General features: G+C 40.4%; 5 protein-coding genes across 7 annotated transcripts in view; 2 read left to right on the top strand and 3 right to left on the bottom strand.

Annotated features, from left to right (window-relative positions):
* Positions 1–3175: 3175 nt before the first annotated feature.
* On the top strand, positions 3176–15077 carry vash1 (vasohibin 1). Its single transcript, XM_080850553.1, has 7 exons — positions 3176–4395; positions 5027–5115; positions 5676–5732; positions 8323–8397; positions 8921–9302; positions 12426–12535; positions 12907–15077. The coding sequence occupies exons 1-7, from the start codon at positions 4168–4170 to the stop codon at positions 12977–12979; spliced, it is 1014 nt and encodes a 337-aa protein (XP_080706679.1). The 5' UTR covers positions 3176–4167; the 3' UTR covers positions 12980–15077.
* A 421-nt stretch (positions 15078–15498) lies between these two features.
* Positions 15499–20077, bottom strand: LOC308374158 (protein angel homolog 1-like). Its single transcript, XM_080849868.1, has 8 exons — positions 19537–20077; positions 19193–19262; positions 18557–18993; positions 18284–18416; positions 16903–17013; positions 16639–16669; positions 16390–16553; positions 15499–16163 (listed from the first exon to the last, which is right to left on the bottom strand). The coding sequence occupies exons 1-8, from the start codon at positions 19768–19770 to the stop codon at positions 16009–16011; spliced, it is 1335 nt and encodes a 444-aa protein (XP_080705994.1). The 5' UTR covers positions 19771–20077; the 3' UTR covers positions 15499–16008.
* A 68-nt stretch (positions 20078–20145) lies between these two features.
* Positions 20146–21017, bottom strand: LOC308374375 (uncharacterized protein; the record flags this gene model as incomplete). The annotated part of the gene is given in 3 exon segments (XM_080850152.1): positions 20146–20970; positions 20973–20981; positions 20985–21017. Coding segments are annotated over 3 exon segments (867 nt in total).
* Positions 21018–23787: 2770 nt separating this feature from the next.
* filip1a (filamin A interacting protein 1a) lies at positions 23788–46191 on the bottom strand. Of its 3 annotated transcripts, none has more exons than XM_080849990.1 (6): positions 45678–46191; positions 37498–37786; positions 34114–34320; positions 33734–33912; positions 25338–28128; positions 23788–24563 (listed from the first exon to the last, which is right to left on the bottom strand). In XM_080849990.1, the coding sequence occupies exons 2-6, from the start codon at positions 37777–37779 to the stop codon at positions 24354–24356; spliced, it is 3669 nt and encodes a 1222-aa protein (XP_080706116.1). In that variant the 5' UTR covers positions 37780–37786; positions 45678–46191; the 3' UTR covers positions 23788–24353. The 3 variants fall into 3 exon arrangements, with proteins under 3 accessions (XP_080706116.1, XP_080706117.1, XP_080706118.1); XM_080849991.1 differs by lacking the exon at positions 45678–46191 and adding an exon at positions 45380–45482; XM_080849992.1 differs by lacking the exons at positions 37498–37786; positions 45678–46191 and adding an exon at positions 35293–35348.
* A 10082-nt stretch (positions 46192–56273) lies between these two features.
* The window catches only part of adi1 (acireductone dioxygenase 1), a 4966-nt gene continuing 291 nt past the window's right edge, over positions 56274–60948 (top strand). Inside the window, exons 1-4 of the mRNA XM_080849740.1 lie at positions 56274–56609; positions 60208–60327; positions 60525–60704; positions 60821–60948. The exon at positions 60821–60948 is cut by the window's right edge and continues 291 nt beyond it. Of these exons, the coding sequence (XP_080705866.1) occupies positions 56442–56609; positions 60208–60327; positions 60525–60704; positions 60821–60937 (585 nt within the window). The 5' untranslated portion in view covers positions 56274–56441 and the 3' untranslated portion in view covers positions 60938–60948. The remainder of the gene's footprint in view (positions 56610–60207; positions 60328–60524; positions 60705–60820) is intronic.

The raw sequence follows: 60948 nt of genomic DNA, 5'->3' as shown, positions 1-60948 counted from the left end.
CCCTGCCTACTCTTAGCTTTACACATCCTTGCTATGTGTCCAACTTTTGAACACTTGTGACATGTCTCTGTTCTGTACCTGCATACCTGCGCTGCATGACTGCTACCCCCACATCGGTAACACGGCTGGTGCGTTTCTGTTCTCTGTGGTCTGGAACCGTCACTTGTGACCTTACTTTTCCACTCGCTGGTGGCTGGTCCACTTTTCCACGCACTCTTGCTTGCTCTCTTCTGGTCTATGTTGTTCACCGCGGCAGCTCCTTTCATTTTGCTGGCAAACTCCATCGTATTCTTCGATGCCATTTCCATTGATAATGACAATTCACATGCTTTTGCAAATGTTAGCTGTTGTTCGGTAAGCAACTTTCTCTGAATAGCCTCCACCCTCAAACCACTAACAAATCTGTCCCTCAGTGCATCGTCTAAATGAGGACCAATGTTGCTACTCAACATTTTTAAATTTTATAGCCAATTCACTGCCGTAAATACGTCCACTACAAACACGTATCATATTTTCATGGAGGTTACTACATGTAAACCAGCAGATACTAATTCCTGCATTCAAATAATATATTATGAAAGTTTGGATGAAATGGTCATTTATTATCACATAAGCATTTCATTATCACGGCAAACAATTACGCTGCACTGAACTGTAAGTAAAGTTTTAAAAAGTAAAAATTACTAAACCTGTAATTATTTCTTGTGAACGAATATCATTCACGTCTAACTAAACATAGACACTCGAAAGTGAACGAGGTTAATAAGTCCTTTCTGTTTCCTCTTCTGAGCCTATGCAGGTTACGTGAAAAAATATCCAGAGCCCCGTATCCGAAGACCCAGTCAAAATGAACGAAACATTTCGGTTTTCTCTAGCTTCCCATGCTAAGCCTATGCAGATCACGTGAAAAATGATCCAAATACTTGTATCCGGCAGATGACCTAATCGTTCACCTCCCGACCGTCTTTGGATCAACGTTTCGTTCATCTGCCGGATATCGGTCTTTCGTTCAATGATTCGTTCTTTTGCCGGATATCAGTCTTTCGTTCAATGTTTCGTTCTTTTGCCAAACGTGTCTTTGGGTCAATGATTCGTTCTTTCGCCAACCGTGTCTTTGGATCTATGATTCGTTCATCTGCCGGATATGGGTCTTTCGTTCAATGATTCGTTCTTTTGCCGGATATCGGTCTTTCGTTCAATGTTTCGTTCTTTTGCCAAACGTGTCTTTCGTTCAATGATTCGTTCTTTTGACAACCGTGTCTTTGGATCTATGATTCGTTCATCTGCCGGATATGGGTCGTTGGATCCTTTTCCACGTGACCTGCATAGGCTCAGTACAGTCAGCTAGAGGAAACAGAAATGATTCGTTCTTTTTCCGACTGGGTCTCTCGGATACTGGTCTTTGGATAATTTTTCACGTGACCTGCATTCAACAAATCATTTCTGTTTCCTTGGCTTAGCCAATGCAACAGTCGCAGTTGTCCCGATGCACGGTCATGAACGAATCTTTTTTTGAGAGGACTCGTTACTCTCGAGTCGTTGTAAGGATTCGTTCAAAATGAACGAATCGTTCACGAACGACACATCACTAATGGGACGTTAGTTTCCCGCTAAGCACGTCATAATCGAGGCTACCTGGTTTATCTGGTATGCAGAGGTTTTTTAACAGTCCATAGGCTTCTGCGCCTAGCTTGGCTCGTCTTGCTAGCAGCTAGTTCTCTGGTAGTCACGTTGCTTTCGTGTAAAACAATTGAACTCACTAGCTCTGCAACTGGGAATCCCTTTCCACTAAAAAGATATCCCATCCTCGTCGCCACTGTAATATATTCGGACTGCTCTTAACAGTTAATATATTCCTAACAGCTAAAGATGACAGAGACCAACTTACACACGTCTGCTTCTCTTTATTTCCACTCTCAGACTAACTCACACAGGCAACATACGGGGATTACCACATACCTAGATCACCACTAGATGGCACTGTTTAACTACCAATAAGATAGCAGGTCTAGCTACACAGTTATAGTATCAATATACTACAATTAAGACAACCGGAGGGTGGAGGTGAGAGGGGCAAACTGAATATCTGTACTGCTTATGCCAACTGAGAGGGAGAGCATTGGTTGTCCTTACATTAGCTGCTGAAGGTAAACTTGGATCAAGAACTTGTCACTGGTGCAACAGTTCCTAAAAACAAGAACAGCTTCCAAAAACAATGCAGGAATTTGATGTCATGCACAATAGTACTTTTTTTTGCAAGGATACTGCAGAAATGATAGAGCTTTGCAAATGATGCCAGAAATCGTTGATTTGACATGGACTTGGGCAATTGGCATTACCTGGAGGCAGGGGCGCCTGAAGGAATTGTTGGCCCTATGAAAGAATATAATATTCGGACCCCCCAAACCTAAACGCCCATATGGGCTGCAGTTGCTGTCAGTGGATGTTTGCTACAGTTCGTTGTTGAGATTTGAAATGATAACTTTAAATGTTCATAAGCCAGTCTAAAGACATATCTGATTTGTTGGTGCAACCAAAAATATTCTGTACTGAAAAGTCACTGGTGCAACTGTAATGCACCTCCCTTGCATTTTCCTAGTGAGAGGTCCAAATTTGCGAGATCGTATGCGTAATATGAGAGTGAGCTGTCCGCGACCGAGTGGTGTTCTGTGATGAAGAAATAGAGACCACGCATAGAATCTTTTATCTCTCCCAGTTCATTAGAAATAAGACTACATTTTTGTATCATAATGAATAATAAGAAAAATGTAATCTTTGTTAAATACACTTTTTGTTCATAAATGTAAATGCTTTAAGGCACAACCCCCACTGTAATCATGCAGATCATTAAAATGTATGAAAATAGGCTAATTAAAGAAAATCCTATAGTTATTGGTTTTTAATGTTTTATTATATGTATTTATTTTAAGGTTATAATTATGTTTACATTGTGGGATTCGTTTTCTTAAGAACATATATAGGATGGATCACTTGCCTTATATTGTTGTAGTAGGTACTATTTCTTCTACTTTTCATGTATCTCTAAGAAATAAATAAATAGCGTCTTTCACTGAGCATGCGCAGATGAAGGAACTATGTAATGCGTAAAGCTTGGCCACAACCGGCACAGTTTGCTGTCTATGGACAGAAGACGATAATCTGAACCAACATTACGTTAAGGAACAGGCGTTACAGAGAGATTGCAATGAAATGAAATGTATGACGACAGCGGGCTATCTGACGAGCGTAGTCTGTAACGTTACAGGCTAGCTAGTAGGCATTTTAATTAGTTATAACTTAACGTTAGTTAGCTAGATGCCGGTATCAGTGATGTGTGGCAATCAGTCAATATTGTTTTGATCTCTGGGCAGGGGCCAGCATTGTCCGGTTCATCGTGCGCCGCATTTATCGATTGGAGATTATTGTGTGTCTTGGATGATTGCTTTAGTGAAACTGTTCCACTCACTTGAAAAAAGTATTGTCTGTAGCTAGCTATCTAGAAAGCTAATTGTTAGCTAGGTGTAACCGGAGTCCCAGTGAACCAAGAGGACATTTTAATCGGGATATCGGACTGGAATCCTTCTTTTGTGTTTCAGAGTTAACGACGTTGTATTTAACAACCAGCTAACGTATCTCGATAACAATATGAATTTGTTTACTTACAGTGTAACGTTAAATGTCGAAGTGTTGTTTTGCCTTTAGATACACATAAGATTAATGTTACATTATCTAACGTTACTCGGCTAACGTTATGTGGATTTCAAATGTGAAACGATTTCTAGTACGCTTTTGAACGAAGACAATAAGTGGGACCGAGGTATCTTCGGCCGTTGAGTGATCCGAAGTTAAAAGGCTTCGTTATCATGTTCCAATTCTGTTAGGCCGTCAAATCAAGGCGTTGTGCGGTCCACGGTCAACTTGACTTCTCTACCAGCTAGGCTACTTCATAGCTATCAATCTGCTTGTCCTTTTGTCATCGCATGTTGAGATACAGTGCCTGAAGTGGTTCCAGGCTGACCGAACTCGATAATGTCATGAGCTGTCGGTGTCTATCACCTGCTGCTGGAGTGTCCATCAGAGTTCAACGGACTAACGTTAAGTAGCACAGTGCACGACACCTGTGCGTGCCAAGTTTGTGCTAAGACAACAGGTCTGAAGGTAAGAGGAATGCTGCGGTCCACGGCATGTTTGGGAGGTGATGAGGAGAGGGAGGAAGAGCAAGAGGATGAGGGAGACGAAGACCTACGGGATGGAGGAGTCCCATTTTTCGTGAACCGGAGTGGACTGCCAGTTAACGAGGAGACGTGGGATCGAATGTGGCGGCACGTAGCCCGTATACACCCGGATGGCGATGCAGTGTCAAAGAGGATACGCGGAGCCATCGACCTGCCTAAGGTAGCTTTTTTTTTGGTATCGATGGATTGAATTAACGTTCATGCTTTACAGAAAGTCAGGGTATATGAACTACAGGGTGAAAAAACTCACCAATTACCCAACTGATTTGGACGTTTCCATATTAAAACAAAATATTATTTGAATTACACACATTGATGACTGATAACAAATTGTTAATGTGTACAAAATAGGTAGCCCATTGCACGATGACTTCAGTTTGTGGCACCTTGAACCACTTCGGCTACGTTTAGAAACCCACATTATTTTGAGGGCAATGGAATAGAGGGTCTTTTTTCAACAGTGTCAACAGTGTATGGTCTGTAGGCTTTTAAAAGCATTAGCTTAACGGATTATATCTGACACAGATTTCTGTTATTTTCTGAGCTTAGACAAAAATGTCTGAATCACATAGTGGTCTTTCTATAAGACATGTTATGAAAGTTTGTGCAACCATAGCCAATGGCAGCCTATATAACTGCCTGTTAGGTACAGTCTGGCCACATTCAAGAGGCAGCCTTGTCTAACGGGCTCCTTGTGACTTTCATTAAAAAAGAAATTCTACCCATGGGCTTTGAATGTGAAGAATTGTGCGGCAACTCATCAGACCTATGTCTTTCTGCTTACTTGGCAGATTCCAATACCAAGTGTGCCTACATACCAGCCAACCAACAACATCCCCCAGCGCCTGGAAGCAATACAGAGATACATCAGGGACTTGCAGTATCCTTCCAACTAGATGAAACACTGTATATGAACAACATTAAGCTAAGGTGTAGCCATTTGTCATACTGTGATGTTTTATGAAGGGTATTTTTTTGTATTTAAGTGTTATAACCAGCATGCTATTTTAAACTGCGTTAGCTCAGAATTTTAGTTTTGAACAGATTCCATAGTGCCTAAGGCTGAGATTAATAAAATAGAAATTTTGCTGTCAAGATGTAGTGAAGATGTTACTAGGCTACCAGTGACCACTGAAATATTTACTGAATATGAATCTTTCAAGACATGCATGCATGCATGCGGACAGTACGTCTACTTCCAGAGCTTTTGGTAGGTGTTGTAGATCAGTGGGTACGTGGATTTCATGTAAGCGTTAGGCTACAGTTGGCATAATCTAGGTCACTGGGTGACATTTATTATACTTGATTATTTCAATGAAATACCATCAACATGGTATATTATTCAAGTGTACCAGCAACACACTAGGGTATCCATCAATGCTGAAGATACTGCTGTTCAAAACATCTGTGTTTTGTTGTGCACTTAACATCGTTTTTCAGGTACAATCACACTGGAACACAGTTTTTTGAAATCAAGAAAAGCAGGCCTCTCACAGCGTAAGTGCATATTGTGTTTTCAAACTTTCTTATATATTCCTGGCCACTTTAGGCTCTTTTCCATGTTCTACCTTTTTAGGAAAAAAAATCTGTCCAGGTTATTCTACCTCAAATTGCCCATCTCAGATTTTCTTGAGAAATGTACCACATACAGGAATACTTTGTTGCCCTTGGAGACCACAGCTCAAAAAACATTTGTATGACCTGTAGGGTCCCTCAAGGATCCATTGTAGGGCCTTTTCAGTCACAAGGCACAACATCAACTATCATAGCTATGCAGATGTCACCCAGCTCGATATTGCTGTAAAACCCAACAACAACAGTTCTATTGATTACTTGGTAAATTGCATTTCTGATATAAGTGTATGGATGGTACAAAACTTTCTCCAGCTCAACCAAAATAAAACCGAGGTATTAATCGTTAGTGAAAAAGCTGAAAGAAAGAAACTATCTGCACATTTTAAAACACTAGCACCTAACACCAAGCACCAGGCCAGAAACATAGGTGTCATATTTGACTCAGATCTCAATTTTGAAACTCCTATAAATACATATAAATCATATTTTTATCACTTAAGAAACATTGCTAAGGTGCAACCATTTCACTCTCAGGCTGACACTGAAAGACTGATGCACGCTTATCAGAAAAAAAAGGCTAGACTACAATATCTTGTCTGGTCTACCAAAAAAAGCCATTAGTCAATTACAAACTATACAGAATGCAGCAGCGCAAGTCCTCACTTAAACAAGACAGAGGGCACACATCACACCAGTATTCAAATTACTGCAGTGAGGTCTTCTGGCACTGAACTCCTAACAGTTCAAAAATCCTGGACAGTGAGACATGGAGAAGCAACCTTTAGTTTCTATGCCCCCAGCCTTTGGTATACTCTGAAGAATGGCTGAAACGGTGAAAATCTTAAAACATGCACTTAAGACATAACTCTTTAATCTCTCCTATCACTCTGTGATATTTTTGTGTTTATTTGAAAATCTGTGTCTCTTTACAAGTGTTTGTAACCCCCCCCCCCCCCCCCCAGCTGTCTCTTAGTTTGATGATAACCGTACTGAGCAGGCCTCTACAGGGCCAGTGTGGTCAGTACGTCATTTCCTGATTTTTGTCTTTGGAAAATCTGTGTCTTTTTACAAGTGTTTGTTACCCCCCCCCCCCCCCCATTTTCCTTCTGTGAGGCGCATTGTGTTACTTCCTGGTATGAAATGTGCAGTACAAATAAAGTTTGATTCGATAAAGTGTGATCTTCCAAACTTATACTTTCAATGTTTCAACTTTCACAGACTAGGGCAAAGTTTGGGATTTATAATCCCAAAACGTTGTCATGCTAGAGGCTTCAAATTCGCATCAGATATTTACCTCTATGTTTAGTTGAAACTTAAATCTATAGTCATAGTGTTCACAGTGTAATCGTGTGAAATCTGAATCCCAAATTGAACTGCCCAATTGCACAGCATCCACCAAAGCATCTGGCAAATGGCTTTGCTTTCCTACAGAATTAACCTTTCTGAACCTTTAAAAATTTTAATTTTCAAGTATATTTTATAAAGTATAAAATAATACAATAAGCTGGGTGGGCCAATCCCTCACTCAGTGGATTTACTGGATTACTGAAACATTGAAAACAAGTGTATAATAAATCCGGTGGAAACTCTGTATCGATGGCCTATGCTCCACTATGTCGTGAGAAGGCCAGCAACGACAACAACAACAAATAGGGCAGTTAAATTGGGTGTTCAAAAACATCTGTGAATACTTTTTCAAGATTTCACGCCTTGATAACACTGACTATGGACACAATCCTATTTAAAGCCTCTAGCATGATATACATATATTTGATGTATCAAACGCAAAAAAGGTCACACAGTAATTTTTTAAATGGTTAAGAAATGGTCAACTTGCAGCAAAGATCCTGAGATTTGACAATGCAGACAGAGGCGTCTTGCGGATGTTTGCTTAGCTTCCCTGTATCCTCAGATGATGTCATTAGCAGAGGAAGTTTTGTGCATACCAAAATAGGACACTGGATAAGAAATGTAAACAGTTCTCAGTCTTTGCTGGATATTCTTGAATGTGTCAATTTAGTAAAACAGGAACATCTGTGTTCAGGTCAGTCAAGTTCAGATTAAAGGTAAGGTCTGCTATTAAGGTTCGGTTTCACAAAAGGTTGTTGATATTTGAGCTGTTGATGATTGTTTATGGCTTTGTCCAAGCCACCATTTATGTTTCCCATTCACAGAGCCAGAACTGTGTATTGAAATAAATAAATGAATGGATAGTTAGAGGACTGTGAGGACCAATTCAATGAATTTGACAAAAAACGTACAGGATTAGAATTGCCGATTTTACTAAGTGTTTGACCATAGGTTTATAATAATCTATAACCAAACTAGAATTATACTGACAGTGTTTTCAAATTGCTTAACCCATTGTGTTTTGGTAGGTTTCCTTCTCTGCTATTGCATTTAAATTACATTTTCAAAGACCATCAGAGCATATTAGAACCCCAAAGTGCCTGAATTGTGCCCAATAGTCCTTAGTCCACAAAGCCTCATTTGTGTCAAATTTTCTGTTAAGGTTGATGGACATTGCAAAGGAGATGATCAGAGAAGCCCTACCAATCAAATGTCTGGAAGCTGTGATCCTCGGAATGTATCCTCTTTTATTCAGTAGTGTATACGGTGCATAAACTCTATTTCTGCTTAATTAAATATAATTGTAAAATGTATTAAAAGTGAGAGCACGAGTGTAATTCTGTCTTGAAATAAGATATTTCCATTTATATGGGGTAGAGCCTCACACTGAATATAGTTCATCTAGTGCAGCGACGCTACTGTAATTGGGATGTACATTCTCATTGAACTTGTTTGTTAGCTTTGGGATAGAGTGTGCTAGCTTTAGCTTTGGGATAGCACGTGTAGACAATCACTTTGAATGGACTTGCCACTGGTTGTTATTTGACCAGTTATTATTTAAGATTTGAGTGGCACAGCTTAGTTTAATAGGGCAAGAGTGTTTAGTCTTCAGTCCACAAGGGGCCAGTGAAACTTTCCCACATGCCTGATACAGTTAATTAAACCCGTGACATAACATAATAAATTAAGTGAGTTATCTTTTTGCTTGGAATGACAACCATGACTCCCAAAAATATTTGACTTAACCCATTCACTCTAAGTTACCTCACCAACAGTATGAACACAGTGGAGCGCTTTCCGCTCAGCTTTAAGACTCAGTTCTCAGGGAGCCACTTCCGCCACATTGTGTTAGGAATCCACAGTGGTGGACGCTTTGGGGCGCTTGGCATCAGCCGACGGGAGGACCTCATGTTTAAACCACTGGAGTTCCGCACACTGGCTGACCTGGTACAGGAGTTCCAGGGCGCATATCAAGGCTACTGGCATACACTGCGTAAAGTGAAAATTGGTCAGTATGTGTCACATGACCCCCATAGTGTGGAGCAGATTGAGTGGAAGCATTCGGTGCTGGACGTGGATAAGCTGTCCAAGGAGGAGCTACGAAGGGAGCTGGAGAGACACACGCGGGACATGAGGCTAAAGGTGAGCATGAGTTGTGTTCTCTTACCTAGTATTTCAAAGGAAAACATCAGGCAGAGGTGATAGAATAACTGGTTTAAAAAAAAAAAAAAAAAACCTCTGACCTTTCCTTTTAATACTTCCACCTTACTTGGATAACAAAGGTATGCTTACTGAAATCCACGTGCTGATTTTCTAATTCATACACTGTCCTTAAGAGATTTTAATTGTATTTACATATCTGAGGAATATATTCATAGGACAGGGTAATGTGAGGGGAGGAGGCTGTTTCAGAGTTTGAACTCCCTTATTACATGTTTTGAAGACCTTCTGTTTGCTTATGTTGCTATGGGAACTTGCACTCTTAGCCTAATTTGAGATAACTTCTGACTGCAAGACGTGGTTGATGTTTTCAAGTGGCTCGTACCATTAGCATACTCCCCTGCACTGTTGTGGCTTGTTTTACTTTGGGAACCTTGTAAACTAGAGTAATGAAATTATTCTTGTTTAGCCAGTGGTATTTTCAGTCTGAGGCAGCCAGTCAAATTAAAGAAACAACTCTGGGGTCTTGAAAAGTATTGGTTTATTGAAACTAGTCCTTGGTTGACTGAAGATGGTGTTTACTGGAAAGAGTAGGTGGGGGGTATCTGCTGGCCTAACTGCACTTGTGACTGAGTGAAAAGGCATGTGTGGTGAGGTGCTGATCAGTTAGGAGCCTTTCTGACATAGTTAATGCTTTATGTTCCTGAAACGTAAGCCTGTTACATTATGGCAAAAAATATAATAATGATTATTTAGATCAACACTGAGATCACCATTATTTACTTAATTACTCATTCAGTGTTTCACCTAGCATTTATTTTAAGCAGCGGTGCAGTTGTGTATGCAGAAATGAGGCCGTAACACTGGACCCTCAGTGCTTTTATTTAAAGTAACAATATGTAACTTTTTTTAACAGCTTGAAAAAAAATTGTGCAGCTACAATTACTTTTAATATGGAGAATGGCCTTTCGCCATTGCCACTGGGGGTCTGTAGGGAAAATACTGCGGTATGTAAGATTTCTGGAGCTGCTCAATTAGGGGTGGGGTAAAAAATCGATTATTCGATTTTTCTCGATTCTCTATAAAACGATTCTCTCTCGATTTAGAAAAGTTTATAATCTATTTTGTAATCGATTTTTGTGCACATCCAGCTTGCATTTCAACATAAAATGGATGTGTTAAAAAAAAAAGGGGGGGGGGGGGGTTCAACTACAAAATCGTTGACCTCTGAATCGGAATCGAATCGTGAGGTGCCAAGAGATTTCCACCCCTAGACTCAATATTAAATGTCTCTGTTTTTAATTCTCACTACACCACTGGTCAGGGTGAGAAATTTACATATTTTTGGGGGGGCAATTTTTGCCCCACTTACTGAAATCCAGGGGCATTTAGAAACTTGTGAAATAACATTTAACCCTTGTTCAAAATAATAAACACACTTATTTAGGCTTACAGTATATGAACAATTGTCATCAAATGACAATAATAAGACTATTAGGCATTAGTCTACAAATTCAAAGTGTTTTCTTAGATTTTTTGAACAAAAACCAAACAGACCACGTAAATTAGACAATCATATTCAATTGTATTCTTATTTCTTTGTGGTTATTAGTTGTTATTACTAAAAAAAATTAAAACAACTATTAACAATCGTTTTTTTTCTTTTTTTATAATAATAACACATTATATTTATGGATTTTTGTGTTACCTTTAATCATGAACCTACCTACCATAGAAGGCCTACAGGAAATACAGATTAGACTAGTAAACTAGCTTTCAAGCAAGCCTTTGTAACCAACGCACTATCAGAGATAGCTAACGTTAGCTAACTTACATTTAACTATCTTATTCTTAACCAAACTAAATCATTTCTAAAAGTAGTATTACTAGTTATCATTCACCGTAGGCGATGCGTGCTGCTTGGCGCTTGGTGACGAAATGCCATGTATTTCTGAATGTTTTCGCTCCCCTTGATGGAGTCAGCAGAAGAATTTGCCTGTGCTGGATTTACAACAATTTGGGCAACTCGTTGTCCACAAGTCCAACATGCCTTGAAAACAAAACCGGGTCTTTTTCTCTTCGTCGTAGTCATCCTCCACCCCAAGCCAATCTAGCTTTCATTTTTGACAGTCGCTGGGTGTGTGAATTTTATCTTTTAGAGCCTGAGATGGTGACAGAGACTGCGCTGATCCTCATTTTTCCTCACTCTGGCGTCTGATTAGGAAGCGCTCCAAATATTTTTTGTTAGAACGTTCGTTTTCCTCACGCAACAATCAGTCAAGGCGAAAATCAAAACATTTAATGGCAACTGACTGAGTCATATAGGCTACGATGTTTTTGACACGTTCATTATATTATTATTACAGAAAATTATGGGGGCATTTTTTGCCCCTCCTAGTAATTTTAGGGGCAAAATTATATTTCTTAGGGGCAGTTTTTGTGTATTTCCGACGCTGCCACTGGTGTGCGTTACACTCTGACTGAGCTTCTGGCTGGGGTTAGTTATTTGCTCTGTAAATTATGCCTGCAGCCTAAAACAATAATATATTTAGCTGGCTAATCAATGTAGTTACAGTGCATGTCATGAATGCGTGTGTGTCATCTTTGCTTGAGCTGAACTCAAAATGCCACAGCATTTTTTGCTGTCAATTTACGGAGTATGTTTTATGTATTTGACATATGCCCAGTAACCTAGTTTAGTCCTGCATGACAGCTGAAAAGGGGGGAGAGGAGAGTAGGAGTTGACACACTACGTATATTTCCCAAAGTGAATACTACCAGTGAGGAGTATATAAAACTGTTTACATCCATGCAGTATGCACAACTGCACTTTCACTCTGTGCCATATATGATGTCTTGATGATCTCCCTATTTATGTTTTTTTTATATATATTTATGTGTGAGTGCGTGGGGTTGCAAGCATGCTTTAAGGTGCTTTAGTGTGGCTGAAAGGTTTATGTGGATGTAAGCAATTTTTTTTGTGGTTGCACAAGCAAATTTCGTTGTGTATCTAATGCACAAAGACAAATAAAGACTAGTCTATTCTATTATTTAATTGATGCATAATGATCTATTTAAATGAAGATGCATTCTGTGTTTCCCCAGATTGGGAAGGCGATTCCACCGTCTCCCACCAAAGACAGGAAGCGAGACACTGGCTCACCGCTACGGAACAATGGAAGCCCCATGCGCAGGAACAGCCGCAGTGACAGACGGTATGATGTCGCTGACTCAGCACTTTTCCCTCATGCACACGATTTGCATTAAGTCTGAACGGGAGAATTGCAGAGGTTATGTAAAGGCTGCATCGGTTAAGATCTGAGTTTGCACTTTCCATTCTATGTGGATGAATGGCCTTGGATCCCTTGCCTTTATGATTTCAAATTTAACACATTATAGCAGAAGACTTACTGCATTTATCTTGCAACTATCGGTTGTGCACAAAGAATTGAAAAAAATGAAGTAATAATTTACTAATTTTAAGTAATTAAAAACATTTTTTTTTATGAATAATGAACTGAACCAGAACTCAACTCCTCAGTATGATACTTGTGTCTTTGTTATTGAAATGTGATCTTTGTTGCAGGCCGTCGGGGGAGAAGAAAACTCTGGAACCTAAGCCTCCATCTGACATGAATGGATACCAGATCAGGGTGTAATATGAGGAACATGGACCATCTGCTACCAGTGGATGCCACTTAGAACTTGTTTTTTCTACTTTTTTATTTTCTTATACAGTTGATTGTACAGTTGATAGAACTGTTGGATTTTTTCTACAATCAACCGAGTATTTGGTCATACATTCTGACCATCACAGGACTAATTGTAATAAAACACAGAGAAGACGTGTCTTTCAAGTACACAGGGTTTGGGTGATTCTATCATAAGAGTGTGATGTTTTCCTGTCGTTCAGACTTTTATCAGAAAGTTCTGTGCTCTGGTGACATCCAAAAATCTAGTGTTGCATGGTGCCAGTGTCCAGAGCATCAGATCATGAGTGTTCTTAGTGTGTTCTTTTGTACACCTATACCTATAGCCTTTAGCCCTGTTTCACAGCTTCCAACCTTTTGGAGATGTATGTTTTGATATCACATACCTAGTGCCAGGGTTCCCACGGTCATGGAAATCCCGGACAAGTCATGGAATTTGAAAGTATCAGACAAGTCAAGAAATTCTGTCAATTTATGTAAAGTTTTGGAAATGTCATGACATTTTATTTTGTTGTATGTAGGTCTAATTTTTATTGTACTCTTTCATTGATGTTTTATTGTGTACATTTCTGCAGGGTGATGTAGTTTCCAATTTAATTGGCATAGCCTAACTAGCCTTTTAGAAAAGGAATGAAGCTATTTAATATTAATTTCAGTTAATAATTAGGGCCAACCTGTAGAGTAAAGTACACAATTATGTGTACTTCCAGGTTGTGAAGGGTCATGGAAATGTCATTACTGGTGCTTGAAGTCATGGAAAAGTTTTGAAATCTTGTCAATGAAAATGGGTGGGAACCCTGTAGTGCCTTTGACTCATTGGAAAGACATTCACCCTCAGTGGTCTGGTCCCATGACAGAAGCCATCCCAGTGGAAATCCAGAATTGCCTCCTTGTTGCAGCTCTATGTGGTCATGAACACCTGTGTCATATCAGAGGGCACATTTTGCCTCCCTCGAATGCCATGCCATCCGCACTCCAAAAAAAATCATCCAACAGGTTCAGTTTAAGTTATGCAATGTATAGCATAGTAAATTGAGCACAATTCCTTGTCAACTAATCTAGGGCTTGGTAGATTCCGTCCAGAATTGAATGAATTCCAGGCAAATAATGCTTTCTGAAACACATTTTACAGACCACAAAACTTAGAATGCCAGCTCCAACCTTTCTAATCTCAGTTTCAAAGGTGTCCTAGGTCAAATTACATAATAGTGAGTCTATGGGAAGGGTAGAGTACAACAATTATTTATCTGGGACACCGTTGAAGTATGAAACTTCATTTAGACTTTATTGATTCTTACTTCATGAAGCCATGTAACATTTGAGTTTCAGCCCATTAACCACAATGCTTAATGACACCTAATAACCTGATGAGGGCAAACATTTTCATTACTTGGCTATTATTTTGAGAATAGTTTTGAAATTTTGCATGGCTGCATGAATGCCATAGAACTTTATTCATTGAAATTCTTGATGTGACCTGCCCAACCCAAGCTGAGCTGGCATGCAATGGCCCTTAACGTAATACCATTATCAGTACCAAAAATAAAGATAAATTAGTATAAACAACAAGGGGACAATCAGAAATGTTCCACACATTTGTGACTTTGTCTTACAGAAAACATTTCAAAGCATATTTGACTACATGTGTGATATTAAAGGAATGACATGAATAATTCCTCTACTAAAAATGACCAGATAACCAAATTTCTTCGTAGAAGCCTGGTGAATTAAGGCATCAGCAGCCAAATGTCTACTGCAAAATGCACCAAATGCCTTTTCCCTGTCATGTATAGCCCTTCAGTGTAGACACCAGTGTCACGATGCAATCTGATGTGAACAAGCAATGTTATTTTGCGGTCATCCCTATAATTAGTAAAATGCACCGGACTGACAACAGCATCCTGCCAGCCTGTGACTAGCATACCAGCAATGCTGGGAGATAAGGATGAAATCAGCTATACTTATGACCACTTTTTATACAATCTTTTTTCCCATTGGACAGTTTTTCAGTTGTATTCTATCAATGTCTTCACACTGTGCTTAGAGATTCCTGTAGTGTGGCAAAATAGAATTGTAATACAAATTACAAACTGCAATTTTGTAAAACAACGCGTATGCTTCTTTGTGATGGATAATCTGATTTGTTTTTGTTCAAGCCAAACATGTATAGGAAATGTATATATACAATAGATATGGAAATCTGCATATCTCCCATGACGCAAGCTGTGGTATGGGTGCGTCTGCTGTTCCATGCTTTGTTCTTCCCAACCCTAGTACCTTAAAACATCAAATTGGTTGTTTAAGATACTAATTAACCTGGGGGAGACAACATCCTGTCATAGCAATTCTCCAACAGGCTGTCCGAAAGAAATGGTGCATATTTCTTGGAAAATCACATGTTTATTAACTCAATGCAAAGCTGACATTTTTCATGGATACAAAAAAAAAAAAAAAACCTTAACCAGAAAACATCAGGGTGGCTCAGAAATCAGAAAATGACTTGAGTAGAAAAATGGTTTCTGTGAGGTTCACACCTTTTTGTAAAAAAAATGCCCTGGTGTTGCAGAGTTTAAAATCTTTCAACAGGAGAACTACAACAGGATTCCGTACTCTGCTCCATTGGTCTTGTGTATTAGCCAAATAAATGAGTCAATTTAACATTTCCTGAAGCTAAACTCCAAATAACCTTTTTCAAATATAAAATTCTGAAGGTTTTAAGACTCAACTGTAAAGGTAAAACTGGATTAAAAAACAACAACAAAAAAACATCCAACTATGAAAAATTGCCCCCCCCTGAAATTACATAAGTTATTGAATGCATCTTGAACAGAAACATGAACAGAATGTGATGTGATTTTAACATGTTTCTCCAGATCTGACATGAACTGAAAATATGCAGGAAAACCAACAGAATGCCATGACATATGCCTTGGCCGTCGTCTAATCACAGTCACATTGCAACCTTTCTCTCTTTGCCGTCAAAGAGGGCTGATGCGTAGTTTAAATTTGACAAGTAGGCTAAGATGGTCTGAAGGGAAAACCTCATTGGGCAGACCTCTCAAAGACCACAAGTCATCCTCTGTCAGGAGAGCCAATCTTCCAATCTGCTCCAGACCTCCATGGAGTCTTTTGTCTGAACATAAAACACAAAACTAAAAATTATAAATCTCTTAACACTGCATTTAGCTTCAAACCATTTTAAATGTCACTATAAGAACAGTGTTATTACTTCAAACTGAATAACCTGGCATTATACTTATTAATGTGTCTGTTTTAAACTCTGTGCCAAAGGCTTTTTCAAAAGTAGCATGGCTTTTCCAGTATGAGAGTTTATCTTCTTTAACAACAATGTGCCTGACCTGTTTGGCCTCTGGTGTGGTCAGTTTTTGCCGAGTAGAAGATGTAGTCGACTGTTGCACCAGCGTTCGAGTGCACCGTAGTCACCTCCGGCCTGTCTGTTCCTGTGATGAAGTGACTGTAGGCAGACCGCAAGTTCAGGCAGTGGCAGACCGTGTTGCTGAACCTGTCAATGCAAAGTGGTGTTTCAGGGTACATATCTGATGTCAGTGAAAAAAAAATGGACTATATTTCATGCATTTTATACTTACGTTGGAGTACACGGCTGCTTTTCATGAGGGTCTAAAAGAAAAAGGAGGTGAGTTTTAACTTGTAATAAAGACTAATAACATTTAAAAGGAAGAATCTGAAATTCTAATCCAATATACTTTTTTGTTAAATTCAGCACATTTCTCTTCACGGTTGTCCATCTGTCCATTTAATAAAATAAATGGTAATGTTTGTACACAGCCCTGACTCCGTAGATGGGACAGGGGCTGGGATACTTTAGTGGATTGAGGGGTTGGGGTGTTTACCAGGAGTGTTGTCTGTGACATCAGGTATAAGGGCCAGGTCTCTAGGCCGCTCACAAGCTGCCTTGCAGTACCGTAGTTGGAGTAGGAAATCTTGACTGTACTTTAATTTCCCTGCAGAGGAAAAACAAAAACAATCTTATTAAGGCCTGGGCAATTAACCAAATTACAGGATGTAAGGTTGAGATGCTTTGTGATCGTTTTCTTATGCTAAACAGGCACAAAATGAAAATCTTTACATTACAAATTTCATAATAATTTCTGATATGTCTTTTAAGCAGATCACATTTTCCCACAGAGCATGCCAGAGACACTTTGTGTTCCATTATTTTCAAACTTGTGATTACAGGAGACATTACTGTGGATTTACCATCTGGTAAATCTAAAATCACTGTTATATTTATTGGAGGTCATATCCCTCAGACATAATCGCCAGTGGGATTAGCGATCCCGCTTTCTGCATCACACCCTCCCTCCCGCCCCCCTGCCTCTCATCTGAAAGACAACAAAGTACTAGTGGCGTGGTAAGCACTGACACAGCACAGACAGACACTGCATCTGGACAGTCAGCCAACCTATGTGATTTAATACCTTTTAATTATGATGTATAAAAGTTATAAGATGTGAGAAAGCAGATCATTTGTGCATTTCCTTTACACAACTATGGTGTCAAAAACGCATTTTAGCATGGATGCTAACATTATGGCATTATTACACCTCAACTAATTTAGCAACTTTCAGAAATGTAAAGGATATAAACCAGGTCTGTGACACTGGAAGTGATTGGGGTGCGTCTTGGAATGAACGGTTTGTAATAAAAGTCTTGTTTTTGGTTATTTATTTGGGTATTTGTTATTTTTGTTTATTCTGTAGCGTTTGTTCTGTAATCGTGACAGGACGGCAAGGAGGAACTTTTTACCTAAACTAATGTGTTTCAAAGGTTTAAAGTTGCCGCTCAATCATTTTTACTGAATAATATCACTGTTATGAGGTCATAATCAGACAACCAATATTTACCCGTTCTTCAGACAAATGTTTTGACGTGAAAATATGATTGTACCCAATAATATCAGATTGATTAATGATGTCCTTTTTACCTCTCCACTATCACTCGACAACAGCACTCTGTACTAAGTGTGCAGAACCTATACACATTAAACCAGTGCTGCTGTTTATGGTTAATTAGGCAGAACCAGAAATGCCATTTTGGCATCTTGTAGCATATGCCTCCAGGTCAATTCACATGTCCAAGCAATAAGTCATTATCTCAACTAAACATAATAACAACCAGTTCAATGACCGTGGAATGTGAATATTGTCTCCTCACTACAACTGAAAAACAATAGAGAAAACAAACAAAGAAACACAGACACACTCCTCTAACCTGATGGTGGCCACTCAGCATGTTTGGCCTTTACATACTGGCAGTTGTCGTTGATGCCGAGGCTGCTAGGCAACAGTGGAGCGAAGACTCTTCTGGGATGAGTTTGGTGTGACAGGTCCTCTTGTCCTGATATCTGACAGTAAAAGATTCCAGGAAGCCACACACAGAGAATGACAGTCCATTGATCTTTCTGAACGTACAAAATACTAACTAGAGTTTGACAAAAGCAGAGAAGGTGAAAGACGGAAAGTTGGTAACTAAGAGGATGCTCACCATCCAAGTGGGAAGGCCATGGTAGTAGAGCTGGCCTGTTTTGATGAACTGGTACAGTGGCATATATGGGAAGGAATTGAAGTCTCCACACAGAACCACCTCACATTCTCGCCCAATGGCCTTACACCGCCTCACAACATTGTCTACTTCTGCCAGCACCATCACCAGCTGGGCCAGCTTGATATCACCTCTCCTGGGGTTGAAGAGCAGGTGGGTAGTGGCTACACAAATAGGTGTTCCCGTCTGATCCGGGGATTTCGAGGTGACTGGCTGAAGCAATAAAACAATAGCCACGTTGTCGCGGTCCAGCAGCTCACATCCTTCCCGGCGTAGCTCCAGCAGACTCACAGAGAGCTGGAAGAAACGACTGTGCTGGTAGCACACTGCACATCCATCGGTCTTGGATCCTGTTCGCCGCTTGTAGACACAGGTGTACCCTTGGACAGCAGGAATGTGAGAAATAATGTCAATTTAATTTTGGTATAAATCAAGCCAAGACAAGACAATAACCCCCCCCCCAGGTAACTGGCATGCACACTCATTGTTCCATTTTTATGACTGTATTCCAAGATTCTCTCCATATTCTCAACATCACAGAAATCATGCATTTCACATAGCTCAGTGTTCTGAACATACCCAAGTCACTGAGGACAGGTTGTAGCTGTTTCTGGAAATGGATTTCCTCTGCCTCTTGCAAACATAGAATCTAGACATAAGCAAATGAGTTAGACGGTTCCAGTTACTAACACCAATCCTGTATAAGGTCAGCAATAAACTGATAATGAGCAGCATTGATCAAAAAACTTGCAAAAATCATTACAAGATCAAGAGTCTAGTTGTTATAAAATTAACATCACATGTTTTCAAGCAAGTTTAAACATTATACATCCCCTAAAACCATCAAATATGCAGCATTACTATGCAATACACGGGACTACATGCTTCTACTGGGAGGTCAGTTTAAATACCGTTCTACTTACATCTGGCCGCCAGGTTTTAATCTCTTGGATGATCCCCTTGAGACGGGTGCTCCAGACCAGTACCTTGTCTGAACAGTGTATGTAGAGCTCAGGATGGCCCTCCAGTAGGTATTGAGCCAAGATATTGTAGGACATGAGGCTGAACTCAAACACAGACTCGGGGCCTTGGTCTGCCGTCTGTGGTACTGATGGTTTGGCTTGGGTGCCATCCAGATCTTCCCACACACGCCACATTACTAAACAAAGACGTATGCAAGTACTGAGAAAAATAAAATACAGTAAAAATATTTAAACATACACACACAGACACAACTAAATAAAAACGCAGAGAATATGAATAAATGTCACATTGTCATCATTCAACCAAGTTGATCACCTTTGAATAACATTTATATTGTGGTGTGTTTCAGAATTCAGTAGTCTTCTGAAGTAGTTATTACTATTATATTATATGTCTTTTTTTTTTGTAAGGACCGGCCAAGTCAATTTAAGATCATTTCCTTTTGTTTGTTAGTGTGAGGCTGATGGTAATCGTCTTAGAAATTCTATTGATACACTTCATTTTAGACAGGAAGCTGGTTCAACTGACTACCACAAGAAGAAATATTTCTACATGACAGTAAATGATCGCATCACACCTTTAAACTCTGTGCTCTCCTGTGGAGCTGGATAGTAGCTCATAGATGGGAACTGCCAATAAGGGCGGTGCACCATGTCAGCCAACCCATGACCTACTGGGAAGTGCCACCTATGGAGCTCTGGCTGGGCCTCAGTGTTAGACTGACTCTGACTACCCAATGGTTCGGCAAGGAGGGCTCTCAGGTCCAAGTCGGGGCAGTCCATAATGGGAGGTTCCTGGGGATTACTAAAGTAAGAATAAGGATGTGATTCTAACTCTGCCAGAGCCATATAAACCTCCACACCAGAGTCTTGGTTTTCATTAGTTGAGACAGACTCCCCTCCCTGAGAATCTAGCAGTGCCATTTCCCAATCCTTTCTCTTTCTTCCTATCTCCTCCTGAGAAGTATTCCCCACAGACATCTGGCAGCTCACTATGTGGCTATAGCTAGTCCTAGAGGTTGGTGGAACTACAGCTTCCTGAGTGCTTGCTTCTTCCTCTGGCCCAATGCTCTCTGTCTTTCTCGCCCTAAAAGTGTCTTCATCTGTGGGACAAGTGATGCATCCACTTTTCAGTGGAGTGGCTTTCTTGTTCTGTCTCTCTTCCTCCATCTCTTCGAGACCTTTACTTTCACCATTTCCTACTGTTTTCTCAGAGTTTCTGCTCTGATCTAGCCACTCATCCGGCAGAGCAGATTGACATTTGGTCAAGCTCTGTGGAGGTGCCCCTCCAGTATTGCATCCCTCTTGTCCATTCATAAGCACAGAAGATGCTCTCCTTACCAAAGCTTCTGTTGGAAAATCAACATATACACACTGTTAACTTTTTAGAAAACAATATGCCAATAACAATACTTAAACATGGTTAGCTTCCAAACAATTGATTGTGACTTCTGAAAGGATCCATTTTGAACATTTATAGAAATTTGCAAGAAACTCACATCATGAGCAAGCCTGTATAAGGCTCTGTAGCCACCCAACATCAAAGTTACCTTTCAAAACAACTCCACGTGCATTGCTTAGTAGATGACGCCTCAAAGCTAGCCAGGACGGTGGCTCCGCTAACCAGCTGACTGTCTTCCTAGATATCTAACATTAGCGCTGCCCTTTAATGGATCTGTGTTTATTTGTATTCTTACATTACTTATATAGAAAAATGATACAACAACAGAAGTGATTGCCAGCAAAGTTTTGTTTTTCTGCCCTAATGTCGAGTGAAATGCACCTCTGGTTTCACCTCAAGCAAACAGGCTAATGTTACTGTAGCAGGTTTCCTTGTTCATACATCGAGTACCTTTCTACTATTTGACATGACAATGATGCGAGTAATGCATCAGTGAATACAAAAGTCAAAACATTTGTCTTTTCAGGCCATTGCCTATTACACTTTACCTGAAACACTGATGATAAAGCGACTTAATGGATACAACGCATAGTAAAGAACACTTCCCAACATGGTGTGCGTCTGCCACCAGCAGCGTTTTCCTCTAAAGTGCAGCCGTGTTCTCGTCAAAATAAAAGTGTTTAATTTACGTGCAGGCCATAGGTGAATAAAGCATGGAAGTAGACCGGAGGTTGGTAGTTTTTAATATTGCCATTTTGACACTTCCTTGTTCCAAAGAAAAAATCCATCTGGAAAAAAATGAATGGGTTTTTGCATTATCAGCGATGTCATAGAACCTGCGCGTTTTGACATATCGACTCCTCGTTTGTTAAGAGTTGTTACTTACTACAAGAGGCTCGTTACTAACGGTGAGTGTTGAAAATAAACGTAATTCATTTGCATGTCTGATTGTCGGATTTATCATGACGTAGAATCTATTTTAAGACAGTTATAAATAGGTCTATATATAATTTCACTGTTTTTTTTGGTGACCATCTGTTGAGGAGGGGGATGTGACTGAATCCCAACGTGCTCTCAATGACTGAATGAGGAACTGTTATGGTTATCAAAAACTTACCATGTAGGCCTACATAGCCCCCCAAAAAAGGAGCGAGTTTACTTGTATTTCTTCCACGTGGTGTACGCAGCCTTTCAAGCTTGTGGCCTAGTATTGACCTCTATACAGGCGTAATTGACATACACTGACACTGCAAAAGTTGTTAGGCTGAGAAGTACATATTGTACCCCCTAAATATAGCCATTTGATTTTTTTTTATTAGAGGGTACAAAACAAGATTGTGAAGTAAAAAGTCATGAATTGTCGTCCACTTGGCATCCACAGCCTGTTAAGTGGGTGGCCTATTAACCCTATAGGCTGAATTGACATACACTGATACAGCAAGTTGTTAGTCTAGGAATACACAAATTGACCCCCTCAATACAGGGATCAAATATCTTTATTAAAGGGTTCAGAACAAGATTCTGAAATAAAAAGTGAGGAATTCTTGTCCACATGCTGTACACAGCCTTTCAAACACGTGGCCTATTGATAGATTGAATTGACATACACTGACGCTGTAAAAGTTGTTAGGCTGAGAACTTCAAATTGTACCTCTTCAATACAGGGGTCAAATTTCTTTACTGGAAGGTGTAGATCATGATTCTGAAGTAAAAAGTGAAGAATTGTCGGTCATGTGGCATTAACAGCCTTTTAAACTGGGCCTAAAAGCCTCAAGCAGCCCTTTTAAAAGAAGGGCTATTGAGCTCTGTAGGCTATATACACTGATACTGCAAAAAGACTGGACCTGCACTTTTAATTCTGATCTCAGGGGGGCAGTGTTCAGCCGGCTGCTGACCAGGTGGGCCTATGCTGTTTCTATAGTTCTATATCTTCTTGATGAAATCAAATCGAATTAAGACATTTTTAGACAGTTTATATTGATCTGTTATGTAGGACAATGCGTTAATATCCCTTTCTGCCTACTCGAGACTCTGTGGGTTGGTCGAATGATTGACAGCAAGTGATTTTTAAGTTTATATTGCAGTATTTTGGTCCCCAGTGATCAATCGCTTCTATGGGTAAGGGACATAAATGGTAGCCTAGCCAATTCCTCCCATTGAGGTTAGTGACATTGTAGAGACCAGTCATAGGCCCGCCTACAATAAATGAGTAATGGAAAGGATTCAGAGTTTTTGGAGAAATAACCACATAGTACCTGTCCTGGGAGGCAAAAGACAAAGCACCATACCAATGTCCTTTAAGCGTGCTGCTGCTACTGTCACATGGCAGGTCACATGGTAGGTCTATGCACACTTTGCATTATACCACAATCTTCAAAACCCAAGTTATCTCCCAGTCACATTCTTCTAGAAGTTAGTTTGGGTCAAGGGTGCATGCCTGGAGATACCTGCTTACACATTCAGATTCCTTTCTTCAGTTTGGTTTTTCCTAAAAGCATATACATGTTAAAAAATCGTGTTGACAATCTAAAATTGACTTAACAGAGTTTCCACATTTGCATGGACTTCCAAAAACCTGTTTGATGTAAATTCAATATAATCCTGCAGTGACAACAATGGGATTTAACTTCATTTGAATGCTGGTCTGCATATGTCAGTGATCATCATATAATCAACCATGTTACTGGTCACATAGATGTACAATATCCTTAATCATTCGAACTCCCTCAAAGGCAGCAATGTCTTTAAAAGTATTTGTTTTCATAACAACAAAATATGCAGAAAACCTGTCAAAAGCAAAAGAAAACCTTTTTTATTTCAAAATGATTCATTCAATAAACAATACAAAAAACACATTTTCTAATTTGTAGGAGATATGGCATCAATAGTTATAATGAACAACAATAAAATAGTATCACAAAGTCCCACTTAGTAAGATGGTTATGTATACAGAAAAGCAGTTATTGTTATAGTCACATAGCAGCACGTCCCAGCAGGAAACCTCACCTTTGTTCAATCGATTATGATTAATGCTAAAAAAGATCCCAAGCTGATCCTAAACATAGATGTTAAATTGTTTTACATACGAGAATATTGGCTGCAGCAAGGTCTGAAATAAAAACACATTTTGTGTACTACCTAAGGCTTTGTGGCCAAAGACTTACAGCACCAGTGTATCCACTTCTTCTGTAAGCTGGTTACACTCAAGAAAGGAAGGGACTAACACACAAAATGATATCACCTGACTTGTTTTAGGAAATGGTCTTTAGAGTGGGTTCACAGTTGGAGGTTGTTCCACTCCCTGACTGCTTCAGAAGCAGGGTTGTTGGATTGTGTAATGTTCGCTTATTTAAATTCAACTTTTCCCTCCACTCAGAAAGGAAGCACCACTGATCGTAGACTTCTTCAGCTCTATTCTCATGGACTGGCCATCTGCACGTGCCTCCATCTTCATTGCACTGGAGATGCCAAGGGCGCCCAACACAGCCTTCCCGGTCTTCATGCCACGGGACATCGGGATCCGGCTCGCTCCAGACTTAGGTGAGAGGATGTCTTGTACTGGTTGCTACAGGGATAAGATGACAGGAGAAGATGACCGGAATGGGATAAGAGGTAACATGGATTTAATGACAAGTTAAAAATGGTCCACTGATTTGAAATTACAAATGTAAATGACCAAATTAAGGTAATAGAGTTACCAAAGTCGTGTAGAATGCTGTGCAATCATGAATATTGAACAACGCCGCAAATAGTTAAGTTTTTAACTGGAAACTACTTATGTGATTTCTGTTTTGTCATTTGTAATCCCCAGATCTACAGAACTTTTCAATACTGAGTGTATTACCTTTTGAGTGAGATTTGAACACATGACAAGTCCTTGTGTATTGTGAAAATGGAAGTTAGAGCGCTTCCCTTGTGAAGGCTGCACTGTAGGTTTTTCCAAACTGTTGAAGTTTTGTTGTCTCTATTGTTTCTAGAATGATTCTCTGATGTTGGTTAAATGCTGGTTTAATTTATAAGAACTAACTAACTAAGAAATAATTCCATTTTAGCTGTGATGTTTTGTCAGAGGCCTATGTATTAACATTACACTGTGATTGTTTGAATAATCTAATCCCTTCATAAATTTGTTTGAATTATCAAATCCCTTCATAAGATTTGTTAGCTGTTTTGCTGGTCTTGCAGTCCTCAATACAATCATGATCATTTACCATTTTTTATTTCGACGAAATGAGTCAAGGTATACAATGTTATCTCACCATAAAATAGTCTGTTAATTGAATCTTTTGTGTAGTAAAAGGGAAATGGAAATTCCATGACATAGAAATCTAGCACTCACCAGAGACAACACTGGTCTAGCTGGAGCGGTACACACTGGGGTGATTGTGAGGCTGCTTGTCACTTTGCTGGCCAAAGCCTTGGCAGTAAGGGAGCTGTGGCGTGGGGAGCGCAACACTGTTCCAGTTGAGACCTCCTTGCTCTCAGCCGCCTCAGCAGGCGGCCTAATAGCTCCCATAGGGCTGCTGCCATCAGAAAGCTTCTTAAACTGAGAGCCCAAATGAATGTGGATTTTGTTGTCCTCTGTGGTGACAATGTTAGAGTGACAGCCATATTTCTTAATGGGTGCGGGAACCATCTGCTTCTCAGGGGTTACTTTGAAAACAGCTCGACCTGTTATCATCTCCTGGGGTTCTGGAGAACTTGAAATGTCAGAGTGTGAGGAAGTGTTGACTGACATTATTGTAACAGGTGACATGGATCTGTCTGAGGAGGGGATCTTGCACTCTGGAGATCTTGCCCTAGAGATTGTTGTGATAGTGACTGGGGACTTAGCCCTCTCTGGACCCCGTGGACATTCACTGTTTCTGTTTTTTGTAGGGGTGATATTTGGGATAGGAATGATCGTTATGCGAGGCTTCTGAAGGCCCTGATTAGAGATCACTGTTGTACTTGAATAAATGTCCGAGGAAGGAGCACTTGTGATTTCAAGAGTTGCCTGGCTGTTCTGGTGGTCTGGGGTTACCCTGATATGTAAAGGCTGTCCTTGCTTTTGAGACAAGGTGAGTTCCGCAGGTGAGCACTCCCCATTTATTTGCATAGATTTTTCAGAACCATTGTGATTGCTGTCCTTTTTTCTCATCCAGGGAATCCAGGACTTTCTCATGTCACTTGCTGCAGAGGGGTAGCGATCAACAGTCGATCTCTCAGTAGATTTTTTGAGGCATCGTTGCCGGAGGTTACTCATGACGTGATTTTCCTCTTGCACAGACTTCTTGATAAACACAGCAGGTGTGTCCTCCTCAATAGTATCATTTGTCACTGGGTCAGTCTGCACTCCAGTAGAAGTCATAGGAACGTCCATCATTCTCCGCCCATTTGTGCTTGGCCTAAGGGCGCGGCTGTAACGCTTGCTGACCTCAAGCTCTTTGGTGAGATTGAGAACCTCGTTGTTTATACTCTTCTTGTTGTCCTCTTCCTCTAGGAAACGTTGTTGGAGGACACTGTAGTCCACTTGCAGTTGTGAGAGCTGGTCTTCTTTGTGCATGAGTTCATGGATCTTCTCCTTGAGGGCAAGTATGTCAGCTTCCAGGTCCCTGGTTTTAGCCTCTTCTGCCAGGCATCGTTGGCGTAATTCAGCCCCTTGGATCACAGCCTCGCCTCTTTCTATAGCTTTATTAAATGCAATTTGACCCTTCATTTCTTCTACTTGTTGGAAGAGACTGTTGGCCTTATCCTGCTCCGTCTTGAACTTCTTTTCTAGCATGTCATACTCATCCTCAGTTTTTATGAGATCTCCTTCCACGACCTCTAGTTGTTTCAGACGATTCTTTAGCCTCTCAATTTCCATTGTGAGTTCTTTTATTTTACCCTCATCCTGTCCACATTTATCTGACAGTCTTCCTGATTCTTGTTTCAACACAAATTTGGTAGATTCTTTTTCAACTCCCTCAAGACCATCTATTTTCTGTTTCAATATACACACTTTTGTGCTGAGCTCCTTATTCCTCTCTTCCTCACTAACTTGTTTAGACGTTAGTGCATCCCTCTCTTTTGTAAGAATGGTCATTTTGACCTCCACTTCCGATTTGAACTTCAGAAGCTTTTTGCTTTCCTCAATCAGTCTCTCTGTGACTTCCATTACTTTCTCTTGCTCGGCTTTGAACAGTTTGTTCAACTCATCTCTTTTCTTTTCCTCTGATCTTATTCTCTCTGCCATGCTCTTACGTTCATTAAACATCACCACAGTAACAGATTTAAGCTTCATGAGGTCATCCTTAAGGGCCAGTTCTGCCTTTTCCAGTTTCAACTCACTGGACTCCAGTCCTTTCACACGGATCTTCAGTGTCACCAGTTCATCTGCTAGCTCTTTTGAGAGGTTCTGCTCTTTTACAAGAGCAACTTGGAACTGCGAACAATCAGCTCGGCTCAAACTGAAGGACCCCTCCAATTTCTCCAGCTCCGTCATCCTCCCCTGAAGTCTCTCGACCTCCAGTTTTAACTCTTTCCCTCGGCTCTCCTCCTCTTGGAGTTTTTTCTGCAATTCTTTACAGTGCGTCTCCGTCTTGGTGATCTCCGCGTCTTTGCCCTCCATTTCTAGTACTTTTTTCCGGAGGTTCTCCAGCTCTGCCATGAGGTTTGAGTTCCCATATTCTCCCTGGCTAATCCTGTCCCTGAGCTCCTGTAACTCCTCTGCTGATTTCTGCAAAGCCCCATTGGTCTCCTCTAGAGCTTCAATTTTTGATATCAGCCCAGCCACCTTTTGCCGCAGCTGTTTGTTCTGGGACTCTTGACTTGCTAGTTTGTCAGTCATCTCTTCATGTTCCTTGGCAAACTTTGCTGAAGTATTCTCCAGTTCTGTCTGTAGTGTGAGAATTTTCTGACCGTCCTTTTTTGTTTGGTTGTCAAGCTCGCTCAGCTTCAACTCCTTCTCCAGGAGATTTTGAGAGAGCTCCTTGGCAGTCTGTTTTTGCTGGTCAATCTGTTCGAGGTGGAGCTGCCGTTCATCTACAAGCATTAGAGCAAAGGACTTGAGTTTAACAAGCTCTGCTCTGACTTTCTCCAGACGTTTAGTATTCTCTTTGTCTTTACGCACTTGGTAGGCTTTCTCTTGCTCAAGCAATCTCTTCAACCTAATGGAGGAGATGAAAGGTATAGGTTAGACACTGAAAATGACATTCTGCTACACACATCATCATTTTTATCATTCATGATCACGTTACATCATTTAACCACATATCATCATTTACCAAGATACGTACACTCACACTCTTCACTACCAGTACCGTCATGATCCCACAATCCACTACATCTCATACATTTTTAAAACAGGAAACCCCACTTGGATTTAGATCAAATCTTGATGGATAAAACACTAAGAAACATTGCAATATGTTATTGGCATGAAATGCAAAATCAGTACATTTCCTCCTGAACTATGCTTCTGAAATACAAATGAATTGTTCATGCAGCCAACATTTCCAGTGTGTGACCCTGACTATACAGTACTTGAGATGAGGCATGCCGAATGGAAGTGGCACAGTGAAGCAATGGCACAGGGGGCAAAGCGGGTGACACTGTAGGCTGAACTCTCATGTGATTCTTCCTGCTGGCATTTAACATGCTTCTCACACTTGATCGAGCCAGAGAGCCTCACCAGCACAAACACACAGCTCTGCCAGCCTAAAGTGTTCCTACTGTTTTCTGCACTAGTGGCTGGAACCGTGACCAAAAATCCAAAATGGAAGTGAATGTTTAACTAAGCCCCTTAGTGGGCTCCCCCCCCCTTTCTACTTCTCACACTGTCTATGCATATCCTTTCTTTGAAGACCCTGCAAGAGACCCATGTATTCAACACAACCACCACAAGAGTTTTCTTCAAAGAAATGTGACAGCTCTTGCCTCATATTTATACGTTAACACTTAAGACAAATAAGGTCTGGCTTACTTTGTGCAAAAGGCTACCATGTAATTATATTCCAAGTAGGATAACATGTCACCACTTTATCACAGTCCAACCACAAATGTAAAACTTACCCTCTTGTGTGGATGTGCTACAGGTAAGTCCCTCTTAGACAGTCCTCTATTCTATCTTTCTAATGCAATCACATCAGACCTTTGCTCCTCATCCAGAGAAACATCACATTCCAACTCATGCTGTCAGACTGATGAAAAGTGAAAAATGTGCAAAGTTGCACAGGCACAGGCTGGTGATGTCACCGTGCCCTTATATGGCACAGATTTGAAAAAGGCTAGGCTGAGTCTCCGAGGAGGTGGGATTATGTCCATGGGGAGGCTTTTCTTTACTCTTCCTTTCCATTGGTTCCTCCCCTCCGTTTTTCACCAATACATTCTGGGCTGAGTTTTGCACTCACATGTAGAAATGACCACTTGATTTGTGCGGCTAGGAAAATTAGTGGAGCTGACCAATTGTCTTTAGCCCAGGATATGTATGTTCACAGTTTCTTCAGTAGGAATGACTTCCTGTTTATATAATAACATCAGGCAGCCATGGCAGATTCTCATTTGTTTTTCCAAACACATGCAAATATCCTTGTATTCAAATGAGCAAGGGCTGAACACACAGGAACTGAACTTTAAGGGGAAATGCAAAAAAGAAATAAAAAATATATGATATTCTTATACACGAGAAAAATATAAATAATAGACAATACTTCTGTAAAGTATATTAGAAGCTCTAAATCTAATGGGTGGTCTTTAGCAATGGGCGCTCAGTTGTTTTTTTTTCCAAACTCTCCGTTAACTGAGGGAAACATGTGTCTGAACTTCTACTTTACATTCGTGATCGTGTTAAGTGCATTATCTACTCTACAAAAAGCTAGTTAGCTAACATAACAGAAACAAGATCAGATTTACTACTGTCTGCAGGGTATTGGACTACCCCAACAATGTCACACTCTATATTTATAAACACACTTCTCACAGCCAGTAACACCTTCTGAAACTCTTCCCTCAGCTTACTCTCACGCAACATGCAAAGGCATGATGCCAATGTTGAAGTCAGTTTAGATTTAGGTTACAACACGTACTCTGATCTAGAGTGTCAAAAATCAATGTTATCTCTTGTGTTACTCTCGAATGGATGGACTAGATTTAAACAACGATATTTTCAATCAACTCCTTGCGCTGTGTCCAATTACTATATTGTCACTGTAATTTGTCAACTCATTCTTAAATATGGATAAATGATCCTCATTCAGTCAAGTAAGTCACCATTGGTATCCAAGCAGTAAAACTTAAATTGAAACAATTCTGTTTTGATTCATCACTGGCTGGGTTTCCATCCAACTAATCGGCATATTTGAATATTTAACATTATAATAATAATATGACATTATAATGTAAAAACATTTTTTAAAGTGCTTTTATGAAAATTTGGGTTAAAACAAAATGAGATTCTGTGCACATTTCCATCTGCTGCTTTTATACAAATTAAAATAAAGACTTTCATAAACAAGGGAGGAGTTGTGAACAGCTGTGGGTTCAAAACTTTTTTGTCAGGGCAACTTTAATGGAACTAGGCAATGGATCTGAACAATTGGGATTTGAAGTGAATTAACCTGTTTCCATCAACCTTAGTCTCAATATACCCTATGCAAATCTGGAGTTAATCCACTGCTGTACAGTGAATGAATTTCTCACTTGACTTGAAGATTTAATGCAAAGGTCCTATTGGAATGGTCAGAATTCACATGAAAAAGTTGGATGGAAATCCATCTTATGTCAACAAGTCACAACACCTGGTGCAGTTTACCATAAAACAGGGCATGACTACATACTACTCTTTTGTATGTGCTGCGTATTCTGAGTTTCACTCTCTAAAGTAAACATTAGATCTGTTCAGTGTGTCTGAATACATATCCTTTGTTTACACTCCCCTGAAGAGAGTGATTGCCTCGTGGGTGTACAGTAACAACATTGACAATGAAAGTTTCAGAGTGTTGAACTTGGCCTTCAAAATGTCCCCACCAACTGCACAAAAATGTCTATGTTTTCACAAACAATTCCCAATCCCAGATCAGTCTTGGCACCCTAATAACTCAATTGACAGACAAGTTCAGATCAGAGGCCTTCTTGGCAGAGGCGCCTATGATGAGTGAGTTTGTCTTTTCCCAACAGGTACCTTATATGTTTTTTTATTCTGGTCCAGTAGGCCACATGTGGGAAGCAAAAAGACATGAGTGCTACCTGAGCTAACATGGCCTGGAAAAGGTGTGAAAGCAGGACATAGCAAGAAGAACATCTCTACCCCTACACAGTCAGAGACAGACAAAAACAAACAGGGTATTTGGGTGTGACAGAGAACTAAGTATTTGCATCTGTGTTTATCTAGAAGGTTGTTGTAGGTGTGTGTTAGTCAAACTGAGGTGATTCAGGTCGTTCTTTGACACCAGAAGCTTGGCAGGCCATGTTGGATTCTGGCTTTCCATGACACCATTAAAGTGGAATGTGATATAAGGCCTTCCACTCTGTGTTACTGGACCTGGAGTGAAGAGGTAACACGTGTCTGGCAGGCAGTGAACTAGAGACCATTTGCAGCTAATGAGGCCATAGGAAATACCCTGGCAGATTAAGATATGCTTTGGTCCAGTGAGGGCAACAGTTGCAGATCATTTAAAAGTCAGCAAATTGTCAGTTCATTTTTATTTTCCTGCCATTTTTGCAGATCTTTTACTTGTTTAGGCAAAATTCAGTGTACTAGCCATTGCTTAACAGTATACTGAATATATTATTATTTGAAATCAACTAGTACTAAATGCACAAATACATTTCTACACTCTGTGTCCCATTGCAGATGTGACAAGGTCTATCGAAATGTGACATGAGTCTCAGTTGAACTTTTTCTGCCATGGGACATCTAACAGAGCATGAAACTTGAGTAATCCTGGTCAGCCATAAATGAACCTCAGACAGGGTTCAAGTTCACCTTTTCTCTCTGAAGAAATTCTTGAGAAGATTCTCTCTTCTTCACTCTTCCTCAATCTCTTCAGCGCAGCCTTTGATGCTGACAGCTTTGACATTGATTTAGCCTCCCTGTCTCCCAGCAGCTCTTGTCTTGATAAAAAAAAGCAGGAGATAAGGCCTTGTAAAGTACCAGTGCTTCACGCTCCATCTGTCTGATGCAAGGCTATTTGAAGTTTATGACTTGTGAGACCACTGGACCCATGTTCTGACCTAACATTGGCCAGAGCACGATACTGTGTCCATCCCAAATCACCTTATTTCTGCTCATCTGTCAACCTGTGCAAATCAACCATGCATGCCAAAAGATAGACGGACTCCTAGCACAGCAACTCTTAACCAATGTGATCTGTGTGGCAGAGGCCAACAATTAGCATATACTCAACAGCACAGGTCTCTTGAGATCCATTTCAGCCTAATCTAATGTGGAAGAGAACCCTTCACATTCTGAAAGGGGTTAGCAGTACGCATTGATTGTAAGATTGTAACAGACCTGCTGAGGCGATCATCTGTGGAGTTTAAGCCTGTGCTGACTTGCCATTAAATCAGCTTATAGTGCTTTGCACTGAGAAATGTGTTTTTTGTTACAACACCAGTATAATAAAATGCTTAAAAATGCACAGATTTTGGATTTGAGCCCTTGGTCATAATTAATATAATCTAACCTTACACAAAGCTCACAAAGAAGGATCAGGCATGTCAAATTAGATAAGGATATAATCAATGGGAAACATTCTATGGAACTTACCACAACATAAACAACAACAACAACAAAATAATTAAAAGCTCTAAAAATGTCCATTTGAAAAACATTTCCCATGATATGGACTGTCCAGACCCCTTTAGAGGTCCCGGGCAGCCAGCATCTGCAGAACTAATTGAATACATGATATTGAATGTCTCTTTTTTTCCCTGATCAGAGAACTGCATGGACCCTGCATTCATCCTTTTCTTAGGTGGTTTTAAATGCCTATCAGTACACACAGTTTTTGAATCATCCTTTTCTGTTTTCAACATATTTTTCTAATGAATGTCTGTAGGTTGAGTTTTACAACAGTTTAATCACTTGTCTTTGCAGAGATCCCTGTGTGGCCCCTCTCTTTCCTTTTCAAGTGTGCAGCTTCTTTCTTTCCCTCTGTGTTTTGAACGCACCATGTCCCTATCCATTGATGTCGGACCACCAGCAATTCCTCTCTACATTTCTGCACCAGTTGTCTCCTGTTTTTGTCCCACATGAGCATGCTGTGCTCAACACTGGCTGTGGCCATGGCGATCGTCCCTGTGCAGTGACCCTTGGACTGAGTGTCATGGGAGCCTAGTTTGGTCTGCTGAGCTGTGAGATAACGTCATGTAAACAAGAGGAGAAGAAAGTTGGGGGTAGGAGGGTTGGGGGTAGTTGGGGGTAGGAGGGTTGGGGTGGGAGAAGGGGGTAAGAAAGTTGGGGGAAGGAGGGTTGAGGGTAGGAAAGTTGGGGGTAGGAGAGTTGGGGGTAGGGGAATTGCAAGTCTCTGTGCCTACATTGTCAGTGTCCCACTGACCCAATCATGGATTGATGAGCACAAGGTTTCAGCTTGTGTGCTGAATGGATGTGGACAGATTTATACACAAACTTTTCTCAACACTGCAAAAGGCCTTTAGCCACAACAACTGACAACCAATGGACAACCAGCCATCCATGAGTTATGGTGGGGCACTGACATCACACCAAGCTGTGTAATCTCCACTGGTGGGGTTTGTTCTCTCTGGTTTCCTCACCTCTCTCTCTCTTGTTCCAGCAGGTTGGTGAAGTCGTCACTCTTGTTCATGTAATCGTGGTGTTTGCACTTCTCGCTGTCCAGCTCAAGGATGGTGCGGCGATGGCATTTCTCCACCAGCAGCAGCTGCTCCAGCATACGCCTGTACGCCTCCTTGTGCTTATCCTGTAACTGGTCAAGCTGTGGTGGGCCATACACACACACACACACACACACACACACACACACACACACACACACAACCCAATGATTCATAATAATAATAATTATTTTGTAATCATCTCTTTTATTCTCTAAATGTAACTCTTTTTATCCCACTTGTTGGTGGGAAATTATCTAAATCATATAAAAACCAGAAGATCTAGAGAGATCTGACTGTACCGCTGCCATGGGCTTCTCATACACATCATCCTTGCTGCCCTTGGAGTGAGTGAGGACGCCATCTCTCTGAAGAGCTTGCAGGGCTTTGGTGGGACCCGCTGAGCCGTAACGTGCCTCCAGTGCCCCGGCTCCTGCCCGGCCGTGCCGAGACACGTGCTCAGCATCGGGACCGGCCGTGCTCAGCACCCGGATCACGTCCTCACGCGCCTGTGCAGAAATATATATTTTTAAATGTAGAGGCAATTGTGAAATCAGATTAATATTGTAGTAAAAAGGAGATACATAAGATTGTGTATATACTATACATTTAAATGTGAATTTGAAGCTGAATTTATGTAGAAACATAACATGTAGAAAAATATATGAAAACCGCCACACTGTAATTTGAATATATGAAACAGAAGCAATTAGAAGACTTGTATCTCTTGTGTTCATTTGTGGTTGCTCTGAGACAGTTGTATCTAGACCTACTTTTTATGAGTCTCCACTAGGTGGAGCCAGAAAGTATATATATGATTCTTTTGGCCTGGCATTCTCAAGTAATTGCTTTGTGGGTCCAAATAGTAAAAGGCTTCATATTTCAGCACCAAAATATACCAAAATACATACAGTGTGAATGAAAGAAAGTGTGAGCTCAGCTTTAGGACTAGTCTGATGAGGTGTCAGTTCCCCTGTCTTTTATTCAGTTCTTAAAATGCTTTATCTGCAAGATGATAAATTAACCAGGCTTTGCATATTACACATATTCTTTTTAGGATGCCATTGTGGAACTGCAACAAGCATTTATTCTCTTTTTTAACATGACTTGAGTCACTTTGCCCTCAGAAGTGTCATTGCTGGTAGCACTCAATACCTCATTATAACAAAGTGAAAACAGGATTTAATACTTTTTTGCAAATGTATTAAAAACAAAAAACTGATATCACATTGACATAAGCATTTCAGACCCTTTGCTATGACAAATTGCTCTCAAGTGCCTCTCTTGATCATCTTTGAGATGTTTTAACACCTTGGATTGGAATCCATCTGTGGTAAACTCAATTGATTGGACATTATTTGGAAAGGCACACAACTGTCTATATAAGGTCCCACAGCTGGGAATGCATATCAGAGGAAAAACCAAGCCATGTGGGAAGAACTGCCTGCAGAGATCAGAGACAGGATTGTATTGAGACACACCTTTGAGGAAGGCTACAAAACATGTTCTGTTGCATGGAAGGTTCCCAAGAGCACAGTGGTTCCCAAGTTTGAAACAATGAAGACTCTTTCTAGAGCCACCTGGCCAAACTGAGCAATCAGGGGAGAAGGGCCTTGAGGTGTGTGGAGATGGGAGAAACTTCCAGAAGGACAACCATCCCTGCAATACTCCACCGATCTTGCCAGAGGGAAGCCTCTTCTCAGTCAAAGTCACAGGAAAGGCTGCTTGTTGTTGGCAAAAAAAAGTCCCTAAAGGACTATCTCACAGTCTGATGAAATCAAGATTGAACTGTTTGGCCTCAATTCTAACCATGTCTTGAGAAAACCTGGCACCGCTCATCGCCTGCTCAGTACTATCCCAACGGTGAAGCATGGTGAGGGCATCATGGTTTGTTTTATTCCAGCAGCAAGGAACAGGGCTTCTGGTCAGGGCTGAGCTTTAGATCTATGGAGCACGTAAAGAGATATCCTTAATGAAAACCTGTTCCAGAGCGCTCAGGACCTCAGACTGGGCTGGGTAGATTTAAACAATTTTACCATAAGGCTGCAACATAACAAAATGTGGAAACGTGGAGGGGTCTGAATACTTTCTGCATCTAATGTATATTTTGCAGAGATGTATTTAAAACGGATCAGGTGTGTTTTCTCACCATGTGGTTAAACCAAATTCTTTCATTTTCTGATATCCCCTCACAACGTTACTACATAGTAACAAGATATTTAGATAATATTGCCAGGTGTTCCTTGTAAGGAACCATTTTTGCTAGCCTGACGATGTCATACTCATAATTCTAGTCAGAATATGAGTCTGATACTGACCCATTGGGCTGTGATTATGGGGCGTGTTTCAACGAACCAGGAAAAAAAATGCCTCTTCGCTCAATTGGATACCTACAACCAATCAGAGCAACATAGCATGACCATCTGATACATTAAAACTTTTACCGGATCCCGTAGGAATGACGGCAAAAACATATTTTCGATTGACAAATGCCTTGATCGCGTTTCTCTGTTCCTCTTTCAAAATTAATGCGCTATCAATATCTGTGAGATATGCCTGCTCACGTACTTATGAGCAGCAAGGCTAGCTAGCTACTATGTGTTTCAATGGATTTTTTGTCTAAGCGTTCGCAAGAACCTATCAATAATGGTCTAGAGCGCTTCAGTTAAGACCTACAATCCTCAGCAACATTCGTGTTGCACAATTAACCGAGTCAATGTAGACATAAAAAAGTTGTGTAGATAGCTTAAATCACATAAAATATGTCCCACTAACAGGCTCCCGAGACGCCGCCATCTTGGTACGATTTCTAATCTATCTATCTAATCAACTCAAGCGTTGGTTGGTCATCTGTCCATCATCGTATAAAGCCCGCCCTGACAATTTGATTGGTACGGCATAATCCGGCCGCTGATACTCTCTCCCAACTGCACAGAGCCAGACCGAACTTCCCAGACCAAACATTTTGTTGGCGGGGTTCGGCTGGTATCCAGGCTACATTTTTGCTTTAATCAAGTACAATCCAATTTTCACAAACCTCCTTTCAATAATTGTGTGTGCTTGTAATGCCTTGCCTAGTCTGAGTACACACTGTCCACAGTCTTCCCCTGATATGATGGACAAATCCTCCAGAGAGGCCGTGGAGGCTGAGGAGGCCATGGAGCCTGAGGAGGCTGCCCAGCAGAGCCTGAAGTGAAGCTGGAGGCCAAAAGCTGAGCTTGCCTGTAGGGCTGTCCAATACAGAAAGAGTCCCAGGCCCACCCAGCCAGAGATCACTTCCAGGAAATAAGGCTGTTTTCCAAAAGGGCCCTCAGTTGGACCCGAGCTGGCTGTTCGTTACACTAATGAGTCTGCTGTCAGTGATATCGGGGTGGTGTCCGACAATTACAGTGCAGCTTGCCACTATCCCAGCACGGTGCAGTTTTAAGTGCTTCACCAAATGACCCGACAATGAGTAGCGAGGTTCGGGAGAAGAATAATGATAAGCAGTCTATTGTTTTATGAGCAAAAGCAATTGTTCAGGGGTTTATTCACTATCATTACTGCTCTATGACCTGATTCCACAAAGGCTGATTTCTTAGTGGCATTTGGGAGTATTTTGTATGACACGGCACTTGATAATGAACAGTGGTATATTGACAGTGGGTTAAACGAAAGTCAATGTATGGTCTTTTCTTTGAAATTACCTGAACCTCCCCTTCCATGATTCCCAGAAGTTTCAGAACGTCGTCTTTGGACAGGTCCTTCAGCCCGGGACTTTGGTGATTGTTTTCTGTGGACTTCTCATCAGTTTTCTCATTTCCTGAGAGCTCCATCTCTGCGTCATCCTTCTGTTTACCTTTCAGCTTCTGACTCTTGTCAGGGGCAAGAAGTTTGCCTTCTTCCTCTTGGCTAATGTCATGAGGTCCACAGGGCACAACCAACATGCCGTTAGCAGTGCTCTCCACACTGTTGCTTTTTGAGCGCATTGTCTACCTGCATGAAAACAACAGAATCTGGCAAATTAGTAGTGTTCACACTTTTGATTTCAAAACCTAACATGTAACCTTAAATAAGGTTTAAAAAGAGATGCCCCAAGTACAGGAAAGACTGTATGCGTGTTCTGTCTCACTTTGCAATCAATGACTGAAGTGAAATGAAGCCAGCTATGAAGCGAGGCCCATAACAAGAGGAAACCTAATTGCTTGCAGACAAACTTTGAATCCAACATCCCTCCCGATGACATCATTTGACCCTTATGTCGTGTCTTGAGCTTCCATTCTGAACTCAAACTCGTTTCCTCTTTCTTCCCCTCAACACCCAAAGCTGTGATTTATTCAGCGCCTCAGTTAGGCATGGGAGCTGTGCTCTGACCACAGACATGCAGTTATCTCTCAGGGATGCTTATGTGAAGTCTGGAGCCTAGTAGCACAGAGCAGGGAGTGGACACATCAGTAATAGCTGCTTTCGTCTGTCAGACTGTCCAATGAAAACAAGATGGGGTAAAAACCTATTCCTGACCACAATTCATTGAAAACTGTACTTGTATGGAAGAGATATTTGGTGTATTGTCATTCTGTCACAATAATTCCAAGAAACATAGTTGCTTGATAGACCTTAAATCATTCTTTGTTAAAATATCAAGTAAAGCACAAGTAGGTCTTGACCAAGTAGATCCTTGGAAGGTTTCTAATTTTAATGCAAACTGCATTCCATTTCATTATACTGTATTTTAACTACTCAATTATTTGTCTATCTATTGATGTTCAGCAATGCAATATGTTGGTGATTCAACCACTATACTATGCTTGGCTCAGTTTATTTGATTAACAGAAATAGCACATTTAATCTTTCATCAACTGTAAGTCATTGCAAATCAGAAATTAAAAAGTGATTTCAGTATGATTTCAAATAAATTGTGATCTTTCACACAAGCGCATGCAAACTGATTTTAAGGACCCTTCTGGCATTTCTGTCTCTAAATCACAGCACATGCTATCTATATATAAAGCACAGTGGTCACGACAAACATAAAACGCTTAAAATACACTTATTTTTCCCATGTTTTCCCCTGAACCTATGCAAAATAAGGGGTTCTTATTTGCCAAGCCCATAGTTACTAAAAAATATCCTGGAGTATTTGATACAAGGCATGATTAAGGATATTAAGGAGTTACATGTTTACAGATTAAAGGCAGTCTCTTGATTATCCCTTAATGACATGCCATCATTAATGTAAAGTTCAGGGTTTATTGTAAGGCCATTCTCAGAGGATCTGTGTTGACAATCATAGTTTGAACACTTTAGAATAAAGGTATTGTTGGAAACTGATGCATGCTTTCACAAAATCACATTATCAGCTATATTGCCATAAGACACCAGTTAGCACGTTATCAAGCTTTTATAATTGCCACTTCCTTATGGTCCCAGACAAAACAATGCATCATGAATATCTTGTAATTTAGATGATTATGAGATTTGTTGGGAAATTCAGAATATACAGTTGCATTGCCATAAGAGAATGCAAAGCCAACCTGGTCTAGTCTTGCCCATAAAATTAGAGGTAAAATGACCCAACAAGCCAAATGGTATCAACAAGCACACCCACACAAGGTCCGTGTCTTTGTTTTATGTGTGATGATTTTGGGCAATGGTCATATAAGTACTTTTTTAAAGTGTTGTAAATGGAACTCGGTTGTTAATGTCTGATTTGACCCCTTTGCCTATTGCTTTCACCTCAGTGCTCTTATAAAGCACCTAATGTTAATCATTTGCAAAGCCCTCCGGTTCAAATGCCTGTTTGAGACTTCAGCGCGAGACAGAATTATGCTCTGCTGACCAGCTGCTTGGAGCCCATACTGACCCTTCAGCTATATATAGAGGTTTCTATTGTTGAGACTCCATCTTACCCAATGGGTTTGATGGAATGCTGTTTTAATTTTCTGCCGCCATTCCAATCGGCCTCATGGCCATAGTTGTCTGTGGCCATGGCTAGGGTGTAGCTGGCTGAACACACCAGAAAGAACACAGTTTAAGATGTTATGCAAAGTGGGTGTATTAACTATGTGCAGAAAACCATCAAGGTTAAAGCAACAGGGCTAGGCTGTAAATGTGCATCTGGGAAACCTATGCTTAAGGTCTCCTTCCGTTCATGTGTGGGAAGGTTCTGTCTGAAGAGAACTGACATGTACTGGGTTGGGTATTTGGACAAGGGCATAACTTCCCAGTGAACACATGCCACGGACACAAATACTGGATATTTTTGTGGCTACATTATTCCATTATTGTGCTACCATATATCTACCAATGCCATATTAAATATAATCAGGTTGTGGTGTATTATTTTATATTCTATGTACATCTCAAAAATGATTTCTAAAGTTCATTTCAGTGCAGTTACAGTAAGGCAGAACTCTGCATAGTGGAGACTTTGGGCAGGATCTTCTCCACAATTTAAAAACTTTCAGCTACATGCAGTGCAACTGTTCCAGCTGTCTGTTAGCCTCGGCTATTTATAGGATCTTCCCACACCTGTGCTCTTGGATTGGAAGGGTGGGAGAAACAGTGAGAGTATCGCCTTATCAGTAATAAGCATTCCAACAGATGTCTCTCGTGGTCAATACTTGAGATTTATTACTCCTGCGTGGGGCCACGACCCTTCAGAGTTTGATGGCAGAGCAGTATTTATGTGACTGGGCTTTCTTGCAGACAGAGCACATTCCCATTTGTCATCTATTTTGATCCTTTGTCAGTGTGTTTGTGATGTCCCATCACATGCCATTGGCACACACAATCACTTTGGTCACTCTGTGCTGCTGGGTTGAACAGAAGATAAGAGTAATGTAGATGCAGCGTTGAAGAACTATTTTGTGAATCTGCTCTTATTCACTGATGCTTTTCCAGCACAGATCAAATCTATGCCTTGCACATACATTGTTTTATTCCAATGTGTACATTTTAATACTTAAAAATGGCAGTAACTGAAGTTGAATCTGACTTTGTGCTCAAAATTGACTGCTGAGCACTATTGTCAGAAAAAAACTCTTACCAAGTTTAAAGAAAAATGCCATTTTACTCCTTCACAGAAATGCTCCTTGCTTTTGAAGCACTCTGAATGTGCACATATGTGACAACATCGCATGAAAGACCACTGTGGATCCTTTGCTCTTGCAGTGGTCTTGTGTATTGTTGTGAAATCAAGCATGTTAAACAAGGTGTTTGTGTTTCCTCAGGGGTCCAAGGGACTGCAGACAGCACTGCTGTGTGGTCTTAATTTGGCCTCTGAAGTCAGCTCTTGAAAATCACCCCAGCCAGAATTGTGCCGGTAGCTGTCCAAATGCCAGATTCCACCGCTGCCATTGAAGAAATGACCGATTTCATTGGACATGGAACACATCAGCTGCACCAGGGCTAAATAAGGGCAAGGGGAGGCCATGGCAACAACACAGCCCCTCAGTAAGAAAGGATGTCAGGACATATTGCCCACAAAAACACAATCAAGTGCCATGAAGAGACAGCACTGTCCGATGATAAATGGAACATGAAGGAGACACAGGTAGTTTCTGCCAGACTGCCTAAACGCATAAGGCTCATCTGGCAAAAATCGAGAATTTATTTCCTTGAAATGTTGCATCAATCAAAGAATGTTTTGCTATCAGATGCATCAGAACAAGTAATATGTGAAGTGCCTCAGAAGCACACCAATCACCAGACCCAAACTAAGAAATGACCTGCCCATGGAAACCCTGACGCCACTCTTAAGACTGCATGGCATGTTCTGCAGAGTTTTTCTAATAATCACGAGTGCTCTTTTTCCACCCTCCTCGGTGGCACTCTACTAAGTGACTTTCGATTCATGATCAACAGTTTGGACAATGTCCAGTTCATCTTACTGTATATAGTGATAGGCCTCTATTTATATCCCGTGGCAGTATTTCCCATGCTGGCATGTCCTGCTCAGGCAGAATGTCATTTTGCATACTAGGTTTCAACTAGTAGTATCCTCTTTATACCTCATAAATATAGTGCTCAAACTATGAGAAGGGCAGTTGCTGTTGCCTCATGGGGCCTCAGGCAGTTTTATGCCCCTCTGACCCACGTGCACACTGCTCTCTTAACCTTGAAGTCTGCCGTCAATGATGGTGTCATGCATGTTGTATTTTAGGCATGGCATAAAACCAATGAATCCAATCAGGCTTGCTAGGTTTTGCTTTCACTGTGCCGACAGTTATTGCACTATTTCAAGCCAATGACCTCACTCTGTAATACATTACTAGCTGATGCCAAACAAGGCCTTAAGTAATTGCAAACTAATTTACAGTGCCTTAGGTGCAAAGGAAGCACTGTAAATGGGTTAAGCTGCATGGCGGCATCATCAGCTTGACCTCCTGAGAAAGCAGAATGGGGAAGATCATCCGTAAACCAACACCTAGGGACTGCAATGCCTCCGCTTTCATGACATCATTTCAAGGCACCGTAAAAGGTTCCTCCAAGGGGGCGGAGTTCAGGTTCAAGTTAGGGTATTAATAGAGCCCTTAAATGACACGGGGTGACACTCAAATACTGTACATACATACTAAGTCAGTAGGTTCGATCACATGGATGTTCTGAAGGCCTCTGCATTTCTCCAGCATCACCAATTTTCAATGTGATGACAGGGAGACATTCATTGGATCACCTTGGCAACACATTTCAAATGATATGCTCAGTGACTTACTGCACTCACAATGTATGGATCGACAGAGCTAAAATGGACTACAGTGAAGTTTCCTATAGGAGGTATCAAAAAACATATCCACCTACATTTGCAAGACATAACACTTGTACAACATGCATTCAGAAGTAAACATTTAAAGAGATACTTAAATGTGTTTTTTGAGCAGTACACTTAACAATATGACTGTGCTGTGGTGAAACCCAGCAATGCTGGTGTTAATATTGACATGATTACCAAATAAATACAAATCTGCATTTTATGGGTTGGAAATGGTTCAAAACGGCATCAACTGGTTTAAATCAGCCCTGAGCTTTATGTCTGCACTGGCCTTGCAGAGTCGACTGGTTAGTGCATATCTACGTCATGGCATTTATATGTAAATGTCCTGTAATCATTTGCAGGTCAAGGATGATCAATAACAGGAGTTTACACCCCATCCCCCCACCCCCCCCCCCCCCCCCCCAGCCCCTTGTCCACTTTTTAACAGTTTTCATAATATGGAAATCATCACTCTGAAATATGCACATCCACCAAAAACAGAAATTAAAAGTAAAGCTTACATTACAGATGTTGATCCTCAAGAGCAAATCTCTCGCGAATGAAGCCTCTTGCCAATAAACACGAACAAACACTGCCCAATGCTGTGACATCACTGTTCCAATGCAGCCCTCTTTGGGCCCAGCCTAGCATACCAGTGGCTACTTAGGCTGAAGTCATGTCCTTTATAAAATAAGAGACTTGGAGAAAATGACTGAACATACAACAAGTCACTGAGAGCCTCTCTGTCGTTCCCATATCGAAAAGAAACTGACTTTATGGCAGTTAGTTTTTGGGCTTTAATATGAGAGGTCATAATCTTGTATGAGGACAAAGGTCATCTAGAAAAGGTATGGGGATATTTTCAAAGAAAAACATAAGCCAAACTACTGATCAGCCAGTAAGACTACAACTAAAATTCCTTTGGAATTATCTGAGGAGAGATCTTTCCAGATATATGATTACTATTGTAGCGGTGCCTTCATATAATAGATTACCAGTACAGCTACCAGGTGCTGTCTCAGTGGCTCACTCCAAATCCAAAATCTCAATCCAAAGATATGCTAGACAAACAGTCATAAATGTGCTTCATTACGGAAACCAAAGGCAGTTTAAACAGCCAATGTTTATGCCCTTGTTTTTGTGCTTTTGGTAAGCAAAGAGCAGTTTAAATCCCACAGGTGGTTTATTTCACTGTGATTATATGATTTCCCTCTCAAATGACAAACACACATCGGTTTGTAAAAGAACCTGCAAGCAAGGCGTAAGTGAGTTTTGAGCTTCTACAATGTTCCACGTTCTATATAACATGACCCAGGTCTCTGTAATACAAGATGGTGGGTTGCGTGTCTCGGTAATATGTAACATCAAACATCTCAGCAACCTGCAGAATCTGAGTCGCCTGAGTGGTAGGGATCCAGTGGTACCCGCCTGTCAGACTGGCTCCACTCAGAGGCCTTGCTCTGGTGTCAGACACGCTCCACCTCAGACTGCCGTCCCCAACTACTTAACCCACACCCTTACCCAAGAGGGGGGGCTGTAAACTACAAGAACCAACCGATCACTGGAGTGTTATGTTTAATAATAAAGATTACAATAAGATTAAGCCATATTCAGTCATGGGTCATTTAGTCATACTCTGCTGCCCTATCCTCTCTTCACTCATTTCTTCATATAGACTGGTTTTGATGTTGTTATGAACTCTTGACCTTTGTATTGCCTTTACTTCTTATCTGTCTTGATGGCAGAGTGCCTGTGTAATACACACACGGAAGTCAGAGCAATATAGTTTTAATATTCAGGTGGGGTTGTGTTGTTTTACTGTTCTTTACCTACTACTATGTGCTATGTAAAAAATATTTCATATTTCTGTCTTGTAGACATCAGAGCCCCATTTGTATTGAGGTGCATCTGAACCAGACTGTTGAGTCTGCACGTTTACCCAAAGAAGTACACTTTGTTATCCAGTCTGCAGAGCTACCTTAGCAGTGGAATATGTATCCAATGTATTTCAGCGCCTCACTTCAAATAACTTCATGTCTTGCATAATTACAAATAACCAGAGCTCTCTTCGGATTGTGTATATATGTGTTCAGTTTTTATATATATAAAAAAACTCTCAATCATGACTTGGGTGGTGTCTTTTACTGCTAACTGAATAAGCAGAGGAGTGATCTCACATCCCAGCCATTCTCTTATCATCTCCCTCGACAGGGAACAAGTGATGTGGGAAGCTAATAATGCAGTGATGTAAGGCAAAGTGCATACATAGGGAGGCACTAATACATCTCTGAATAATTGCTAAATGCATGTCTGAGCCTTCAGCTCTTCAAATAACGGAGTGGACCATGTTAATTAAGAAGATCTGTTGAAGTTCCTAATGGAACTGGAAAGATTACATCTAATTCTCTATGTGATGTTTTAGGAGAGTTGTTTTAAGACTTCACTGTAAGACTATGCAGACATGTTACTGAGACAGCACACTGAGTATATAACTTTAATGTTGTAGTTAATAGCTTTGGCAACACTGTATCTAAACAGTCATGCTAATAAAGTAACTTTGTTTTAGAATTTGACGAAGTTTAACGGGTTATGAGTATGGAAATCTGATGACAAACAGGTCAGTGAAAACAAGCACTTACATTTCATAAGCAAGACCACCAACACTACCAGGGTATAAAAAATCATGACATTGTGAACTACCGCCAAGAGTGCATTACCTGAACCTCTCAGCCAACATGTCTTTGTGTTCAGAACAGTCAGAGATTTCCATTTAGCCTTAGAGAGTTAAACTGCTGCCAAACGTGGACGAAAGAATTTAAGCTACTGCTTTTTACCTCGCCCTCCAAATTCCTCCCGAGAGCACAATTTGTCTGGATTATCACGTCGGTGTCCAAGGTCTCAGCCATCCAGAAGGATTTCAAGTAATGTAAATGTATGTCCAAATAGAGTAGGGAGCCAGTCAACCTAGGGCAACTCCATACTAAGTTTGAGGCATATTGGAACTCTTTCATAGACAAGATCAAATGATCACAAGGTGAAGTGTTTTACTCACTGTAAAAGAACACAGCATATAGTGACAGGTTCTCTTTTACCAACATTTACCATCCTCTAAAATCAAGGCAGGCTACTCACCTCTTGTTCTGTGGTCCCTGGGCTCCAGGAGAGAAGGATAATCCGTTGACATGGAAGTAAGTCCTTTCAAAATCAAACAGCAAAAGTCTGTCTCCTTCTTAGCTGTCCACTTTGGGATTGAATGTCATCACCAGAGAGGAGCTTGTTCACTTCCCTCCCCTCCTCTCAGGAGTGTGGTCGAGGAAATTATGTTCAGCTCAGAGTAAGGTTCGTTCTCTCTCTCTCTCTCTCTCTCTCTCTCTCTCTCTCTCTCTCTCTTTCTCTCGCTCTCTCTCACTCTCTCCCCCTCACACGCAGTCACTCTCACACACATACACAGGCCAGCCATAAAAAGCTGGCAGAGTGAGTGAGAGAGTGCCCTTATCTCTATGAAAAGAAAGAAGCAGCAAGAAAAAGATGCCACACAACAGTAGATGGACTGGTTAAAAGGCACCGCAGATCACTAACAGCTCAACTCAGCTAATTTAATTACGCAGCTTCAGTGGATGACCCCATCACAGAGGTTCAGCAGCATGCTCTCTCATTTGTCTGGAGTCCAGGTCTACCCTTTGTCAGTCTGTCATGGTTCCTGCACTTAGACCATGGAGCGTGGAGGATAGAAGCTAAATTTAGCCACTTTGCTCACTCACTTGAAGCCGTTAGCATCTGAGGAAGATTTGGGGGCAGGCTCTCGGACGTGACAGCTGAGCCCTCCCATTCTCTCATGTCAGGAATGTCCAGCAACAGCTACCCCACCCAGACACACAGTCAAGGAACTGAACTCACAGGGGTTACAGGCTGAAAAAAAACCCACTGCAGCTGTGGTTATGCTGTGTGCTCTAACATTTAAATACCTCACCCACACTAATGTTCAAAAAGGGGAAAAGTCATTTAGCCTGAGCATTACATCAGCCTTCTTTCTACAAATGAGTCACATTTCAGACAAAAAGTCCCATTTGTTGGAAAAGGCTGAGCTGCTTATATGTCACCAACCCATGGGAAAAATAACAACCACACCAGAATAAGCAAGCCCGGGAAACAGATCCACTCCTCTCTGAGCTTTCCTGTGGAGCGCCACCACACCCATTCAGACTTGTGCGCATATATGTGTCACACGATTAGCCCTGTAGTACACTCTCAGCAACATGATGTAACACTCCGCATTACTACACCACAACACGTCCACTCCAGGATTGGCATAGTACTCTTTGAATCATATAACCATACAGAATGGCAGGATTGCCTGCCTGCCTGCCTGCCTGCCTGCCCACCCGCCCGACCGCCCGCCCGCCCGCCTGCCTGACCGCCTGCCTGACCGCCTGCCGTGTGATACTGCTTGAACTATTATATAAAAGTTTATATACAACATATTAATATTATTAACATATACATATAAACATAGTAAGTAAAATGTTCAGAAATAGTACATATTTAAAACATTTTTTTAATGCTTGCTATATTGCCATGTATTTTCCTAAAGAGAGAGAGCCAGAGAGATAGAGAGCGATAGAGAGAGACACCGAGATGCACTCATGATCTGCTCAGTTTTTCAGAGAAAAACTTTCCCACAGAAATTGTGGTATCATGAGAGTTGATCTTGCCAAGGCTGAGGTAATAAGGATTTCAGTATATTTTGAACATCATAATGTCCCCACCCAAGTAAAGCAATGTGGTATATTCACGTAGACAGAGGTTTGTTTAGAGTTAAATAATATTTATAGTCTGAATGTTGTCACAGTGGTGATACTCTGACAATTTAGCATGACAAATTTAGCAGAATCCAAGCCAAGTCTAACAACCCCTATAAAACATTTGAGATAACTGGGAAGAGCACTGACCTGAAAGAGCATTAGTTTGTTGTCTGCTCTGTTTAATCTTTAACCTGTTCAGTTCTTAAGTCACACAAAAAATTATGTTTGTTGGCAAGTTTATTCCCCTGTAAACCCTCAAAGTACTGAAAGTGAATACTGATTTTAGTTTGTGTGTGAATGCCCGGATGTTGTAGTTAGTCAGAAAAAGGCTAAATGGAAACACAGCTAATGTTGATCCCCGTCAATATTGGTGACCCCTGGTGTCAACAATAATCCCTCTATAAAAATGACACAAAAAGCACACTTTATTCTGGTGGTCATCCAAAAAATCAACTTGATAATTTCATGAATATGGTGGGACAAATCTGTCATTAAAATGTTTTCAAATTAAATGTTCTGTATCCTCATAAATACACCCTATCCGCTCCTTGCAAGCAATTTTTGATAGCGACTTCCTGTTTTTAAAGATTTATTCCCACTCCGATCTGTCTTACAAAAACATCAGTGATGATATATACTTTCATTACTTCCTTGTTCAACAATGGACTACTGTTGCTTTTGGTCAACTGCCTCAAAAAGTATGGCACAGACACGTAATTATTACATAACCTAATTTTGTGGAAAATCAGGTTTGCCTTAAATGTCTACTCAGACATATTGAGCAACGAGAATATAATATTATGGTGGGACTTAAAGGTTACGGGGGTAGTTTTTAGTGGCATCTATTAGTGGAAATGGAATATAGTATTCATCATTATGTTATATCAGTGTATAACTACCTGTTACTATAAAACAAAAATATTATTATTATTAGCTTAGAATGATCCCTTCGTATCTATATAGGGACAGGTCATCTTCCATGGATTCTGCCATGTGGCACCACCATGTTCCTACAGGAGCCCAAAAACCAAAACACTGGCTCAAGGGCTTTACACGTTTCCAGTAAAAACTACACACAGGACCTTACCATACCATAACTGTATCATATAACCTGATGGATTTTGTGGGGGAATGAGGTTTGCCAGAATATAATTTAATATTTTGTTACAATACGTTACCCTTGATATAGTGCAACTAAACAACTAGGTGCATTGATAGTACCAACACATTTGGTAAGAATAAATTAGACACATTAATACAAATTAGACACATTAATACACATTACTACACATAAATATGTCCTTGCACAAGATGTCTTAAATGAGGTTTCAAGCTGCTTGATTTGTTGTGTCAGGCACAACTGACACGTCACACATTACAACACAATAACATATACCTACATAAAGTTTCACATTATATGTTTGCAATCATGCTAGCACAAAACACAACATGCTAAAACAAAAGTGCAAACAGTTCCTATTTTTCTTTCTTTATCATTACCCTTCACCAGCACTCATGGAGTGTTGAAAATCATGATTCTAAAGCTATTTTAGCACTTTTGGCATCTTAGTCCGCATCTTGTAATGTAAAGAAGGGTAATATGAGGCAATAGTGTTGCTTTGTATGTCTAGTTTGCAACTCCTTGAAAATGTGTCATAAATAAAACCATGTCTTTGTGATGAGGACGGCAATCAGTATCCTGGTACTTCTTGTAGGTGTCAGACATATTATACATATTGTACGTATCAGTGTTCAGTTGCACTTTGTTTCTTTTGGCTATTGGCGACTTAACTGTGTGCTGGAGTTTTTCTATCTGTGTGTATGCCATGATGGAATAATACACTAGCTCATAATGTGTTATGTTGTATGGTCTGAACTACTAACTACTTATTATTTGCATCTGGCTGCAAGGAAAATGTTTTGAAATAATTACATCATGACATCTGTTTTTGCTGTTTATTTAAATTATTCTTATTGCTGGTTTGTTGTTTCAGGAGTGCTTTGGCAATACAGATGTAATTATTGGAAATTAAGAGAACAAGCAAACCAGTAAAGACTCTCACACCCCAGGGGGGCATTTGGCATGCAGGTGTCTCAGAAATATCACTTTTCAGATATATATATACAGTACACACAGTGGTGCCCAACATCTTTAGAACACTTTGAATATTTAAGAGGTTTCTGTTGTTTTTGTTGAATTTGCCATTCAAAAACCCTTAAAATGAATGAGATATCCACAAATCATCATCAATGTCAATTTCATACAATCATGGTCCTTCACAGAAGAAGCCAAATTACTTGTGTAATCATTGTCAGGTGTGATCGTGGTTAAATGGATGGTGATTCAAGGAGTCTTAGGACACAGCTTGGTGATTCTTTTGAAAGTACAAGGCCTATCCTGCTCATTGATTGGTAACATCAGGGTTTTGTCACTGAGGCAACATCACCAATTGGTATAAATCCAAGGCTCAGGAACAGGTCACTTAGTGAAAATTTATGGCATCATGGATTAGAAAGTATACCACAGCATTATTTTGAGGCACGGAGTATCATCTGGGAGTTGTCTTATTGGGCCTGGATTTATTTTCCAAGAGGACAATGACCATAAACATTCTTCTAACTATTGCCAGAACTACCTGTGACAGAAGGAATCTGCTGGAACATTGAAAATGATGGACTAGCCCCCTCAAAGTCCGGACCTTAACCCCATCTAGCAAATTTGAAAAATAAACTGGACAGATCTATTGTACATTCAAAGGATAGCCTTTGGCATGGCATAACATTAGTGTTAAAGTTCTCAGGAAATATATTGACCCTATGCCAGAGAGATGTGCTGCTGTAATTGCTGCAAAAGGTGGACGTACCAAATATTAAAGTTAAAAGTGGATAAAAACAGTAGGACTCAATTCATCTGATATTTGTTGTGCTCAGAGCAACCATCTGCATGTTTATTGAACATTATGAAATTAAATCATGTTCAGATCTGATAGGTGTTCTACTAATGTTAGCCACCATTGTACTTCCATGAAAAAAAGACTTCTTTATTGTTTGTCCATGTCGGTATCCTCCACCAAGTGGAAAGAAGGATAGTGTATTAGGAAGTTGCTGCCACACCATTTTTTTTTACTGTATTATTATATGCTTTCTTCACAAAAGCATCCCTTCGGAGTGAGACAGAATATAGGAAACCAACACTTTTCCTTATTCTCATGGTACAGCTATACCACAATGGCAGATAGGCACAAGTAAACCAGAAGACCATGGAACTAGGCCTCCATGATTTAACCAGCTATGACAATGGGCCTCATTTATAAAACGTTGCGTAGAAACCATCCTACAAGACATTTCCTGAAATGAGCGTAAGTGAAATCAACAGAAAACAGACGTACGCACAAAAAACTTGTGTACGCCAATTCTTCGGTTATAAATCACAAATGGTGGTGAAATTGTGCGCAACTGAATCTCCGCCCTCAAAACGCCCCTATTTAATCTAATCAGCATATTATCAATGCACAAACAGAGCGCATCCTCAATGCACAAACTCTCTGTGACAGTGGCAAGCAAGAAAGAAACATGTAAACAGAAGAATTAAAGTGAGGCTGACATCGATGTTCTGCTGATGGAACAGCAGATGCGGGCCAAAACATCGTTAGAAAGCCTGTCTGGTGGCGTAATGGCAAAAGCAAAGTATTTGACATGTAGTAGACATGTCTCCGAAGCACCAGCACCTGCGGCACGAACAGCACCAGAAGCCGCATCTGCGGCAGCAGCACCAAGGCTTTGGTGCGCTCCACTTCCGACCTGTGCTGTATTGAAGTGGGCTTCCTAGGCTTTCTGAGTGTGCGAAATCTGGATGAGAATACATTGGGAACCCTGTTTTACGCAGGAAATCCTCTTTCACATTTTGCTGGGCGCTGTATGGAATTCTAATAAATTGCGGGCATATGGGATAGTATACTGCGAAGAACATCGGGCAAAATTCTGCTTAATGATGACCGGGATTGCTCGACTGGTCTCCAATTTCTCATCGGAACGTTCCTGTAGCCAGGAATCCAAGAACGGACAATACCTGAACGTGTATGGCCTGGTTGCCTCTGGTGCGCCTCTCTAGACGAGAGGCCATTTGGGCACAACGCTCTCAGCAAGCGGTACCTGCTTATCAGACATATATCATCCTGTGTCAAAAAGTCTGCGCGATCACAAAAAAACCCTCTCTCTCCTTATTGCACAGTTGGCAATATCCTCTAACAACGCCAATGCAGCCATATCTCCTACTGAAAACTAAGCCACTATTAGCCACTAACATTTTTTTTTTTTTTTTTTTTTACAATGCGTTAATCGCGCGATAAAAAAAATGAACGGCGTTAAAATGGGTTTGCGTTAACGCCGTTAATAACGCGTTAAACTGACAGCACTAGTATATATACATATATATATATATATATATATATATATATTATAAAATAAATATTCATATTTCTCTACTAATCTGTGGTATGGGTGAAATTTCTGCATGATTCCGATCATTTCAAGCAAAATTATTATTATCAAAATCGCTGAATTTCGCATTTCCGGTTCCTGAAAACAGGGACGTGCGGTGGGATGCATTGGTGTCTATGGGATTGCGCAATCACTCCAAACTGGGTTTTAGGAATGCTTGCGCAAGCGTAGAACCTTTGAGTTGAGCTCAAAACGCATTGAAGAATATTGTTAGTGAGGCAGGCAGTACCACTGCCTAAGGAAGGGAGGTGAGCGAGAGCGCAATTGTCGGGTATATGTTGGTTTTAAAGTTGGTCTACTTCTAGGCTTCTACTTGACGGGCGAAAATGATAGGTTGTATTGCTAAGCTTAAGCAGTTCTCAAAATTGGACTTGCAGTCCAAACGTGAAATGATTAATAATGGGAAACCAATGTCGGAGCTAAAATGTTTGCTTCAAACGACGGGACCGAAGGTATTGACATTTGCATTGGAGTGTTTCACGTTTGCCAACGGGACAAATTCATGCGCAACACAAACCTCGCTAAAGGCTGCTAGGTGCAGGGGAGCCGTGAATGGATTACGAGCTCCAACGAAAGTGCACCAACTCTAAATTATACCGGTCAGTAGAACATTTTGGTATTGTGTGCTATGTCTGTTTAACTGTTTGCTTGTTAATACGTTGTGTAAATAAATATGTAAGTGTTTTTTTCTCAACTGCGAATTCCGAGTGTCCGAGTTGCAGTGATGGGCAAGCTACTTGATATTTGTAGTGAGCTAAGCTATCAGTTACTCTACAATAAATTCAGCTTCACTACACAGAAGCTACCACTCAAAAAAAAGTAACAAGCTAAGTTACATAAACCTGTCAAAAGTAGTTTGATACATTAGAAGCTGCTACAGTTACACAAACTGCATGCCAAGTCAATGCAATTTTAGTGATCAACACAACTGTCAGTCAGATAAAAACGGTTGAATGGATGAAATACGTGTGTTCGTATGTTTGTGTTGGATGTCATTGACGTTGACAGGAGCTTTTTCTTTGGATTACAAAGAAGGCATCTGAAAACATATTTAGTTTCACTCGTCTCGTATACAGTGACGTACTTTTGAAGGTATGGCTGTTGAGTCAGGTATTCAAACGCAGATGAAAACAAATGAGTGCAGAAAACCTCGCCTACCTTCATCTTTCGTCTATTTCGTGCATTTTCGCAATTCGACTCCCTGAGCAGACAGCACGGACTTTTCACTTTTTAACTTTCATCATCTTCAACTGTATCTAAATATCAACAGCATTCTAGTTATCCGGTTGTCTAGAATCTGCATGCAAACTACCCATTTAAAATTAGGGGAGAATTCCTTTTAAATGTATGAGCAGCGTCTGGTGTACTTGAAATGACAATATCTATCTATCTATTTTCACTCGTCTCGACTAAAGTGACGTAATGCTTAATTTTTGTGTTTGATGGCTGCAGGGAAGCCTGTTATGAATGAACATCTGAAAGGTCCAGGATAAATTAGCTTTCAAGGACGCTACTGCGGTACTTGATCAATAAAAGAGCTTAGCTACTGAAAAGTTACTTGGTTTTGTAAATAGCGACGTTACTGCCAAGCTACTGGCAAATGTAGTTAAGCTAGTAGCATCGCTACAAGTAGTGGCGCTACTGCCCATCACTGCCGAGTTGTGTAAAAGGTCATTTAAATTAGCATCCCACCACCGTAGTTATATTTTCCCTAGACAAAATGAAATGAGCCATATCATTGGTGGGAGGGCTACATACGCTACCTTGTAACTATTAATATCTTATTTGACACGGTGTAAAAGTTAAATTACCACACCGATTGTACATTTAGCTGTAGTCCTATAGCCTCGTAAAAGTCAGTTGACTATTGAGCAGCATAACTTTTTATAATAATAATCGTTTAAAAGTTATAGTATTAGACAGTAAAACATAAAGTTTTTTCAGTTCTGGTGAGATGCCAATTTTTAAACCATAAGCATATACAGTATACATGTATGATGTATACATTTCTATTTATTTTTAACAGCATCCCAACCCCAGATGATCAGCCTACTTTTATTTTCCGTTAGGGTAACTGTCTTGAAACGTGTTCATTAAATATTTTTATTTTATACTGTTTATGGTCACCTTTCATTTTCCCACTATGCCTGCAATGTACTTACAATCTGTAGAGACCTATTTTTCATTGTTATTGGCAGAGTCCATCTTTGGACAAAAATTGTGTAAAGGATTTACAGGAAACGATGCATTTACCCCTCATAACTGTTTGTTTCTATGTTTAGGGTTTTAACTGATTGCTCACTATAGTCGTAGCAGAGCTGTTTTAATTTACTGCTAATATAAACCCAACTGTCCTCCTCCAACTGCTTCATAGTCAAAGCATTTAGCAGGGTGGTTTACAGGATAGGTCTAGATTTTTCCCCCTCTTTGAATGATCTGAATTATGTATTTATATTTATGAAGGCAGACTGGTTATGAGAAATATTAAAGCTTTTATAGGGCAATCTTTTAAATATATCTATAGCCTATCTAAAGTTTTGGCCAGATATGCCATTTTAGATAAGATATGCAGAACGCATCCGGGCCAGATCTGATTCGGATTCGTGATCCTCATCTTTTCCGGATGTGTTCCGCCGTGCAAGTGGACTCTGATCCGGAGCCTATGATACTCTCATGGCGGATCCAGTGCGGAGTCAGTTTGCTATATGGGTTGGTGCTGTCGGTCAAGAAGACGTATTTCCGCTGGAAAACGTATTGAAACCGGACGTCGTCACTTCTCTCCGGTCTCTGGTTGGTTGAACCTTGTTATCTGACCTGAACAGAAAATGAATTAATTAAAAATGACTAATCTGACACGGTGTAAACGTTTGATTAGCACGCTAACTGTGTATTTTGGTCATATAGCTTCGTAAAACAAGTTTTACATTCGGTTAACAAGTCACTTGTGTTTTTAGTTGTATGACTTCGTAAAGGTTCGGTTAACAAGTCAGTTGAGTATTGAGCCGTATATAACTTCACAAAAATAATAAATAAATAAATAAACTAGAAAATGCATTTCCTGAAGGAAATACCAGTGCATGAAATGCAAAAGTTAAGAAAGGAAGAAGAAAAGAAAGAAGAGTGAAAGAAGGAAAGAAGAGTAAAATAAGGAAAGAAGAAAGGAAAGAAGGGTCAAGAAAGGAAATAAGAATGGAAGGAGGAAAGAAGAGAGTAAAGAAGAGTGGAAGAAGGAAAGAAGAAAAGAAAGAAGAGTGAAGAAAGGAAAGAAGAGTGGAAGAAGGAAAGAAGAGTGGAAGAAGGAAAGAAGAAAAGAAAGAAGAGTGAAGAAAGGAAAGAAGAGTGGAAGAAGGAAAGAAGAGTGAAGAAAGTAAAGAAGAGTGGAAGAAGGAAAGAAGAAAAGAAAGAAGAGTGAAGAAAGGAAAGAAGAGTGGAAGAAGGAAAGAAGAGTGAAGAAAGTAAAGAAGAGTGGAAGAAGGAAAGAAGAAAAGAAAGAAGAGTGAGGAAAGGAAAGAAGAGTGGAAGAAGGAAAGAAAAAAAGAAAGAAGAGTGAAAGAAGAAAGGAAAGAATAGTGGAAGAAGGAAAGAAGAAAATAAAGAAGAAGAAAAGAAGGAAAGAAGAGTGGAAGAAGGAAAGAAGAGTGGAAGAAGGAAAGAAGAATGGACAAAGAAAGAAGAAAGGAAAGAAGAGTGAACAAGAGTGGCACTGGATAAAGACAGTAAAGAGAGAGTGAAGAGGGAAAATATTGAAAGAAGGAGAAAAAAAGAGTGAAGCAGAGAGATGGAGTGTGAGAGAAAGTAGAGTGAGAGGGATGGAGTGAAAGAAGAAGAGAGAAAAAAAAGTAAAGTATGGAAGGTGTTTCTTAAAATTCCTAGTTATACAGTTGAATGGAGAGGGACAGAGAGAAGAGGAGCCTTGGAACCTTGGCGCAGGTGTCAGTGAAGCACAGGTGCATGCCAGTTTAATGACCCTATTATGATGTCATAATGGCCCAATGTAAGTCAATTTAGATTTAAAGAAAATTTAGATTCGTTTTTCTTTAATATCTTAAAAAGTATAAAGTTTAGAAAAGTGAAAAATACATAGCATAAGTGTCCTTTACAAGACCTCCGCGACAAAGTTTGAACGAAGTTTGTAAGTTAAGCGGTTCCAGCTGAATTAATCGCAGAAAAAGGTAAAAAGAATAAGAAGAAGAAGCCTAGGAATAACAATACAGGGCATTTCATGCACTGTAATAAATAAATAACACGATCGTTTAAAGGTCAGGCGACCAACACAAGTTCTCAACGAAAAAGTAAAGGTCCTGTTATTAGGCAATTAAACGGAGTTAATCACCCACTTCCGGTTTCAATACGTTTTCCAGCGGCAACACGTCTTCTTGTCCGACTGGTGCTATGGGGCAATGTGTACATATGTTTTTCAGAACATTAAATGTCAAAACGCTTTACTGCTTTATAGATTAAAGTGAAGTAAGATCCTTTCCTTCGCGCTGTTATACCGCAGTATTCTTGGACTTTTCCTTTGAATTTGTACCTGTCCCGTCCAGAAATCAAGACCGGAAGCGACCTTCTGTATTCAGTTTCACGCTGCTGTCCCATGACCCATGTTGGATGTAGCAACGTAACCTACTTCCACCGACGGTCAGCTATGGATGCATGGTACATGGACGATTCTGATGAAGACCAAAGACTACCACATAAACTTGATCCGAACCAACCGGTACCCCTTGATGAATTGGAGAAAATCGGGGTTTTCTATTGGAGGGTGTGTAACGTTACTCAAGTTAGAGGAAATGTAGTTTATACAATCAGCTCAGTCAATGCAGTAAAGAGTGCACTAAATCATTTCAGCCGTGTTTGGTTAACCAGCTTGTTATAATTCAAAAGTGGCAACACCAGGCAACTAGTAGGTAGCCTATAACACTACGTTAAGGAACGATGATAGCCATTATAAGTTTGACAATGTCACATTTAGTGTAACGCTGGCTAACTTTGACGTAGATGTTTTAACACTATATTGGGATACTTACAAACATTCGCTAAGCATTTTGGTATATTTAAACTGGAACTTGAATTCGAGTTTTGCAATAGGTAATGCGGTACATCTTGACGTGCAAATGCCAGAAAGAAATACTGTTATTTACCTAATTTACCGTGTATTCCGAACACAAGACATTTCAAAAAAGATGGCTGGTCTGGAGCAAGAAAAGCAAAGCTAATTACCTGTTCATTAATGATGGCCATGCTAATTACCAAATTCATTAATGATGGCCATGCTAATTCTCATATTGGCATGTGGCTATGTAGGCCTATGTCGTTTCATTGAAGTTAGATTAGGTAGAGTTTGAAGTATCAGGTGCATGTGACACAGTGACGTGCGGTGAGGTTCCTAGCTGATGAGGCACAGAAACCGAAAGTGATTACGTCATTCCGATCTCTAGTTGTTTAAACATTTTTTTTTAAATGTATACATTATAAAAATGCATATGGTTTAAAATGTGTCATCTGACCAGGACTGAAAAAAGTTATGTTTCTTTGTCTAATACTATTACTTTTAAACGATCAGGGTTTTTTTTATTATAAGAAGTTATGCGGCTCAATACTCAACTGACTTGTTAACCTAACTTTTACAAGGCTATAGGCTTACAGCTAAACGTACAACCGGTGTGCTAATTGAACTTTTACACCCTGTCAAATAAGATATTAATAGTATCAAGCGAGCGTATGTAGCCCTCCCACCAATGATGTTGCTCATTTAATTTTGTCTCATTTATTTTTGTCTATAACTACGGTTTTGGGATGCTAATTTAAATGACTCGGACAGAGTTTTGAATTCGCAGTTTAGACAAAAACAATTGCATATTTATTTACACAACATATTCACAAGCAAACAGTTAAACACCGCAGACATAGCACACAATACCAAAATGTTCTACTGACCAGTATAATTCAAAGTTGGTGCACTTTCTTTGGAGCTCGTAACCGTCAATTAGAGGTGAAACAAACGTAATCCACTCACGACTATCCGTATAGTTCAGTGGAAATCCGTTGTCTTATCCCGCGATTTCCCTCCTCTTCTTGAGCGAATGCAGTCAGTAATTTAGCTCAGGAATAGCACCTAGTCTGCTCACAACTTCAAGGCATTTTTCCTGCGCTAGCAGCCTTTAGCGAGGTCCGTGTTTCAAATTAATATGTAGTCCCGTTGGGAAACGTGAAACACTCCAATACCTTCTGTCCCGTCGTTTGAAGCAAACCTTTTAGCTCCGGCATTGGTCTCCCATGTTCCCATGTCCCATTATCAATCATTTCCTGTTTGGACTGAAAGTCCAGTTTTGAGAACTGCTTCAGGTTAGCAATGCAATCTTTTTCGCTGTCAAGGTCAAAGTGAAGAAGAAGTCCAACGTCAGATTATATACCCAACAAGTTCCCTCTCGCTCGCCTCCCTTCTTGAAGCAGTGATACTGCGTGCCTCACTAACCATATTTTTCAATGCATTTTGAACTCAACTCAAAAGGTTCTACGCTTGCGCAGGCATGCGTAAAACCCAGTTTGGAGTGATTGCGCAATCTTTAGTGCGGCACTGCCTCCCCTGCCCATAGACTCCAATGCATCCATAGACATGTATAGTTTCAGACCTCTCTGGCAGCATCTGGGGTAAATGTACATGGGTCTACAATCAGACGAAAATTGAATAGACATGACATTCATGATCGGGTTGCTAGAAGGAAGCCTCTGCTCTCAAGAAAGAACAAAACTGCCCGTTTCAACTTTGCCCGAGAGCACTTGGATAAACCAAAGGCCTTCTGGAAGTCCCTTCTTTAAACAGATGAGTCCGAGATAGAATTATTTTGTCACGATCAAAACCAACAATTTTCGTCTGATTGTAGACCCATGTACATTTACCCCAGATGCTGCCAGAGAGGTCCGAAACTCTTTAGAGGTGATGTGTGGGTTGACTTTTACCTGATTTATTCTTCTTCTGGTGCTTCTTGGTGATGGTCTTGATGGGCGTCCACTTCTAGGCAGAGATGCGGTCATGTTGAATACCCTCCATTTCAAAATTATTTGTCTTGGATGGATGGATGGAGCTGGAATCTTTTGGAGATGGTCTTATAGCTTTCCCAAGACTGATGGGCTGTCAGTACCTTCTTCCTGATGTTCTCGGATAGCTCGTTTCCTCTCGGCATTGTTGATCTGTGTGGGTACACCTTGGCACTACAGTAGTTTGGTTGGTTTCCTCTCTCTTTTAATCTGTATGGCCCAAACCTTTCCCTAAGGATGTCTCAGATGATCGGTTTGCTCAATTGACTAATTATTCACCCAAATAAGTTTCACTGAATCTGTTACCTGCTTGACTTTATCAATTCAGCTGGGGGTTCACTTACTTTTGAAATGGACTAATTCCATGTTTCATGTAGTTTTTCAGCTTCTCAAACAATTTCCTCTAAACAAGTACATGCAAATGATAAACATAAACCTGACATTTCATCTATGGAAAATTGGTGATAAAAAAATGAAAAATCATGGTAAAACAACAGAAAACGCTTAAGTCCTCAAGGGGTTCACATACTTTCAAGTGGCACTGTATCCTTCACAGCAAGTTCTCATTTAATCATTATTAAAATGTCACCATCTGTCACTATCACTACATCCTCCCCCTTTACATTAACCCTGTTTGTCACCTAGCATTTCATAGAAGACTGTAGGTACAATTGGTACCACCCTCACGTAAAAGCACCAAAATATGTAGGTACCTTACCTTGTGAGCAGGTGCCGGGTAAATGTGGGTGCAATACGTAGGTTCTGGATTAAACCATAGGCAAGTTACTGATTGAAGTCAAACACAATGTACGAATTCCATGTGTACCTACAAGACATATTAAACCTTGTTGTACTATCCAACTTTTCCTTAAGCAGAATAACTCTCAGATTTGGTACATTAACATATTAAACCATCTTGCATTGGATTCTTTTTGAACAATTACAATACAAGGTCATTCTGAATAGAACTCGGAGTTCTATAATAAGTGTGAATGTTCAAGTAATTTTGAATGCATTGGGGAACACGTGCACAGACTCCATGTGCTGGAGACAAGAAGAACCTTGGTTAGAGGTGGAGTCAGGCAAAGTGTTGGAACAGGGTGTGTCCAGTATTTTACTTAAGTCAAATGAGAAGTAGATGTACTTGCTTATGAATGAATGATGTATTCACTGACTAATTGAGCAGTTGATTCACAAAATAGGAATGTCATGTTTGCAGGTAAGTCCTAGTTGAAAATACAGTCTTCAAAAATCCAAATCTGACTTAATGCACTGATTTCTAGAACCTTGACAAATTGAAACAGCTTTCCCTTTCTTTACAGTTAAACGCAGACATCTATGAAAATGACCCACAGCTGGAGAACATTCGTAAAGACAGGGGGTATTCATATATGGACATCATCACTGTACATAAGGACAAACTCCCCAACTATGAGGAAAAGGTAATTTTTTACCCCTATGTAAAGCAGTAAAGTTTTGGTCGAAAACTGGCGAAACCACCTGAAAGACCTTGGAAACACAAACACCACCACAGTTTGCATGGATGAAAGCTTGCTATTCTGCTAACTGGTGTCTTTCACAAATTCTCCATTGAAAGCATATCAAGTTAGCTTCATGTCAATGGCTCTTTCTCCCCCAGTTGAAAATGTTCTATGAAGAGCATCTACACCTGGATGAGGAGATACGTTACATCTTGGATGGAAGTGGCTACTTTGATGTCAGGAATAAAGATGACCGATGGATCAGGATTGCCATGTCCAAAGGGGACATGATCACCCTACCAGCAGGCATTTACCATAGGTTCACCATGGATGAAATGGTAAGGCTCAGCTTCATGACATTTTATCCACTCATGAGTCAGTCACTTGCAAGTTACCATGGGTTGACATGGCCCTTCTTTATCATATTTTATTCATTGTACTTTTATTCTTTCAGAACTATGCAAAAGCCATGAGGTTGTTTGTGGGAGAGCCCGTGTGGATGGCTTATAACCGGCCTTGTGACGACCTTGAGATCCGGCAGAAGTATCTGAACTCATTAAAATGTGCTTAAGTGTCATGTGA

This window comes from Sprattus sprattus, assembly GCF_963457725.1.
Source record: "Sprattus sprattus genome assembly, chromosome: 13".
Classification (NCBI taxonomy): domain Eukaryota; kingdom Metazoa; phylum Chordata; class Actinopteri; order Clupeiformes; family Clupeidae; genus Sprattus; species Sprattus sprattus.
The sequence above is the reverse complement of the archived record's forward strand: the minus strand, read 5'-3'. Positions and strand labels throughout refer to the sequence as shown.

What these genes read in the sequence shown, in the direction of transcription:
- vash1 (XM_080850553.1), top strand. Translation starts at nt 4,168, where the DNA reads ATGCTGCGGTCCACGGCATGTTTGGGAGGTGATGAGGAGAGGGAGGAA. An exon ending in CGCGGGACATGAGGCTAAAG is followed by an intron (nt 9,303 to 12,425) that starts GTGAGCATGAGT and finishes GTGTTTCCCCAG; the next exon opens with ATTGGGAAGGCGATTCCACC. An exon ending in AACAGCCGCAGTGACAGACG is followed by an intron (nt 12,536 to 12,906) that starts GTATGATGTCGC and finishes TCTTTGTTGCAG; the next exon opens with GCCGTCGGGGGAGAAGAAAA.
- LOC308374158 (XM_080849868.1), bottom strand. Translation starts at nt 19,770, where the DNA reads ATGTGGCGTGTGTGGGAAGATCTGGATGGCACCCAAGCCAAACCATCA. An exon ending in ACCTGTCCTCAGTGACTTGG is followed by an intron (nt 18,994 to 19,192) that starts GTATGTTCAGAA and finishes CTGCTGTCCAAG; the next exon opens with GGTACACCTGTGTCTACAAG. An exon ending in ATGGCCTTCCCACTTGGATG is followed by an intron (nt 18,417 to 18,556) that starts GTGAGCATCCTC and finishes TTTTACTGTCAG; the next exon opens with ATATCAGGACAAGAGGACCT.
- filip1a (XM_080849990.1), bottom strand. Translation starts at nt 37,779, where the DNA reads ATGCGCTCAAAAAGCAACAGTGTGGAGAGCACTGCTAACGGCATGTTG. An exon ending in ATGAGAAGCCCATGGCAGCG is followed by an intron (nt 33,913 to 34,113) that starts GTACAGTCAGAT and finishes GGCCCACCACAG; the next exon opens with CTTGACCAGTTACAGGATAA. An exon ending in CTGGAACAAGAGAGAGAGAG is followed by an intron (nt 28,129 to 33,733) that starts GTGAGGAAACCA and finishes CTCCTCCATTAG; the next exon opens with GTTGAAGAGATTGCTTGAGC.